The sequence below is a fragment of a genome, unplaced genomic scaffold (assembly GCF_019419815.1).
Source record: "Pyrus x bretschneideri cultivar Hongxiangsu unplaced genomic scaffold, Pyrus_bretschneideri_v1 Contig115, whole genome shotgun sequence".
Lineage (NCBI taxonomy): Eukaryota > Viridiplantae > Streptophyta > Magnoliopsida > Rosales > Rosaceae > Pyrus > Pyrus x bretschneideri.
The window spans coordinates 58,408-130,496 of record NW_025999408.1 but is presented as its reverse complement, the minus strand read 5'-3'; the positions used below and the strand labels follow the sequence as shown (position 1 = coordinate 130,496).

At 36.7% G+C, this 72,089-nt stretch overlaps 2 protein-coding genes, 3 long non-coding RNA genes, 1 other non-coding gene and 1 pseudogene across 12 annotated transcripts; 5 read left to right on the top strand and 2 right to left on the bottom strand.

The window, feature by feature from the left end:
- Nucleotides 1-15,233: 15,233 nt before the first annotated feature.
- Nucleotides 15,234-16,610, bottom strand: LOC103937416. Its single transcript, XM_048577466.1, has one exon. The coding sequence runs from the start codon at nt 16,608-16,610 to the stop codon at nt 15,234-15,236; it is 1,377 nt and encodes a 458-aa protein (XP_048433423.1).
- A 3,592-nt stretch (nt 16,611-20,202) lies between these two features.
- LOC125474031 lies at nt 20,203-24,874 on the top strand. Of its 7 annotated transcripts, none has more exons than XR_007255786.1 (7): nt 20,203-20,490; nt 20,581-20,649; nt 20,851-21,001; nt 22,279-22,377; nt 23,353-24,168; nt 24,394-24,476; nt 24,600-24,874. It is a non-coding gene; the product is annotated as an uncharacterized LOC125474031 (long non-coding RNA). The 7 variants fall into 7 exon arrangements; XR_007255785.1 differs by having other exon boundaries at nt 20,581-20,725; XR_007255789.1 differs by having other exon boundaries at nt 20,203-20,725; nt 23,353-23,401; nt 24,045-24,168.
- Nucleotides 24,875-28,021: 3,147 nt separating this feature from the next.
- LOC125474019 lies at nt 28,022-29,694 on the top strand (annotated as a pseudogene).
- Nucleotides 29,695-41,313: 11,619 nt separating this feature from the next.
- On the top strand, nt 41,314-43,268 carry LOC125474030 (scopoletin glucosyltransferase-like). Its single transcript, XM_048577453.1, has one exon. The coding sequence runs from the start codon at nt 41,675-41,677 to the stop codon at nt 43,118-43,120; it is 1,446 nt and encodes a 481-aa protein (XP_048433410.1). The 5' UTR covers nt 41,314-41,674; the 3' UTR covers nt 43,121-43,268.
- Nucleotides 43,269-45,617: 2,349 nt separating this feature from the next.
- LOC125474029 lies at nt 45,618-47,924 on the top strand. The gene is made up of 2 exons (XR_007255783.1): nt 45,618-45,802; nt 46,581-47,924. It is a non-coding gene; the product is annotated as an uncharacterized LOC125474029 (long non-coding RNA).
- LOC125474028 lies at nt 47,363-52,081 on the bottom strand. Its single transcript, XR_007255782.1, has 4 exons — nt 51,656-52,081; nt 51,424-51,539; nt 48,986-49,056; nt 47,363-48,466 (listed from the first exon to the last, which is right to left on the bottom strand). It is a non-coding gene; the product is annotated as an uncharacterized LOC125474028 (long non-coding RNA).
- On the top strand, nt 50,669-50,753 carry LOC125474042. Its single transcript, XR_007255793.1, has one exon. It is a non-coding gene; the product is annotated as a small nucleolar RNA U31b (small nucleolar RNA).
- Nucleotides 52,082-72,089: the final 20,008 nt, after the last annotated feature.

Here is a 72,089-nt window from a genome sequence, read left to right as displayed (position 1 = left end):
GAAGTCAACGCCAAGACATATTGCGTCGACTTCACATCAGCAAAGCATCATGAGATTAAAGTCATGCAAGCTGATCCCATACAACCTTGCCAATCTCTACATGACGTCACTACTGAAATTAACTTTCCTGAAGCTTGTTTGAGGAATTGGCATGCCTAACTATTCATATGTAATGCTTGTAGTTCTCATTTGGAAGTTTTGTCAAACTCAAGGGGAGTATCCAAAAGTATACTCACTTGATCTTAATGTATTATTTCCCTTACGATTAGAACCATTTTTCCTGCTGAGTTTTTGCTACTTAACTAGGTTTTGATAAGGCACCCATCCTAAGCTGGTCATACCCTTGTGAGCTCTTGTACTTGCACTAGTACAAAAACTTGTTTGCGCGATGGCAACTTGCTTAATGCAACAAATTTCGCCACACAAAGTATGTTTGCGCGACGCAAAACACAAAACGTCGTGCAAACATGATTTGTGCAATGACACTTTGTGTGACGAATACTAGCATCACACAAAGTGTCGTTCCGCAAATCTAGTTTGTGCAACGTTTTAGGCGTCGCGCAAGATTTTGGCGCCAAACCAAGAATGTTTTACCAGCTTTGTGCAACGCAGGTGCATCTATGTTGTGCAAAGTGTTTTTTTTTTTTTTTTCCTTTTGCTTTTCCTTTAGGGTTCTTGCATTGCCTTTTTCTTATGTGGTATCCACTTGTGTAAATGTTTTAAATTGACGATCGAATTAGTTCATTGTATTCATATAGGGTTATGGAGTGTAGCTGTAAAAAATCATCAAAATCGGAGTTAAAATAACCATTAAATTGTGATTTTTCGTTTATAACCGTTGAAAATGTTTGTCCTTTTACTTGATATCTGAATGTTTGTTTTTTGCGATTTTTGGCGTATGCGATCTTGAAGCATATACAAACAAGCTTGATGGTCGGATCGTTGAAACTAGTTTTGTACAATGTGTATCCCATCAAAATAATAGATTCACTAACACTCGTTGTTTATTTATACTTTCATTAAGTATAACATAAGATTTTGTAGTATCCACTTGTGTAAATATTTTAAATTGACGAGCGAATTAGTTCATTGTATTCATATAGGATCCAGGAGTATAGTTGTAAAAAAATATCAAAATCGGAGTTAAAACTACTGTTAAATCATGCTTGTTCGTTTATAACCGTCGAAAAGTTTTGTCCCGTTACTTGATCTCTGCATGTTTGTTTTTTTTTTTTTTTTGGCGTATGCGATCTCAAAGTATATACAAACAAGTTTGACAATAGATTCACTAACACTTGGAGTTTATTTATACTTTCATTAAGTATAACATAAGATTTTGTGGTATCCACTTGTGTAAATGTTTTAAATCGATGATCGAATTAGTTCATAAGCAAAGGGGAAAAAAAAAAGAAAAACTTTGCGTGACGAATGTAAACCTTCGTCGCGCAAAATAGTTTTGCGCTACGTCAGTCTTTGTCGCACAAAGTTTTATTTTAATTTTTTTTTTTTTAAGAAAAACTAATGAAAATGGCTCAAAACTTTGAGTTTTAAGGATAAAGACAAAATAAAGGGTAAAGTGAATAGTACCAGGTTTGACGTTTTAGTGTAAAAATGTGGTTTTTCGTTAAAGTGAACAGTACCGCGGGCTTTTAGTTAAAACTCCCTAACCTTTTGCTTTTCTTTTGGGGTTCTTGCATTGCCTTTTACTTTTGTGGTATCCACTTGTGTAAATATTTGAAATTGACGATCGAATTAGTTCAATGTATTCATATAGGATTAAGGAGTGTAGCTGGAAAAAATCATCAAAATCAGAGTTAAAATGACCGTTAAATCATGATTTTTCGTTTATAACCATAGAAAATGTTTGTCCCGTTACTTAATATCTGAATGTTTGTTTTTTGTGATTTTTGGCATATGCGATCTCAAAGCATATACAAACAAGTCTGCCTGTCGGATTGTTGAAACTAGTTTTGTACAATGTGTATCTCATTAAAAATGATATATTTACTAACACTTGGAGTTTATTTATACTTTCATTAAGTATAACATAAGATTTTGTGGTATCCACTTGTGTAAACGTTTTAAATTGATGATCAAATCAGTTCATTGTATTCATATAGGATCAATGAGTGTAGCTATAAAAAATCATCAAAATCGAAGTTAAAACTACTGTTAAATCGTGCTTTTTCGTTTATAACCATCGAAATGTTTTGTCCCATTACTTGATCTCTGCATGTTTGTTTTTTACTATTTTTGCCGTATGCGATCTTGAAGCATATACAAACAAGTTTGATGGTTGGATTGTTCAAACTAGTTTCATACAATGTGTTTTCCATCAAAACGATAAATTAACTAACACTTAAGAGTATATTTATACTTTCATTAAGTATAACATAAGATTTTGTGGTATCCACTAGTGTAAATATTTTAAATTGACGATTGAGTTCATTCATTGTATTCACATAGGGTCAAGAAGTGTAACTGTAAAAAATCATCAAAATTGGAGTTAAAATAACCGTTAAATTGTGATTTTTCGTTTATAACCATTGAAATGTTTTGTCCCATTACTTGAGCGCTGAATGTTTTTTTTTTTTTTTTTTGATTTTTGGCATATGCGATCTTGAAGCATATACAAACAAGTTTGACGGTTGGATCGTTGAAGTTAGTTTTGTAGAATTTTATAATAATTTTTTTTAAATATAACTTGCGTGACGCCTAGATGGGGTCGTTGCGCAAAACCACTTTGCTCAACGTCGTAATGTATACATGCGTAGTGCAATCTGTTAAAATTTTGAGGGTAGTTTTGTAAAATTAGGCGCACATCTCACGCAGCAGCCTGAGCCCTGAGCCTTGAGCCTCCTCTCTCTCTCAGTCTGCACACTACTACAATAAACGCTATCACCGGTGGAGGAAAAACCGACGAGAAATCAAATTTCTGTTGGAAATTTGGCACAAATCTGACATTAAACAATGTAATGTCGCATTGGAATAGCGACACTATTGCTAGAGTCGTGAAAGGGCTTCAGTGTTGCTTTGTGGGCTTAATCTGCCACTACACAACGTCGGTTTAAAGCGACACTAACTTTAACGTCAGTTTAAAGCGACGTATACTTACACATTACGTCGGTTTAAAGCAACGTGCATCAGCAATTTAATTGTAAAATATACAACCTACTGTCGCTTTTAATCGACATTGTAATAAAATTAAATAAATAAAATATCCCTTAAACCGACGTTAGATAACAATTAAATAAATAAAATATAAAATCTAGTAACGGTCTTAACTGACACTATCTTTGTTAATAATAATAAAAATTGATGGACAACTACATGCAATTTCAATTAATTCCAACTAAAATAAATTATATAATCAAAATAATAAATTTTAAGATCTAAATAAACATTAATGAAAATGAATAACAATAACAGTAGTGCCAAACTGTACATCTAACATTCCACATAAAATACAAAAAGTCATCTGTCGTAACAAACACTAAATTCGACATTACAAACATAACATAAAAAAACAAAAAGATAGAACGATTAAAGTGTCATATTTAATCGACAATAAAATGAACCAAATAAACTACCCAACCGAATCTGCGCCTGAACGTCGTCCAGATCCTTCTGCTTGATAACCTTCTCCTTGAGATCCTCCTCCTTGAGATCCTTCATCTGATCCAAAAATCCTCGACAAGTCCACATCAAATTCAACACCCGCAAGCATTCCAAAAAACCCCCCAGTTGGAACTTCAGGACAAAATCCACTAGGAGCAGCCATCTCAGGTCGATAGGCGGCTGCTGCATATATGGCATGGGCTGCGTAGGCATCGGATACATAGGATATAGAGGTTGCTGATTATGGCCAGCATACGGATATGCAGGGGGAGGCTGACTTTGGCCCAACTGTTGAGGAGGCTGACTCTGGCCTGATTGTTGGGTTCCCGGGCTATACGGTGGTTGTGGCTGAAATCTTTGAAAAAACCATGCAAACAACTGATTTTGCTTGTTCTCTAGGTCCGAAATCCGTTTATTATTCTTTTCGTCCCTCATTTTCAACTCATTATTTTGAGTCATCAGCAATACCATTGAACTCTTAGATGATCTCCTGGAGGAAATTGATGTAGAAGATGCATAGGACACCATATCAGGAGTCACACCATGACCGTATCCTCTGACTCTATTATGCCTCTCAAGACCCGTAGTATCAACATAAACTTGGGTCCTAAGATCTTCATTATCCTCCTGGCCCGACTCAATCAACGTTTGCAGATTGCTCTCCATTGTTGCCTTGCATTACAATTTTTAAAAACAAAAATTCAATCGTGAAACAGAAAAATAAGCTATAGATAATAAAAATTAATAAAATGAAATACTAACACGAAAAAATCAATTACCCTTGTACGCTCCGATGTTTCATCAATCCATGTTTTATCTTTTCGTGTATGACATTATCGAAAAAAGGTTACAGGATCTGCTTCTTCCCATGCTTTTTCCGGTTTATCAAAAATAAAATTTCATACAAACAATTTTAAGCAAACCTCATACTAAAATAAAATTTATAACTATAGATTATTTAAAATTAATCATTTCTTCAAAATGTACAATCCATACATATTCTTCCCGCACTCTTGCAAAGGATTTTGTACCAGTAGTATGGTTCATTGATTTCAATCCCCGATTAATCTTATTTTTTTCAGCATCCTCCTGGAAAAAAAAAAGATTATATTATGCAAATTTAAAGTTATAACGAAATAAATCATGTAAGGTTTACCCTTGTTTTGTCTCTATTCCAATATGCCAACAAATCATCCCACTGGGCAGGAATCACATCAGGAGGAGGCTGGCTGCGCACCTCTTCTGCTCTTTTAGTATAATACTTTTTTTTTTAACTTATTTCTAAACTCTTTGTGCGCATGCTCCGCAATCTTAAGCGTCATATGACGGATCAAAGGCATTTTTACTATATTTGCATCTTCAAAAAAAATATTTCCCTACATCCATAAAAACAAAAAACAAAAAAATTCAAGCTAGTCAATTATTATTACAATCATTGACTTATTCTTCTATTTTCAACTAAAAATAAAAACACCTATACCTTTATTCTATTCCAGAAAGCTTCCTTATCTTTTCCGTAACCTTACGCCAATCTTTCTCCAACGGGAGATTTCTATAGTCTCTAACCTCCGTTGCTACATGTTTTGAAAAAGCACTAGCATTATCACTAATGCATTTTCCGGACGAATCAAACGAACAAAGTTGTTTCGTCCATTTAGGAATTGAGGGTCCACGCCTCCGTTGAGATGTACCTTGTTAATACAAAAACACAATTAAAAACCAGGAAACAAATGTATATTTTCAGTTTGGGCATAATAATAGTTCAAACACACACAAAAAAATAAAAATAAAAACTGAGATTAATAACAATTCAAAAAAGAACCAGCATCACCCTCGTCCTCTTCCAAATGAAGTTCCTCAGAACGTTGATCTTCACGAGAATTATCCATAGCAAAATTTAATGGAAGGAGAAGGAATATGGCTGAAATGGGGGAAAGAGTAAGCCTGAAATGGGGGAAAGAGAGGGATAAAACGAGAGAGAGAAGTGGAATCACGGAAGTGATGGGAAATAAATGAGATTAAATATGGATAAAAACTTAGCGTCGAAATATGAACACATTGCGTTGGTTAAAACCGACACAAGGTCTGACTCGACCTAGACACACGTAACTTGACATACTTTTGACTGAAAGCCTGACATACTTTTCACTGGAAGACCATTGCGTTGGTTAAAACCGATGTTAGCTTGCATAGTGTCGAAATAAGTTCCTAGTGCGTCGGTTAAAACCGACGTTAGTTTGCATAGCGTCGAAATAAGAACAAGTTTGTGTCGCTTAAAACCGACACTATATCTGACTCGACCCATCACAACGTAGCCTGACATACTTTTGACTGAAAGCCTGACATAGTTTTCACTGAAAGGTCAGTAGCGTCGACATAAGGTCACATTGTGTCGGTTAAAATCAACGTTAGCCTGACAGATTTTCATAGCATCGAAATAAGAACAAGTTTGTGTTGAAATAAGAACAAATTTGCGTCGAAATAAGAACAAATCTGTGTAGTGTCTCTGATTGAAAGACCATCGTAGCAGGTAGTCTCAAAAGTGGATAATTTTGCATCGGTTAAAACCAAAGTAAGCCTGACCTGACATGACAGTGACTGACAAAGGTCTTCCAATCCATTTCCCCGTGCAAAAAAACCTGGAAAATTCCCGCCCAACATAAAAAAAAAAGTTTTAACTTACAAAAAAAGGGAACAAGGATAAAAACAAAAGCAAAAAAAATAAAAAAGTTTAACCCAAAATTAAAAAATAATCAGTTGTGTTATCTCATATAATATTTTAATAAATAAATTTATTAAGTTGACTCAATTTTTTTTGCACTGTAATTGTTATTTTAATTTGTTGTTATTTGGATAATTTTTTGTTGTTATTTACTAGAATGGATTAGATGAACATAATTTGAGTTGTTATGAGAAAATGGAATGAATAATATTTATAAGCATTTATGTTAAATTAACAATATTAAATATAACATAAACTTATAATATTTAGTAATATAAGAATATATTATGTTAAATTAATTTTTTTTTTTTTGCACTCTAATTGTTTTTTTAATTTGTTGTTATTTTGATAACTTTTGGTTGCTATTTACTAGTATGGATTAGATGAGCATAATATGAATTTTTACGAGAAAACGGAATGATTAATATTTATAAGCAATTATGTTAAATTAACAATATTAAATATAACTTAAACTTATAATATTTAGGAATATAAGAATATATAATGTTAAATCAATTTTTTTTGCACTCTAATTGTTATTTTAATTTGTTGTTATTTTCATAACTTTGATAACATTTGGTTATTATTTACTAGAATGGATAGAAGAGCATTTCTCAAAAGTTTAAACCTTGCCAATGTAACTCAAAGCTTGCATTTTATTCCTTTTACAAAATCTTCAATTTTCATTGATCAGCATGACATAAAATCTAGTGTAAATATTTTAAATTGAAGATCGAATTCATCCATTGTATTCATATAGGTTCAAGGAGTGTAGCTGTAAAAAATCATCAAAATCTGACTTAAAATAGCCATTAAATCGTCATTTTTTGTTGATAACCGTCGAAATTTTTTGTCCCGTTACTTGATCTCATAAGGTTTGTTTTTTGCAATTTTTTGCATATACGATCTCGATTTATATACAAACATGTTTGACGGTTGGATCGTTGAAATTAGTTTCGTAGAATGCGTATCCCATCAAAACGATAGATTCACTAACACTTAAGAGATTATTCATACTTTCATTAGGTATAACATAAGATTTTGTGGTATCCACTAGTGCAAATATTTTAAATTGAAGATCGAATTCATTCATCGTATTCATATAGGTTCAAGGAGTGTAGCTATAAAAAATCATCAGAATCAGACTTAAAATAACCGTTAAATCGTCATTTTTCGTTGATAACCGTTGAAATTTTTTGTCTTGTTACTTGATCTCATAATGTTTGTTTTTTGCAATTTTTGGTGTATACGATCTCAATTTATATACAAACATGTTTTACGGTTGGATCGTTGAAATTAGTTTCGTAGAATGCATATCCCATCAAAACGATAGATTCACTAACACTTAAGAGTTTATTCATACTTTCATTAAGTATAACGTAAGATTTTGTGGTATCCACTAGTATAAATATTTTAATTTGAAGATCGAATTCATTCATTATATTCATATAGAGTCAAGGAGCGTAGCTATAAAAAATCATCAAAATCGGACTTAAAATAACCATTAAATTGTCATTTTATGTTGATAACCATCGAAATTTTTTGTCCCGTTACTTGATCTCATAATGTTTGTTTTTTGCAATTTTTTGCATATACGATCTCGATTTATATACAAACATGTTTGACAGTTGGATTGTTGAAATTAGTTTCGTAGAATGCGTATCCCATCAAAACGATAGATTCACTAACACTTAAGAGATTATTTATACTTTCATTAGGTATAACATAAGATTTTGTGGTATCCACTAGTGCAAATATTTTAAATTGAAGATCGAATTCATTCATTGTATTCATATAGGTTCAAGGAGTGTAGCTATAAAAAATCATCAAAATCAGACTTAAAATAACCGTTAAATCGTCATTTTTCGTTGATAACCGTTGAAATTTTTTGTCTTGTTACTTGATCTCATAATGTTTGTTTTTTGCAATTTTTGGTGTATACGATCCCAATTTATATACAAACATGTTTGACGATTGGATCGTTGAAATTAGTTTCGTAGAATGCGTATCCCATCAAAACGATAGATTCACTAACACTTAAGAGTTTATTCATACTTTCATTCAGTATAACGTAAGATTTTGTGGTATCCACTAGTGCAAATATTTTAAATTGAAGATCGAATTCATTCATTGTATTCATATAGGTTCAAGGAGTGTAGCTATAAAAAAATCATCAAAATCGGACTTAAAATAACGTTAAATCGTCATTTTTCGTTGATAACCGTTGGAATTTTTTGTCAAGTTACTTCATCCCAGAATGTTTGTTTTCTGCAATTTTTGGCGTATACGATCTCGAATTATATACAAACATGTTTGACGGTTGGATCGTTGAAATTAGTTTCATAGAATGCGTATCCCATCAAAACGATAGATTCACTAACACTTAAGAGTTTATTCATACTTTCATTAAGTATAACGTAAGATTTTGTGGTATAATATTTTAATTTGAAGATCAAATTCATTCATTGTATTCATATAGGGTCAAGGAGTGTAGCTATAAAAAATCATCAAAATCGGACTTAAAATAACCGTTAAATCGTCATTTTTCATTGATAACTGTCGAAATTTTTTGTCAAGTTACTTGATCTCATAATGTTTCTTTACGATCTTGAATTATATGCAAACATGTTTGACGGTTGGATCGTTGAAATTAGTTTTGTAAAATGCGTATCTCATCAAAACGATAGATTCACTAGCACTTAAGCGTTTATTAAAACTTTCATTAAGTATAACGTAAGATTTTGTGGTATCCACTAGTGCAAATATTTTAAATTGAAGATCGAATTCATTCATTGTATTCATATAGGTTCAAGGAGTGTAGCTATAAAAAATCATCAAAATCAGACTTAAAATAACCGTTAAATCGTCATTTTTCGTTGATAACCATCGAAATATTTTGTCAAGTTACTTCATCCCAGAATGTTTGTTTTTTGCAATTTTTGGCGTATACGATCTCGAATTATATACAAACATATTTGACGGTTGGATTGTTGAAATTAGTTTCGTAGAATGCGTATCCCATCAAATCGATAGATTCACTAACACCTAAGAGTTTATTCATACTTTCATTAAGTATAACGTAAGATTTTGTGGTATCCACTAGTATAAATATTTTAATTTGAAGATTGAATTCATTCATTGTATTCATATAGGGTCAAGGAGTGTAGCTATAAAAAATCATCAAAATCGGACTTAAAATAACCATTAAATCGTCATTTTTCGTTAATAACCGTCGAAATTTTTTGTCAAGTTACTTCATCCCATAATGTTTGTTTTTTTCAATTTTTGGCTTATACGATCTCGAATTATATACAAACATGTTTGACGGTTGGATCGTTGAAATTAGTTTCGTAGAATGCATATCCCATCAAAACGATAGATTCACTAACACTTAAGAGTTTATTCATACTTTAATTAAGTATAACATAAGATTTTGTGGTATCCACTAGTATAAATATTTTAATTTGAAGATCGAATTCATTCATTGTATTCATATAGGGTCAAGGAGTGTAGCTATAAAAATCATCAAAATCGGACTTAAAATAACTGTTAAATCGCCATTTTTCGTTGATAATCATCGAAATTTTTTGTCAAGTTTCTTCATCCCAGAGTGTTTGTTTTTTTGCAATTTTTGGCGTATACGATCTCGAATTATATATAAACATGTTTGACAGTTGGATCGTTGAAATTAGTTTCATATAATGCGTATCCCATCAAAACGATAGATTCATTAAAACTTAAGAGTTTATTCATACTTTCATTAAGTATAACGTAAGATTTTGTGGTATCCACTAGTATAAATATTTTAATTTGAAGATCGAATTCATTCATTGTATTCATATAGGGTTAAGGAGTGTAGCTGTAAAAAATCACCAAAATCGAACTGAAAATAACCGTTAAATCGTCATTTTTCATTGATAACCGGCGAAATTTTTTGTCCCGTTACTTCATCCCAAAATGTTTGTTTTTTGCGATTTTTTTCGTATACGATCTCGAATTATATACAAACATGTTTGACGGTTGGATCGTTGAAATTAGTTTCGTATAATTCGTATAATAATTATATATATAATTATTATAGTTTTTAGGGGTGTAAAACTGTTAAATTAATATATAATTATTATAGTTTTTCGGGGTATAAAACTGTTAAATTAATATATAATTATTATTAGTAGGGGTATAAAACTGCAAATAATAAAAAATAATCGTCTTTATTTCGCATTAATACATATGATTCACAACAGGTACCTTGCGTCGAAATAGGCTAATATTGCGTCGCATAAAACCGACGTAAGGTTAACATTGTGTCGAAATAGGCTAAGGTTGCGTCGGTTAAAACCGACGCCAAGTTTGACACAGATGACATATGCCGTCGGTTAAAAGCGACAGGAAACAAGAAAAAAAATACAGAAATATAACTTTATGATACGATATCATAGCATACAAAATGAAACAGAGTCTAATTAATACAAAAAATAATTAATATATTTATTCCCTGTCATCATCTGTTAGCTCATCGTCGGCATTGGCATGATTAATGAACCTGGTAGGCAACGCTAATGATTCAAGAAAGGGAGTCTCTTCCATGCCAACCCTTGTGTGGAAATTTTCATTATCAAGAATTCAATCATCCAAGTTCGGCATGGCATAATCATCAATAGCATCACTATCCTCTAATACGTCAAATAAATCTCTTGGCTGAGTTCGAACAACTACGTGCCAATCTTTTTCAATTGTGTCCTCCACGTAAAATGCCTGTAATGCTTGTGATGCTAGTATGAAAGGATCCTCTTTAAATCCCAATTGATTGAAATTCACCATAGTAAATCCATATTAATCGATCTTCATTCCTCGTGGACTTTCACTATTAACCCATTCACACTTAAATAACATCACAGCTCGACCCCTATCTCTTGCTTTAGTAGGACCACAATATTTGACCTCGAACATATCTACAACTCTACCATAACAATTCACTTGCCCAATTGCTCCAGGAACATTTGCAGGTACAAAGACACCACAATTTTGATTCTTATGCTTATCATCCACAAATTTTATACGAAATATAAATAAATGAACAATGTGACTTTTGTATCTACTCACAACCGTACTAGGATATTTAGCTAGCCAATGCAAGTCTTTAGATATCAATGTGTCATTAGCATCATATCTTGAATTCATCTGTAATAAGTATGAAGATAAAAATTGACAGAATAACTATAAACATGTTATAATTAAAATGCAAAACAATAAATAAATAATATGATTGTTATATCAACTCACATGTTGCTTGAACCATTCTGGAAATTCTTTCTTGCTTAGCTCCTTAATTTGTCGCATAGTTAACCTTTCTCGACAATGTTTAGTTTTCAAGAATTCCTCATGTTGCCTACACAATTATGTCCAATTTAGATAATTATTTTTTCAAAGTTAAGAAAACCAATAAAACATTAAGATGTATGATTAAACGTTCTTACCTTCTAAATGGGCTAGCTTCATCACAATTATTTAGAATGTATCTATGGCACTGATCAAGAACATTTAGATCGAGCTCCACATTTTCCACTAAACCCATATAACATCCTTTCGAGTCAAAAATTGATAACCCACCAGATACTCCACGTCCAATACCTTCATTTCGGCCTCTACGGGTACGACGAGACTCAACGTCTCTAAGATACATGGAACAAAAGGACAAGCACTCATCCACCAAATATGCTTCAGCAATAGAACTAGGGGTGGGCACGGTGCGGTTTGGTGCGGTTCCACCCCTAAACTGGAACCGGAACCGAAATATATTAACGGTTCGATTCGGTGCGGTTCCACTTAAATTTATTACTAGAACCTTACGATTCGGTCTACACCGGTTCCGATTCGGTTCTCGCCGGTTTACGGTTCCTAATAATAAATTATTTGAACACCAAATCCTCTGTGCTAATTTCATCAGATGCTTGCGCTGTAATGGGCTCCTAGCGGCATTCTTAGACTTGATCAACAATAAGGTGTCAACCCAAACAATAGTAACCACATCAAGCAAGAGTTTCCACCCACCAACCTGTCTATTGAAGATAGTATATAAGATACTGAAATATCATAAACTAAGCAAAATAAATGACAACCTTTCTAGAAAAATAGATTTCTACATAGATTTGTAGCATCCATAGAAGTTTAAAACAATCTCCATAACTTAACAATATACAGTTTTGTTTTTATATTAAAAAACATGAAAATTGAAGTATGTGTATAAGAAGTTAAAAGGATATTTTACGCCTCAAAGTGGAAATGAATGAACATATTTAATCTTAAAACCAAGTAGGTCGAACAGTTTTTAATATATAATATCCTTACTAGTTACTACTTTATCATTATATCAAGCATAGTTTTAGATTGTGAGCTTGAATGAAATTCATCACCCAGGTTATCTCCTAGATAGTTTCTAAACCTGACAACTGGACTCAAGAAGCACAATAATTTGGTGCAACCCAGAATCAAATTCTGACTCCTGACTCAGAATCTCGTATGAACAACAAAGAAGTAAAAGCAGACCTTGAAAATAGCAGCCAGTGCTTCTATAGCTCCAAGTAACCGGAAATGATTGATGACATTATCTGTCGGAGAAGATAGGACTTCGTGTGTCCATTGAACAAAGCTGAAGAAGAATATGTATAAGAAATAGGTAAACAAAGGCAGCAATAAAAGTTGTCTAGAATTACAGCATACTAGCTAAGAAAGAAATAATGACAGAACATGCACATAAGCATGTGCGTGTAATGTAAACGCACTTATATTTCGTATCAAATTTATCACTCATTCTAAGCCAATGGGTGAAAATCTAACAGTTCAAACAGCAAGGTCTTAGAGCATGTAAGGAGAGATAAGTTACTTGACATTGAGTGTTCGTACTATCTTGTATTCAAAATATTAACCATAAAACCAATACTAAATTTTAAGTGTTTCCAAAAAAAAAAAAAGGAAGAACTTATTGTGGTGCAGAAACAAAAACAAGAGAGGATTAACTCATATTCTCTTGGCTAGAAGGTTAAATTCCATGAGGGTGTAATCACAGCTTGCTCTCAGCAAAGCAACTCACAGTCAAAGAATGGCAGCAAAGCAACTCACATTACAAAATTTCCCACATCTTACTAAACAATGGCAGCAAAGCAACTCACAGTCAAAGAATAAAGTCACAGAAACCAAGCAATTAAAACAAAACACTCTTCAAATTTTCACCCAACACTGCAAAATTACGACTCTTCCAAAACCATTCAATCAACCAATCAAGCAATCGAAATCGAGGTACCTGGACACTGCCGTCGCCGGAGCGGCAAGGAACGAGGACGGGATCGGGCAGGGGAACGTTGAAGCCTTTGCGGGGAAGCTCAAGCCCTTTCGTTCCTGTAGCGTAAGAAGCTTCTCAAGAAGCTCAAGCCCTCTCAGTATGACAGTATCTCATCTGTGTGAAATCTGAAATGGGGGAATCAGGATTTAGGAATAGGAATGGGGGAAATCTGAAATGAGCGGCGTGGTGAAGGTCAGAAGGTGTCTCCGTGTGTGTAAGTGAAAATGAACCCTAATTGGGATAGGATCCTCTGCTTTGCAATTTAGTGAAACCAATTTTTTCAACTTATTATAGCACGACATGTGTGTATAATTTATTTATTTATTATTAATAAAACGGTTCGGTTCGGTTCGATCGGTTCTTGATCATTCGAAACCGGAACCGGAACCGGTTTGAACGGTTCGGTTCGGTTTTTCACTCAAAGTTGACTTTTCCGGTCAACACGGTTTTTTTCGATTTTTTTTCTTACGGTTCGATGCGGTTTTGCGGTTTGGCGGTTTTTATGCCCACCCCTGAATAGAACCTTTAGGATGACCCTTATTACGAACATAGCGCTTCAGTGTTTGCAAATACCTACAATTATAAAACGAAATACAAATTATTATAATTATCAATTAAAGTTATGACTACAATTGTAAAAAATTTATAAAAATTTATTCATTACCGTTCAATTGGATATATCCATCTATTTTGAACAGGCCTTGCAAAAGCTGCTTCATCTGCCAAGTGAACTGGGAGGTGCACCATTATATCAAAAAATGCAGGAGGAAATATTTTTTCAAGTTGACATAATGTCAAGGCAATTCTTGAATTCAGTTGCTTAAATCATTCTTCAGACTCCTTCTTACTACACAACTGTCTGAAAATTGCACTCAACTCTAATAAAACCATAGTAACAGCTTTAGGCAAAACTAAGCGTATTGCAAGCGGGAGTAACTGCTACATTAAAACATGGCAATCGTGACATTTCAACCCATGTATTTTTCGTTCATTCACGTGCACACATCACGAAAGATTTGATGAATATCCATCGGGGACCCGAATAGTAGACAACACTTTACAATACGCAGTTTTTTCTTCTCTTTTCAATGTGAACAATGCTGGAGGTCGAAATGTTCTATTTCCTTCTCTACGTGGGTGTTGACTATGTCTTATGTTCAAGAATTCAAGATCTGCATGTGCAGCCAATCCATCTTTAGACTTTTCTATATCTAGCAATGTTCCCACCACACTGTCACATATATTCTTCTCGATATGCATAACATCAAGATTGTGTCTAATCAACAGATGCCTCCAATAAAGTAGTTCATAAAAAATAGATTTCTTCTTCCACTGATTGTTACTACTTGTACTGCTCGAAGTTCTTCTTCTGCGTTGCCCAACTGAAGCATCTTTGTTTGGTTTTCCAAAAGTAAATCTCAATGTAGAAAGTTCTTTGAGATATTGTAAACCAGTCCACTGCCTTGGTGCACTACGATGCTCTCGACGACCAGTAAAAGTGATGGTTTGCCTTCGAAACCTATGGTTATCTTTAAGAAAACGTCGATGCCCCATCTAACAAATCTTACGACTCGCTGGCAAGTAAATAGATTCTTTATCATGCATGCAATGTGGACAAGCTTTATAGCCATGTGTGCTCCATCCTGACAACATTCCATAAGCCGGAAAATCACTTATAGTCCATAACACGGCAACCTTCATCGTAAAACTTTGGTTGGAATACGCATCATAAGTGGGAATGCCCACCTCCCACAACTCATTCAGCTCGCTAATCAATGGACGCATGTATACATCAATCTCTTTACTAGGACTGCACTGTCCTGGTATTAACAGAGACAACAACAAATTTGGTTGCTTCATGCACATCCAAGGTGGCAAATTATAAATAAAAAGCACCACAGGACATGTGCTATGATCATTCCTCATTTTCCAAAAAGGATTAAATCCATCACTGGCCAACCCTAATTGGACATTTCGAATTTCTGACGCAAAATCCAGATATAAATTATCCAAATGCTTCCATGCTGGAGAATCTGAAGGATGTCTCATAAACTCATCCTTAGGACATTCAGTTGCATGCCACCTCATATGTTTAGCCATATGCTTCGACATAAAAAATCGTTGCAATCGTGGTTTTAAAGGATAATACCACATAACCTTAGCTGCGACCTTTTTCCTTGAGCTATCCTTTGCATTGGTAATTTTATATCTTGATTTACCACAAACTGAGCACACTGTCAAATCTGAAGTATCTTTCCAATAGATCATGCAATCATTGGGACATGCATCAATTTTCACATACGACAGACCCAAGTCATTTATAAATTTTTTTGCCTTATAACAGGATTCAGGCAAACAATCCCCTTCAGGTAACATTCTTTTAATTAACTCCAGTAAAGTGGTGAAGATCTCGTTAGGCATTCCCACTAAACACTTGATCTGATACAGTCTTACAACTGTTTCCAATTTCTTAAACTCCTTACAACCTGGCCACAAATCTTGATCTGCCTCTTCAAGCAACTTAAAAAAAGTCTGCACCTCTTCTAGACGCCCTTCCCCAATAGGGGGTTCAGTAGATGGCCCAACACCTTCTTCTGTTAATGGTTGGACAAATACATCATTAAGAAAATCATGCATGCCAATCATCTCATCTCCTGTTTCTTCTTCTCCAATTGCCACACTTTGCTCTCCAATGTTTTGCTCGCCATGATGTCGCCAACAAGCGTTTTTATAATCTTTATCCATATCATACAATATGAGATGTTCAACAATAGTGTTCCTAACAAAAGTATATCGATTACAACATCTTTTGCAAGGACATCTAAACTTATCAGGACCAACACCATTTGCAACTGCTTGATCCAAAAACAAATTAATTCCAATTGTATACGCTTCAAAATTTCGGGGTATTGTCAACCAACTCTTGTCCATGTTTTACCACTTTACGAAGGCATATTACGTTGACACTAAGATGCCTACAATCTAATCCCTATCATGTAGGCATAACTATCAGAATTTTCAATTTCTATCTTTCACCCCTCGAACTCTATCACGATTGCAATCTTTTAATTTTCAACACCTATTATAGTAAAAAAAAAATTAAAATAACAACAAAAAGTTATCAAAATTATGCTCATCTAATCCATTCTAATAAATAACAACCAAAAGTTATCAAAGTTATCAAAATAACAACAAATTAAAATAACAATTAGAGTGCAAAAAAAAAATTAATTTAACATAATATATTCTTATATTCCTAAATATTATAAGTTTAGGTTATATTTAATATTGTTAATTTAACATAAATGCTTATAAATATTATTCATTCCATTTTCTCATAACAATTCAAATTATGCTCATCTAATCCATACTAGTAAATAACAACCAAAAGTTATCAAAATAACTGTGACATCCCGTCCCGGAATTATCGGAAACGTATGTGTGAAATTACAACTTTGCCCCTAGTTCATTTCGTTTACGTTTAGTGGTTGTTTCGTGTGGTGTGGGCATGTGTTGGGCTACACACACACACACTCTCACACTTACACTCTCTCTGACTCTTTCCCTGTCTCTCTCCCATGTTTCCCTTTCCCTTTCCCTTTCCTTTTCACCATATATGTACGGACCACACACAAACATACTTAAACCTTAGCAGATCGAGGAAACCAAGGGTGCAATCGTGATCGTGAGGTCGAGGGGAACACAGACGTACCATTTTCAGGTAGGGAAACCACCATTTTCACGTCGATTCGAGGTTTTCCGATTTGAGCACTATTCATGCAAACTCATTCTTGCATGTTTTTGGAATTTTTAAGCTCGTAGATGTCTTTGGGAGGTTCCCAGGAGCTTGGGAGTGCTTTGTTGGACGATTTTGGACGTCGGGATTGCCCTGTTCAAACTTGGTCGATTTTGGAGGTTAGTGACAGGTTTGATTTAGTAGTTTTTAGGCTTTAAAACTTGTAGGATCGTGTTCTACTAGTCCTAATCTTCATTTTGGTGCAAGAAACGTGAAAAATGGTGGAAAAATGAGCGAGAAAACCTAAGTTGCAGGTTTTCCGGCGACGGTACCGGCGACGGCGCCGGAGTCTCGCCGGAGAAGGTGACGGAATATTCCGTCAGGATTCTGGCGTCAGTTGACGCCATTAGTGTGCGCCACACGTGCCTACGCGTGGCCGGCACATGTGGCCGTGCCTTGGCCGGCGCGTGGCGGCGCGTGCGGCGGAGGAAAATTTTTCTAAAAATATGGTTGTGATCCTGAGGTTGTGTAGAGCACGTTGGTATATTCATTTGTCCATTTTGAGCAATGTATGAGAAGTTATTTTGAACGGAAGGTTATGTGCTTTAAAATTAAAGTTTTTATACTTAATTCGCATATAGGTGATTCCTATCCCGAGGACGAGCATGCACACTCGAGGCAGGGGGGCTACGACCCTTCCACATACCAGTGAGTGGGCTTTTGGTTTTCCGTATTCACCTATATACGTTTATTTTCCCAGAAATTGTTTAAAAAGGGTTAATTGTTTATGCCATGCACCATATTATTATCGTTTATGCACCATTGCATGCATTAGTAGTGGCATACATATACATATGCATATTTGGTGCTGTGGAGGCACAGGTAAGTGCCAGGTAAGCGTTATTTAACAATTGCATTAAATAGTGGTTCGAGATACTTAGAGAGCTCATAACCTGCACCCCCGGTGTTAGTGCTCCCGCCCAGAGTAGGGCACAGTCCTTCACGTGTTGTTCACCTCCTGCACCATACGCTCAGCTTGGATCCAAGTTAGGTGCACAGTCCTGTCGTACAGACCACTATAGGTGGTTCCGACTCGTAGGTGACCCGCGATTATTCGCACAGCCTTCACGTGATCGTAGCACTAGAGCGTTTATATGTATTACACCTAGGCCTGTCGTACAGACCACTATAGGTGGTTCCGACTCGTGGGCAGGTTTAGTTATTGAGATTGAGATTTGAGCTCTAGATTCAGCCGTACAGGTCACTTAGGGGACTCTGGCTGTCAGATGTTATGCTATTGATGTGATTTATACCTGAGCACCTGCATTTCATTCTGAGGCTTTGACATGGCATATTCGTGAGCATGATTGGCATATTTATACATACGTATATGTGTTTATTTTCTGAGAAGTATACAGGTTTTACGGCGAGGGGTTAGAATGTATTTTACTAAATGGTTTTTAAAGAGTTTTGTTTTTGCCCACTCACACTTTTGTTTTGCGCCCCTCCAGGTTCTAGTAGCTTAGCGGGTTCGGTGGTTTTCCCAGAGGGCGTCTCGGCATTTCTAACAGACACTCACCAGTGTAGGGTCATCTTCGGGTGTACTATCGTCGTAACTTTTCTTTGGACTGCTGTAGTCTTTATGCTCTGAATTCAGCGTCTCACTTACGCTAGCACTCTTATTGTCACTTATTGTATGCTAGTTTTAAATTATTCGTACTTTTACATTACTTTCTTTAGCTTCCGCACTGTGCACATGGCTACGTCACTTCCACGTGACGGCCAGCATGCCCTGATCTCGGTTGGGGTGTGTCAATAACAATTAGAGTGCAAAAAAAAATTAATTTAACATAATATATTCTTATATTACTAAATATTATAAGTTTATGTTATATTTAATATTGTTAATTTAACATAAATGCTTATAAATATTATTCATTCCATTTTCTCATAACAATTCAAGTGACAAAATTAATTAATTCGACTAAATTTTTATTAATTTAACAAAAATAGTAGAAATTTATCTAAGTGCTTAAATTATAATTTTTAAATAAATAAACTTGTGTATTATACAATTTAAAAATTAAAGAAGTTAGTGATACAAACCTGATTTGTTGAAGAATTCCGATGTCAACAATTCTTTATGTACTCAACCAGCTCAAATAAATTTCCAACAAAAATAAATTGTAACTAAAAATTAAACATAAGAGGAGAAAATAAAAATATTATAAGCAAGAAAAACTTACTGTTGTGAAGAAGGAACAAATGAAGTTGGAAGACCAAATAAGAAAGGTGAAAGAGAGAGAACACGGGGATGCTTTGTAAATTGGAAGAACGAATAAGAAAAGTGCAAGAGAAGAAAAAAAAACACGGGGGAGAGGATATAAAGACCATCAATCTGTCGCTTACAACCGACACCGGGTTTCAAAATATTTAAAAAAATAAAATATATGTCGCTTAGAACCGACGCAGGCTTTAAAATATTTAAAAACAAGAATTAGTGTCGCCTATAAGCGACACCCATAATTTATGTCGCTTAAAAGCGACACTATTTTATTTAAAGCAATGCCAGTACTTAAAAATATTAAAATATGTGTCGATTATAAGCGACATTAAATTTTTATGTCGGTTTAAAAGCGATATAGAAATTTTATGACGCTTATAAGCGACAGTGAATACGACGTCATCTTCAGTGGGTGTCGCAAGTCTCTTTTTCGCCACTATATTATATTAAACCGACGCAACAACTGACACTATAAGGTCCTTTTGTAGTAGTGTCACTAACTCTCTCAAACTCCTTGTCTCTCATTCCCAACACTATCTCTCGATTTCTCTCTATTTTTGTCTTCATCCAAAAAAATTTCACATGCCTCCATCTTGGCCAAGCTTGTGCTGCCGTCAATTTCGATGTCCTCTTCAGGGTCACACATTCAATCTCATTATTTGCATTTTTAATTTAATGATTGTGCAATTAATTGTGTTGTAGAGGGAAGAAATCAGATCCATGGTTGAAAAGGATGGGTTTCCAAAGGGAATTGTTTTCAGCTAGTTCACATCGTTCTTGGATATTTCAAGGTCTGACCCGAACCCCAAATTCTATTTCTACATTGTTTTAGATTTCTAGGGTTTTCTATTTGTGTTTGCGAATTGGGATTTTTTTTGCAGGCATATTTGCGTCGTTAGCGGCGCTGATGTTCAATTGCATAAAAAAGGTAGACAAGAATGTGAGTGGAGGTGAGCAATTGAATGCACAACTTAGATATTGATTGCTCATATAACTGCATAAGAAATAAAAAAACCTACCCAGTTGGTAAGCCATTTGATTCTCATGTTTGATTTTTTGGTTTATCTCTCTATCTTTCAAAGTTTTCTCCGTATATATGTTCTCAAATCCAAAGCGTCAATTCCTTGCTCTCTTCTCCTTTAATTTGGCAGATGGGTTTTTCGATTTAATTCTCCACCCAAGACAAAGAGTCCGTGTGTAAAGAGAGAAGGCAAAGAGGGTCTGGAATTTGGGCGGTGACGGTTGAGTTGTTGCTGCTATTGCTACTACTGCTGCTCAAAAAATGGATTGAAACAATGACAAGTTGTTTGGGCCTAAAATATTATGATTGGCCGGAGCAGCGAGATGTGCTCGGCCCAAGGTAATGACACATGCTATGGGCCAAATAATGAAACCCGGGCCAGCTGGCAGGGTCGGCCAGATCCTATCTTAAGTAGTCCAGACGAAAGAGGAAAGGTCGAGGAAATCCTGATGCGACCAGGATTCTCGACCGGCAAGGGATAAAGCTTAAAAAAATAGGAGAATTCAGAATCCCAGTAGGACTAGGATTGTTCGAGTTAAAGGTGAGATGCGACAAGGACTCCCAATCCAAATCAGAATGGGAATCAAGGAGCGAGGTGCTATAAATACAAGAAATTACGCAATAGAAAGGACCCTTCACGATCAGCATACAATTGCCCTGCGCAAAACCTCTCAAACACCTTGAGATTTTTCCTTTTCTTTTCCTGCCGACACACCTTCAGTTTGGATAAACAGCACTGTGGAAGCAACCGGTGAGCACCTTCAGTTTGGATAAACAGCATTGCACTGCGTCGAGGTCGACCGATTATTTATCTAAGTCTCGGCCGAGAAGGGTTTTCGAACCTTTGTTGGTGGAGGTCATCTAACTAAGCCTTTTCGGCATAGTTGGGTGTTACGAATTGCATTGCTCGGCGCATTGGACGTCGAGTGAGTTTATGATTGGATACTTGCAAGTAAGTTTTAGGGTTCGGCATTCCGACGGCCGAACTACGTTTACCATCAAGACGTACATCACATTCGAGTACTTGTGCCCATATAGTTTGGTCTCGATTCAGCGTGCTTATACTCTTACGAATATAATCACAGTGACCGAATCAGGGTCTGACGACCTGTGAACTCCGTAGAATTAGTAGCCTTGTCTTCAGGCTATAGAACCCAGAGACCGAGAGCGTTCCTTCCTCGGTCGCAATCGCAAGATACAGAAGTCGACAGCGCACCCAACGCGACATCACATTTTACTCTTCGGCCGAGCTCGGCCGACGAGTTGGCACGCCCCGCATTCAACCGAAGGACGTAGTTAGCTCATTAGTTACTCGGCCTGCGCGCCACGTAGGTTTTGTAATTTTTGTAGTCAACACAAGTACATATAAATACCCCTTCTCATTCTTTCTCTCATTTTAGCTTCTGGGTACTTTCGGATGTGGGTTTTTTGCTTTCTGATTTACTTAGAAGTTCATTGTTTTGTACTTTTAGCATAATTTTTGTACTGTATGGCTTAAAGCAAAATGCCCAAATGCGGATTATTATATTCTGCTAATTTAGCTTAATATTCTATGTAGTTGAGTTGCTGCTTGAGTATCATTAAAGTAAGAAATTAGCGGTGCTATTGCGGAAGAAGAGGGAAGAGAAACAATTGAGTCATCCTCTTTTTGTTTTAGGTAACATAGTTTCATCACTTCCCATTTTTCCTTATCTCCATGATCTCTTACCTTTGAGATTAATCAGTTTTGGATCATCTTACTTACATTTCAAAATGGCAGTTACTAAACACTATAGGTTTCACTTTATGGTTAAGAAGTTCAATCTGATTAAGTTAAAAAACCTTGTGGGTTTAAGAACTCTGCTGCATTCATGCTTATAAGAATAGCACATGGTTTTTCTTTTTTATATGAAGTTTAAGAAAAGAAGATTGTTGCTGAAGCTGGATGCTTTACAGTATCGTAAGAAGAGTCTAATGATAGTCATGTCAAATAGTCAAATATGTTTTGTATTGATCTTTCTTCTGCAGGGATTGGATGTCTTATCATATATGCATGTGTTTTAATCTCCATTCATGTGCTACCCTTGGATCTCTTTCCAAATTGGTAAATTATGAAACATTAGCATATATCTAGAATTTTTAGTGAAGGCTTAAACCTATAGCCAAGCCTAGAATTGTAATTTATGAGAGAAAAAAAAGCATATGTAGTCGAAATAGCAATGGCCTATTGTGCTATTATCTTGCAGTATCTTATGCCCCTTTATGACCAGTTTTATAAGCGTGTCTGACGTATAGCCGAATCAGACTTTAATTTAACATTGATATACCCATTTATCGCAGTTAGAATTTTTTTAGGTCAACCTTCGTTTTGTTCAATGATGTTTTGCCTGTGTGGTTTATGTGTTTGGTTCTTAGAACTTAGGAATACCTTGTGGCTGACTGCTTACCTCTAGATTTGTCCATTGCTTGTCTAGATTTGTGGATAAACTAGTCTTTGCACCTTCTCGTGTCTGCCTGATCAATCTAGTTTTAATTTTCAACCCAGATAAATGCATCAGTGCTTATACATCAATTTCCATCCATGTGTAAGTGCATAATACACTCATTTAAATAACCCCATTATGAGGACTTATCATTTGCTATTCATCTACAGGACTTTGATGAGTGCATCGATTATATTGACGAAGCTACAAGATTTGGAGGTGGTGTGTTGGTTCATTGATTTTATCTTCCAGTATAGGTTGTTGCTCTCAGGTGGTTTTCTTCGTTGTCTTAATTTAAGCTATCGGTTAAGTGAATCCTTCAAATACGGTTTTGCTGATCTCTTTGATACAACATGGATAAGAAATAATGTTTTAGCATAAATTTTCTATGATTTTGCATCTCAGTTATTAATATTAGAACAGAATAAAAATTTGGGGCTTTCAATTGCTGGTTTTAAGTAGTTAAAGGTCAAGAGTTATGTAGCTTTGTTGCCTCATGACCAATTTTAGATATCTTCAAATTTGCACTGTCTCCAATGACCCTTCTCAATTAATATTTGACATACATATGCACATATACACCACACAGAGGACATAGTCCGACTCTCAGAAACTTTGTTCGAGTATTAAGCTCTAGTGATAAGCCACAGGATACAATTTCCATATCATAATCAAATTTTTGAGGTTTTGATTTAGAGGTAATATATGCATTAACGTTAAGGCTTATGTGATCAGTTAATATCATTGAACGTTGAGGCTTATGTGATTAGTTAATTTCTTTGAATTTGATCATATCTTGATTATTCTAAGTAGCCTTCTTCAGTTGAATACTTGAATAAGATATGTGGATTAAACTTTGAAGGTTGACATTTCCAGAGGGACTTCATCCTTGATCCTTCCTAACTGAGAAAAGATAAGGTGAAGGGTGCTAATATCAGGTGGCTTTACCCACATTTGTCTATCATACCAGCCACTCTCTTCGTAAGGTATAACTATTGATAGTAGCCTATCACCAACATAACTTCATCCCTGCAGTACGGTAATTATATGATTAACTTGCTTTAAAGATTCTACAATGAGAGACGTTCTACTAAACAAATATTAAGCATGAAAATTGCTTGGATGTGCTTGTTTTTCTTTCTTATTGCTCACAATACTACTGTTTAATGTCTCATTATGAAATTTCAAGCCTTGCATTTGTTTTCGTGCAGTCTATACATACCGGGAAACCTATAGTAATATATGTTCTCTGGTATTTGGGGCTAGTAGAATTGAATCCATGGCTGTTTAGCAGGTTCATAATCTATCATGTGTTTATCTTTTCTCAAAGGACCCCCCCCTTAATATAATTTTTCAAGAGTTCTACCTATACAAGTACAAATTTTTTTTCTTGATCCGTATGCTTATGTCCATGTAGATAGAGCGAGAGGCAATAATTGCTAAGGCTCAAGCATTAGGGGCAATAGTTCGCTCTCAAGGTCCTTTGTTTGGAGGTGTTCAAAAAATGTGAAGTCTTCAAGTGACAATGTCCTTGTTTGTTGGAGGTCTCTGAATAGTTTGATATTTCTTTGTATATCTCATTGTTTTGTTGTTTACTTTAGAAGATTACTTCTTGTTGTTTTTTCTTTTTATTCGGACATCTTGTATGTACATTTTTATATATTTTATAATTAAATACTTTTTCTTGGTTTATTAATTATTGTTTAGAATTTAATTACAATATTTATTAAAAATTAAATAAAAAATATTTTTGCCAAAAAAAAAAAAAGGGTTTGCTAGACGAAGAGTGGCTTTTCGCTACGCAGGTCCTACATCGTGCAAAGCTGTCTTTGCGTCTTTGCGCGACGTATATTTCTTCTTCATCGCGCAAACCCTACTGTCACTGTCTTGGCATGATCGTTAGCGTGCGACGAAGGTTTCATTGCGCTATTTTCAAGCAACGATTTTTGACTTTGAGTGACGAAGGTACGTACGTCGCGCGAAGTGTTTTTTCTACTAGTGTTGCGTCCAGAAGACATTTAGTTTTGATTTAATTCAACTTCTCACTTGTCTCCTTAGTCTATGAGTTTTTATCCCACCTTGGGTTTTACCATAGCGAGGTTTTGTGAGTTTTACCTTTTATGCATTCTTTCGTTGATTTGAAACTTGCATTCGCTTATTGTGCCAATGACTTCATCAACTGAACTTACTTCATCGCTGATGCGCCATTTTCTTAAGTATTTACACATTTAAGGGGAAGTGTTGCATTCATATTAGATTATGAATGTGATTGTGTAAATCTTACCATATCTAGAGATATCCTCATTTTATTCTACAATATCTTAGACTTTAGATATTATAAGATTAGAGTTGTAATCATATTGGGGTAAGGAATTTACCTTCTTTACTACTATAAATAAAGGCACAATGGGGTGGAATACCACACACCTTATAATTATACATCTTTCTCTTTTCTCTATGAGTTACCAACCATCTTTCTATCTGTCTCTTATAATTGTTCAGTAAAATATGCTTATAGCATAATGCTTTTTGTGCAATATAGCACCCTCAATAATTTTTGAACTGATTCTTTTTCTCGTTCTATCTACCATTTGTAATTTTTAATTATCAGATTAAAAATTCAAACAAAGATAATATGTATAATTTAAGACGATTGTGTAAGAAGAAGAAAAAATGTTAATTATAGTTTTTCCCTACTTGCTCTTGTTGTTTTGTGGACTTTTGACTCCTTGAAAGGTCTACTCTGATATGAGTAATAATGTCACTTACAAGATTCCAAAATTATGCAAGCATCAAGACTCATGTATGGCTTGTATCTTCCTTGGTTGACCGTGCAACTCACCTCGTTGAACGTTGAAGTGTTGCAAACTTTACAATTCAGGTGCGATGTTTTACTTTAATGTTAAGATTTTTACCACAAATAGTCTCTGAAATTGACTATCACTATCAAAATAATTTTTGAAATTAAAAATTAATTAATGTAGTCTCTAAAAATAGATGTTGTAAATCAATGTGGTCATTCCGTTAAAATTCTGTTAAAAATTCCGTTAAGTGCTGATGTGGCATATAAATGGGCCCCACAACATTTACGGGTTTTTATCACAAATGATCCCTGAAATTGACCCAAACCATCAAGATGGTCCTTGAAATTGACTGACACCATCTGTATGGTCCTTGAAATTGAAAATCAATCAATGTAATCCTTGAAAATAGGTGTTGCAAATCAATATGATTATTCCGCTACAATTCTGTAAAAAAAATTGTTATATGTTGATGTGGGTTTAATAATTAATTAAAAAAAATTGTCTAAATACCTTTTTGCATAATGATATTTTTTTTTTCTTATAGTAGGGGCTTACTTCGAAGAGAGATCCCTTCCATAAATTCTCGAGGGCATAAAGCTTAACCAAGGCCTAATAGGGGGTGTGGAAATAGTTTTCAACCAACAATGGACGCACCTCGATTATAACCTCATTATCTCAAGGCAGACCTCGTCGTTCTTTGCATCACCAGACCACTAGGGAAACGCCAAACAAGATATCTAAGATTAAGGTTGTGAGGATGTTGATCGCCTAAATGTTAACGGTGACGTCCTAATAGTCGTTGCCAATGGGCCAAGCTATCACCAAGGGTGATCTCGATCCAGGTTCAACTTAGTGAAGAGTGTCGAAGTGTGTAAAAATGGGTGTATCGAGATTATTTTTTAGAGAATAGAGACAAATGAGGTAGAGAAATGTGGATTGGGATTGGAGGTGATTGTAGGACTGGGTTTTGGGTTGACCTTTTTTTTATTAACTATTAAATTATTAAGCCTATTTGTAATTTTTTTTTTAATTTAATTAGATTTGTGTGACCCATTTATGTGTCACATTAGCATATAACAGAATTTTTGATAGAATTGTAACAGAAGGACTACATTGATTTGAGACATTTACTTGGGTGACTACATTGTTCAATTTTCAATTTCAAAGACCATTTTGATGTTGCGAGTCAATTTCAGGGACCATTTTGATATTGGGGGTCAATTTCAAGGACTATTTGTGAGAAAAAATGACTTATGGGGTCCATTTATATGCCACATTAACACTTAACAAAATTTTTAACAGAATTGTGATGGAAGGAGCACATTGATTTGCGAACCTATTTTCAGGGACTACATTGATTGATTTTCAATTTCAGGGACCATTTTGATGGTGATTGTCAATTTCAGGGACCATTTGTCATAAAAATACTTAATGTTATTATAGAAATATTGTTATAACTTATAATATGAGTGAAACGGGTTGATATTTGTAAACTAAAAGTGTAATATTGACTATTTAGTAACTGTTTCGTTTTTAATTTTCAGTTTTTGCTCTTTTGAAAATTGAAGCCTGAAATCTTATTTGATAACTATTTTCAATTTTCACTTAAAAATAGTAAAACCTCATAGCCAAATTTTTAAAACTTAAGAAAATTGAAATTTGAAATAATTATCCAACGACTCGTAAGAGTAAATATGTCTGATAACAATATTATTTAGAGTGAGGAATCTCTGAAGTTGCTTTTTCATTTAGGTTGACAATTTGGATGGAAACTGAAATCAATGAACTCGTGTGCAGCATAGGTATCTCATTGTTTCTACATGATCCTAAGAGAAAGTCCCCTTTAACATTTTCCTGAAAAATTACTCAAAATGTCATTATATGTCCACTCATGTAACCGATCGTTGCTGTACATGACATACCGGCTGACATGTACAATTGAGGGTGAAAACTTTTCTCCTTCTGTCAATAGTGGGAAGAATATATAGAAGTTCTATATATTTGACCTTTCATGTGTTTCAAACAAACAATAAGATACCACCACCGCAGATTATCCTTTCTATTATCCTAAGACTTTACTTCATCCATCTCCATTTTTAAATCACAATAATCATGGGTACCGAAAACCGTGATTTCCTCATCTGTTTCTTCCTTTTCATGGCTCACGGCCACATGGTACCGATCTCCGACATGGCCAAGCTCTTTGCATCCCAAGGATTAAAAACCACCATAGTCACCACTCCGCTAAACGCCCCAATATTCTCTAAAGCCACCCATCAAGTAAAACCTACTCCGGCGGCGTCGAAGTCAAAATCAAAACCATCAAGTTCCCTTCTGTAGAAGCCGGTCTGCCAGAAGGGTGTGAGAATCTCGACTCACTCCCCTCACCAGAATTAAGCACTAATTTTCTCAAAGCAACAAGCCTTCTCCAAGAATCACTAGAGCAGCTTCCGCTCGAAGAAAACCTTAGTTGCCTTGTGGCAGACATGCTTTTTCCTTGGGCAACTGATGCTGCTGCAAAGTTTGATATTCCAAGGCTAATTTTTCATGTCACTAGTTTCTTTGCCATGGCTGCCTCAGATATTGTGAGAAAGTATGAGCCGCTCAAGAACACTTCGTCGGATTTGGACACTTTCGTGATTCCTGATTTTCCTGGTGAGATTACGATGACAAGAGCCCAAGTGCCTGATTATGTCAAGGAAAATATCGAAAACGATTTGAACCGGATGCTCAAACGGGCCAAGGAAGCTGAGAAGATGAGCTACGGAATTGTTGTGAACAGTTTCTATGTGCTTGAATCGGTGTATGCAGATTATTACAGAAACGTGCTTGGATTGAAAGCTTGGCATATTGGCGCCGTTTCTCTATGCCATAGAAACAATGAAGAAAAAACACTGAGGAAAAGCAGCTTCTATCAGCGAGTACGATTTCTTGAAATGGCTTGATTCGAAAGAACCTAATTCAGTTGTTTATGTGTGTTTTGGAAGCGTGGCTAAATTCAATGCCTCTCAGCTCAAGGAGATTGCAATGGGGCTTGAGGCTTCTGGGCGGGACTTCATTTGGGTTGTGAGGACGGGACAAGATGACGTGGAGAAAGAGGATTGGCTGCCAGAAGGGTTTGAGGATCGGATGGAAAGAAATGGACTAATCATAAGAGGGTGGGCCCCACAGGTTCTGATTCTTGATCATGGGGCAGTTGGCGGGTTTGTGACTCACTGTGGGTGGAACTCGACGTTGGAAGGGATCGCTGCCGGGTTGCCGATGGTGAAGTGGCCGGTGTTGGGGGAGCAGTTTTACAACGAGAAGCTGGTGACCCAAGTGTTGAAAAATGGTGTTGGAGTTGGTGCTCAGAAATGGATTATGGTTGTGGGGGATACCGGAGGAAGGAAGCCGTTGAGAAGGCTGTGAGGAGGATTATGGTGGATGAGGAAGCACAGGAAATGAGAAGCAGAGCTAGGGAACTTGCAGTGCAGGCAAAGAGGGCTGTTTAGAAAGGAGGATCGTCACGCTTTGATTTGAATGCTCTAATTGAAGAGTTGAGTTACCAGTAGTTAGAGTTCGAGCACACATTCAGATGGACTTCACTTTTTGAATATTTCAGATTGATAATGTTTTGTACACATTCCAAGTAAGAATAGTTACTCATAATTCATAAAAGAATGATCAATGTTGAGGAGAGTAACTAAAAGTTTAGTTGTTTTTCTTTTGACCCAGATTAGACTTTCCTGGTGCATTTTATTTATTCTAAGGATCCTATATTTTCCCAACCAAAGAAAATAATTCTAAGACCATCTCCAACCCTTAAGTTAAAACCTAAAATTTTTAACCCAGAAAATTTAGGTTTTGAACTAGAAACAATTTTCCTACTCCAACCTTTCTGGATTAAATTTTTAGGAAAACTAATGAAAATGGCTTGAAAACGTTGAGTTTTAACGAAGGACAAAATAAAGGGTAAAGTGAATGGTACCATGATTAACTTTTTAGTATAAAAATGTGATTTTTCGTTAAAGTGAACAGTACTGAGAGTTTTTCGTTAAAGTTCCTTAAATTTGCAGCTCGATGATATTAAGGAACGAATTTAGGATAATTTTTTTCCTTAAAATAACTTTTAAAAAAATTATGTGGACTATCCTAATTTAATTTTATAAACGTCTTTACCTACAAATATTTATATACCGATAAATGTTGAAAAATCACTAACCCGACATCATAAAACTTGTGGAACACTATGAAAGGGTATGAAACACATGAAAAAAATGTTTTTTTAATTGTTTTAGATATTGGATTTAAATTTTGACTGGTAGAGTTTATTTTTCATTTGGATTTGATCATGTTAGATCTTAGCCGTTGGAATATTCAATGAATTCTAAAAAAAAAAGGGGTTAATCTTCGTTTACTACCTTGAAGTTTATTGGTTTTCAACCTTTGATACATGAAGTTTTTTTCATCTCAGAGTGGTACTTGAATTCGTAATTTTGGGACACTTTCATAGATCCGTTAAGGTTGCGGTTAAATCAGTTGATAACTGGTGACGTGGCATCCACGTGAACAATGATTGGGCGCCACGTGTCAATATGGGCCCACGTGAATATTAAAAATATTATTTAAAAAAAAAAACTTGGGTTATCTCCTACCTCCCCCGACCCTCCCTCCCTTCTTTCCTTTGCACCCTTACTCCCTCACTCCTCTGATCCCTCCCTCCACCTGCCCGTTGGAATTTCAAGGTCGTCCAGGAGAAAGGTCGTCAGAACCCACGGGAGGACACTAATGTTGAAGGTTTAAAGCAGTAGGAATTGGAAGAGCATCCATGATTGCAGATCTACATTTTTGACGGTGCAAGTCATCCTTATGGTTGCCTAGCAGCTCATCAATTTCTTCGGTGGTCAAGCCCAACAACCCTTCCGCCTTCCAAGCCTTCAAAGTGATAATTTGGGCGTTGGGGTTAGGGTTTTTGCCTTTAGTTTTTAAATTTTAAATTTTAAATTGGATTGATCTGAGGAGAGAGAAGGGAGGGGAGTTGAAGAGGGTGGAAGATAGGGAGGAGGTGGGTCGGGGAGGTGGAGGGAGGGATCAGGGGAGTGAGGGAGTGACGGTGTAGATTAGAGAAGGGAGGGAGGGTCCGGGGAGGTAGGAGATGATCCAAGGTTTTTTTTTTTAAAATAAATTTTATTATTTTATAATTTTTTAATATTCATGTGGGCCCATATTGACACGTAGCGCCCAGTCATTGTCCACGTGGCCGCCACATCACCAGTTAACAGCAACCTTAACAGATATATGAAAGTATCCCAAAATTATGACTTCAGGTACCACTTTAGGATGAAAAAGAATTCATGTATCAAATGTTGAAAACCAAGAAACTTCAAGGTAGTAAATTGAGATTAACCAAAAGAAAAAAAATACATACATATATATACACATATGGTGGGCTAACCACTAACCCAGGGGGAATTTTGGCCTAAAAATTTGCCCCAAAAATTAGTTTTTGGTTAAAACTCATATTTGGCTCAAGGGTTGCAGTAAGTTGGTGTAAGTTCAAAACCTAAAATTTAAGTTTTAATTCAAGGGTATGAGTAGGTCTAAGGGTCCTATTTTCTTTAACTTTCCTTGATTGACTCAACCGTACCCTTAGGGAAAGGGGATTGAGACGATCTTGAGCGTCAGGCGAAGCCGAGACACATCAATACTAGAAGCCATTCGAACTTTCAGCAAAAGAACTCGAGGGTGACCTAATGCACAAGTGAGAAATTTAAATTTTAAATTTTTGTCTCTTTCTTTGTAAGGTAAGGTGCGGACCGGAATCCAACTATCATGATTTGCTGAGCTCACGGTAGAACTGGACTGTTGTGTCCCAGTGTAATTAAAAACTTTTAACTTTTTTTATTCACTAGGTATGTTTTTGTCAGAGAGAAAGGAAGAGGAGAACTAAGGGATTATTCGCACGTTGAAGAAGGAAAGAGACGCAAAGATGGATTTGGGGTGAGTAATTGATTTCACTAGGTGTGTTTTTGTCGACGAGAGAGGAATAGATTAGGATTGTCTTTGCGGGGAAAGAGAGGTTGAGGGAAGAAGTTGGTAAAGGGTAGGAGTGTTTGATTTTTGGTGGACTGATTGCGACCTGGTAAATCCTATACCTTAAATGTTGTTTGGTTCACTAGATCTGTTTTTATCGGAGATGAAGGGATAACTGAGGGTTGTATTAAGGGGAAAGAGAGGCAGAGAGAGGGAGCTGGTGAAGGGTGTGAGCGCTCAATTTTATGTGGATTGAAGTTGTTGTTGAGCAACAATTGTACAAGAAATGTAAAAAATAAATCACTCGACACAATCTCACCCTTGTTGATTTTCTTGAAGAGGGTTTTATTAATTTTAGTTTGACTCATTCTAGACTATGTGTCTATTAATTATAATATTTAGCTAAAATGGAAAAACCCTTTGATTCCAATATGAATAAATCGTAACTTAGGGATTTGGGTGTTTGTTTGGTTTTGCAGCTGCATCTAGGTCGAGCCTTAGAGTGCTTACGTATCCATTTTGAGGGATCAAGCCACTCGTATTTCATGGTGAAATGTGGTTTGGGATTTTCAGTGAGTGAAACTGCTAAAAAAAAAAAAAAAAATGGTTTTGTGTTTGGTTTATTTGGATACCTTGAATTTGGTTGAATGGACCAGGGATTCAATTTGGACTTGTGGTGAATTTGGTTAAGTGAACCAGGGATTCAATTTAGTATTTTGGTTTTGCAGTCACGTCTAGGATGTGGTACTAGACTGTTTACGTATCTTTGGTGGAATCAAACTGATGTAGTTCGTGGGTTTCAATAAGTCAATGACCCACTGAAAAAGAAAAATTTGTTTGCTTGGATATGGTGTCTTGTGCAGTTTCAGCTCGTGTAGGCAAGGAGCGTTTAATGCTTTGTGTAGTTTCAACTCGTGCAAGTGAGGGCTATGTGCCATTTGGAGCGTTTGATGCCTTGCGCAGTTTTAGCTCGTGTAGGTGAGGATTTTGTGCCATTTGGAGCGTTTGATACCTGTGTAGTTTTAGCTAGTGTAGGCAAGGACTTTGTGCCATTTAGAGTGATTTTATACTATTTAAGATTTGATGCGACTTTGTGCCATTGGAAATTTAAAGCGATTTTGTACCATTTAGAATTTGCAGTGACTTTGTGCCATTTGAAATTTGATGCAGCTTTGTGCCATAAGTGGGCAATATCCCGTGTGAGCAGCATTCCTCATAAAATTGGGAACTTTGTTTGTAGACTTCTTTCTTCTTCTTATAGAACTTACAATCCCTTTGGCAACAGGACGCCCAAATTTATAAAAGAAACCACATGATTTCACATTGGAGAGCTATGGCTTTTTTTTTAAAGATTGCCACGTGAGTGTCTTCCCTAATTAATTTGGGAAGTTGTTAACAAGCTTTTTTTTTTCTTCTCTGCGAACATGAACTCTTTCAAGTCCAAATAGGACTTCCCATGGCAGACAAAATAAACATCTTTTAGCTATTTATATAGACTAACCCAAGGAATTTTGTTTCCTTGCATACTTGCCACGGCTTCAACGAGGGATCAAAGATTTGGATCTCAAATAAGCCCCTCCTAAAGCTCTATAGCTATTTGGGTTCTCCAGTTTTTTTTTTTTTTTTTTTTTTTTTTTTTTTTTTTTTTTTTTTTTTTTAAAGGGACCACGCTTACGGTATACTTTGAAAAGAAGGTTATGGGAATATGTTATTTTATTATTTGATACTTCTTCAGACCTAAATACATATACAGTCCGTAGCCCACAAGGAAACAAATAAAAACAGGATATATACAAAACCCTTCCTTCCTAATAAAGGACTCCTAGTATTTACCCTATTTACATTCCCTTTTTTTCTGTCTAAAATGTGACTCACGTCTACACTCCCCCTCAAGTTGGTGCATATATATCACACATGCCCAACTTGACAAGTGAGTCATCAAACTTGCGACTACATACAGCGTGAGTAAGAACATCTACAAGTTGTTCCTCCGATTTCACAAACGGTATAGACACAATCTTCTTCTCAAGCTTCTCTTTAATGAAATGTCGATCAACCTCCACATGTTTTGTCCTGTCATGCTGCACCGGATTATCAGCTATATCTCTTGCTGACTTGTTATCACAATATAGCTTCACAGTTTCCTTTGACTTAACCCCAAGACTCCAGAGAAGTTTTCGAAGCCAAAGGATTTCACAAATGCCGTGGGCCATGCCCCTATACTCGGCTTCAGCTGAAGACCGTGATACCACCTTCTGTTTTTTACTCCGCCATGTAACCAAGTTCCCTCCTACAAAAGTGAAATATCCGGAAGTAGATCTTCTATCACTCACATTTCCTGCCCAATCAGCATCCGTGAACCCCTCAATTGTCAAATGCCCGTGCTTCCTGTACAACACTCCTTTTCCTGGTGCAGACTTCAAATATGCTAGGATACGCATAACAGCAGTCATATGATCTACACTCGGTGAATGCATAAACTGACTCACCACACTTACAGCATATGCGATATCTGGACGTGTATGAGCCAAATAAATTAGTCTCCCTACAAGTCTCTGATATCTCCCTTTATCAACCGGCTTCTGATCTGGGTCCAAATGTAGATGATGCTTTTCAACAATAGGAGTGTCTGCCGGCTTACACCCCAGCATACCAGTTTCCTTTAATAAATCCAATACATACTTACGTTGCGACAAGAAAATACCTCTTGAAGAGCGAGCAACTTCAACCCCAAGGAAATACTTCAAGTCTCCTAAGTTTTTCATTTCAAACTCGGCTTCCAAGTTATTCTGCAACTTCGAAATCTCATCATGGTCATCTCCAGTAATAATCATGTCATCTACATAGATGATTAAGGCTGTCACTTTCCCTTTTTTCCGTTTAACAAACAGTGTATGATCAGAATGACTCTGATGATACCCGTTCTTCTTCATAACTTGGGTAAACCTGTCAAACCACGCACGAGGCGATTGCTTAAGTCCATAGAGTGACTTACGCAACCGACATACTCCGGTATTTCCATAAGCACTATACCCAGGAGGGAAATCCATATACACTTCTTCCTCCAAATTTCCATGGAGAAAAGCATTTTTCACATCAAACTGTTTTGATGGCCAGTCCATATTTGCAGCTAAAGAAATCAGAACACGTACCGTATTCATTTTGGCAACTGGAGAAAAGGTTTCTTGATAATCTACACCATATGTTTGAGTGTATCCTTTAGCCACCAACCTTGCTTTGTACCTGTCTATTGACCCATCAGCTTTGTATTTAATTGTAAACACCCACCGACATCCAACGGTTTTTTTTCCTTTAGGTAAACACGTCACCTCCCATGTATTGTTCTTTTGTAACGCCAACATCTCCTCATCCATTGCTTGAGCCCACTTTGGATCCTTTAGAGCTTCCTCCACTCGAGTTGGTACTTTAATTGAATCCATATTGTTCACCAAGGTTTGGCGTTCTGGTGCCAGACCACCACATGAGACATAGTTGGCTATTGGATACTTCACCTTTCCTTCCGGAGAGAATCTATCAGGTGGCATACCTCGATTTTGTCTTGGTGGCAACCTATACACATTCACATTATCACTTGTGTTAATTACATAATCATCCACGATACTTACCTCAGGTGTATTCAGAGAAGATTCATTGGACGGCACTTCAGAGTTAGAGAGAGGGGAAAGCACATTAACAGATTCGGTATGTGTCTGCTGCAGCTGTCTACTGGGCTCGGCAAAACTCTCGACAGTCTGCTGGACAGGTACGGCAGACCCTTGTCTCGACTGCTCAGACACGTCAGTTTCATTTGCTTCATATACTTGCTCAGACACGGCAGAACCCGGAACCTCAACATTAGCACATCGGTCAGAAAGTACAACAGCACGTTCGGTGCTGCAAGAAAAAGTCACATCCATGGTGACATACATATGCTTAGTCTCAGGGTGATAACACTTGTAGCCTTTTTGATGAGGTGAGAAACCCACAAACACACACCGAAGGGCACACGGATCCAACTTGGTGCGATGAATTTTCTGAATATGCACATAAGCGACACACCCAAATACTCGAGGAGTGAGAGTATGAGTCGACACTACTGAAGCATGCTGAGTGAGGACTTGAAGAGGTGTCTGAAAGTTCAGAACCCGAGAGGGCATACGGTTAATCACATAGACCGCATAAGTAACAGCTTCAGGCCAAAACATCTTAGGGACCGAGGCGCCAAGCAGAAGAGCACGTGTGGTTTCTAAGATGTGGCGATTTTTCCGTTCCGCAACCCCATTTTGTTGCGGGGTATAAGGACAAGTCGTTTCATGGAGAATGCCATGATCATTAAGAAACTCGGACAACTCACAAGCAATGTACTCACCACCATTGTCAGACCGTAGTACTTTAATCACAGATGAATATTGAGTCTGGATCATCTGAAAGAAAGACCGAAAGACGAGACCAACATCACTCTTATTTTTCAACACATATAACCATGTCATACGAGTGCAATCATCAACAAATGTAACAAACCATTTAATTCCCGAAGGAAGAACAACTAGAGATGGCCCCCAAACATCAGAGTGCACAAGTTCAAACGGCACAGACCTTTTATTCATACTAAAAGGAAACGAAGCACGATGGCTTTTAGCACGAATACATACTTCACAATGTAAGTCTGATTCATTTATTCTACTAAATAAAGTAGGCAACATAAGCCGTAAATATCCAAACGATGCATGCCCTAACCGACGATGCAATAACCATACTTCTTGCAAACTACTAGTATGTGACGCTCGAACTGCATTAGCCCTGCCTGAAACGACGTCATCAACATAGTACAACCCCTCTCTCTTAGTGCCACGCCCAATTATCTCCTTGGTCTGAATATCCTGAAGTAGACAAAAGGACGGATACATTAGAACAACACAATCCAATTGTTCAGTGACTTGTGGTATTGATAATAAGTGATGCGACAATGATGGAACAAATAAGCAACGATGTAAAGGGAGAGATGGGGAAAGTTGCACAGTGCCAGCGCCACACACGGGGACAAGAGTCCCATTAGAAGTCGCGATGCTTTTCCTGTGAGACATTGTCATATATTGAAACAAAGTTTTATCGTACGTCATATGATCGGTTGCACCAGAATCAAGAATCCAACCTGTATGTTGATCACTTTCGGAGGCTAAGAGAACACGCCCCACAATACCTGTATTGGAGGATGAATCACCAGGAGTAGCATGAGTTAACAAAGTTTGACTAGGATCCCCAGAGCTAGCCCCGGCCTTTGGAGCAGTTGGTATAGCCGCTGCAAGAGAGGCACGGCCTCCATTGGATCCGACTGTGCCACGGTCATTTGCCCGCAATTTCTTCTTAAGTTCTGGAAACCAATCAGGTACACCATGCTTGGTAAAGCATGTATCTTCAGTATGGCGAGTTTGACCACAGAAAGTGCACTTCAAATCATCTTTGTTTTCTATGGTAAAGTGACGAGAATTGAAAGAATGATTTGAAGAATTGTTAGGACGGGAAGTTGCAGGTGGCCGAGAGACCATGGCCATGGACGGTCCCCCTTGGTTGTTATTCCCACCCATCATGGTGGCATGTCGTTGTGCTTCACGCCTAACAATTGAAAAAACTTCCTCGACGGATGGTAACGGTTGAGTACGTAGAATATCGCTACGTACTTTATCAAAAATATCATCCAAGCCCGCCAAAAAAGCATACACACGATCAATCTGAATTTCTTCTCGAAGTGTCTTAAGATCAGCAGCACATGCCATCTTAATTGGTCTCCGTTGATCTAGCTCCTGCCAAACGGACTTGAGGTCAGCATAATACACACCAACCGGCCTGCCCTCTTGACGAAGCCTGAACGACTTAACCTTCAATTCATAAATTTGAGAAATATCTGAACCATCATAATAAGTCCGAGCCACCTCCTCCCAGACTTCTTTAGCAGTACGCAGGTGAATAAAAAATCCCATGATAGCAGGTTCCATGGAATTAATCAACCACCCTTTTACTATGGCATTCCCGGTCTCCCACGTCTCATACTCAGCACTGTCCTCAACAGGTTCCTTGGTACTTCCTGTCATGAAGCCTTTTCGACCACGTCCCGCAATATGCATCTCCAATACCTTGGACCAAATAGGGTAATTGGATCCATTCAACTTCACAGTGGTTGGCACTGCAGATGCATCGTTCTGAATAACAACGGGACTCAATACCTGATTGTTAAGTGGTTTACGGGAACCACCCTCCAACTTCAAGATTGAATCACCTTCAGCCATCTCGACTTACACACGGAAAGGGCACCAACAATTTTATGATATAACTCACGGCAGCAACCAAACAGGTGCTGCAATAACTCACGGCAGCAACCAACCAAACAGGTGCTGCAATAACTCACGGCAGCAAAGATGCTGCGATACGTGCAGCGGTAGTTTCTAGGGTTACAAGGCTCTGATACCAAAAAGAAGGTTATGGGAATATGTTATTTTATTATTTGATACTTCTTCAGACCTAAATACATATACAGTCCGTAGCCCACAAGGAAACAAATAAAAACAGGATATATACAAAACCCTTCCTTCCTAATAAAGGACTCCTAGTATTTACCCTATTTACATTCCCTTTTTTTCTGTCTAAAATGTGACTCACGTCTACACTTTGGACTTCTGAGAGCCTAATCACTCTACAGAGGGGACCTTGGTTGTGGGGTACCACGTGAACAAGAAGACCTTCATCCTTTTTCTTTACTGCAGGTTATCTCTTAGCATCTTAATCCCTGAATTAGATAACAACTTTGACGGCAGCAGCCTACACCAAACAATTTCATTGTCTTTTCCTCATCTATTCCAGTGAGAGCCAACTTCGGCTTTATCTTGGTATGGTTGGAATGATTTGAACGTCCTTTCTTCTGCACAGTTGGTGATTTAGAGAAGAACATGCCGTCGTCAACGTTTAGAATCGAACAAGATGCAGTGGGGACTGCCGCTCCTTGTTACTACAGTAAGGACTGGTGATGACATCGTCATTTGGCTGCTGCTTCGTTGTCCTACATGAGATGCAGTCTTCAAAACCTTCGTGGTCTACAGAATTTCTACGTAGTGTTTAGCGTACAAATGTCGTGCTGTAGAGATGTTAATTTCCTAGCACCTTCACGTCCACGTATAGACTTGTTGTACCGGAAATTCCTTGACTTGCAGATTTCAACTTTCCCCGTAAAGATCACTTTCTGGCACCTCCATGTCTACATGGAGACATGATGTGTCGAGAAAATGCTTGACGAGTGGTGTCTGCGTGCAGACATGCTGTGCCAAGAAAGTTCTTGAGGAGAAGACTTTGACCATCCTTCTATGCGAACTGGTTATGTTCTTTAAAAAATAAAAAAGGGCAGAATTGATGTGCTTTTCTTGTGGTAGGAACCATTTTTGTTCTTGATTGCCGAACTGCTACAATCATCGGAAAGCTGACCTTGTTGGTCTAATTTCGAAGAGCATTGTGATAGCGAAAAAAGGTTTGTTAGTGGGATAATCCAATTAGAATTCTCATGGGCTAGGTTTTGTAAATCCCTGTAAACTTTAGATTACTTGTACTTTAAGTCAATTGACTTGTATATATTTGTATATTTGTGAGATCAGTTAAATCAATACAATATAATTTTACATGGTATCACTCATTTAGATTTCCCTTTCTTGGTAAAACCCTAGCCCCTTTTTTCTCCAAATTAACTCCTAGCCGTCCCCCCTCTTCTCTTCTTGCCATGCCCTAGCTTCTCCTATAACTACTCAGGCTTCGTCATCCTCCACCCATGTGGGACCCTCTCTCTGGTCCCAACATTGCCCGCTTCTCAAACTCATTGATTCCAATTACTTACTTTGGCTTAGTCAGACGAAACCGTTTCTTATGGTCATAATTTATTTGGTTATGTAGATGGCTCTATTCCGGCCCCTGCCGCCACTCTTCCTGCTGTTGACAATTTTCTAAAGCTATTTGGGAATGTCTTCATGTGCACTTTTCACAGCAATCTCTCACCAATGCCACCAATCTCCTGTTTTAACTTTTGGCACTTATGAAAAACTCTCGTACCATCTAAGACTACCTTTAACAGGCTAAGTTTTACGCTGACTCTCTTGCTGCTATTAATCAACCTGTCTCTAATACTGATTTGGTGAGCTATGTGCTTAAAGGTCTTGGTTCTAATTATTCTATGTTTGTCACACTTGTAATTAATTCTCCACCCTTCCCGGAGTTCTCCAACCTACGTTCTCATCTCTTGACTCTTGAGAACCATACTCGGCCTACTACCGCTGCCAATTTTCTGCAGCAGCCCATGGGACAAACTTCTCTGCAGCAACCTGTGGGGCAGCCTCAAATTGCATTTCCAATGAGCCATATTGAAGCGGGCATTTTGTGGGCCATGCAAAGCCCACCCAAATGTCCGAGCAATTTAAGTCCGACCTTGCGCCAACAAGCGTTCTTTCTTTTTGGGTGTTGGCACGTGTAAAACATGCGCATCCTGAGTGAGAGAGCCGAGAACTTCTGATATCTTTCGGCAAAATGATATGTACGTAATTCATGTGCACATCCCAAAAATACTTACTCAATTTGGTTTTGCTTGAAACCCCTAATAGGCTTCCATCTTTTAAGATAAAAAAAACGCTAGATACCAAATACCAAATTCCATGCCAGATGTCTAATTAACCAACCCACATGGCATGAAGATTTGCAATTGGACTCTGGCAACAGACACCTCGCTGGCACTGAGAGACTTTTGAGATGCCAAAATCTATTGCTTTTGACATTGATGTGGGCAATTTCAAGCGCATTGCAGATGTTATTAATACGTCGTTATTATAAAGATAATATAATTTTTTTTTAATTTTTAGCTGAAAGAACCACATATTAAAAAAGAAAACTCTCTGATACAATCGTTCTCAACATAATCAAACTGAATAGCATCTAAAGCTAAACGAGGAACATGATGCTCCCACAAATGACAATCAGTTATTAGATGACCCTGACGAGCAAAGATATCAGTAACAAAGTTTGTCTCGCTAAAGATATGGTTCCAATATAATTTATATTCTCAATTGATGTTTAAGAATGTATAAAACTCATTAAATTTAATGAATGTTGAACGAAAATATAAACATTAACTTGCAAATTTTCTTCACGAATTCTCTATCTTATACCTTCACTTGAACAAAACACACAGATTAACATTTATATTTTTATTCAACATTCATTAAACCTAAGAAATTATCAAAGGCAAACTAATTCTAGGGGACCCTTAAGAGAAAATCCCCTTAACAATCTCCTGAAAAATTACTCTACTTAACCAAGGTCTTAGATGCGATTCTTGTTAAAAGCGATTGTGAACTACATTATTGCTACCCCATTGTGAAGTTAAGACCACCCACCTTTCCTTTAGTGTAGATAATATGATTTGTTTAAAAAACAAAAAAACAATCGTTGTTGTACATGACATACCAGCTGACGTATACAATTGAGTGAGACAAACTTTTCTCCTTCTGTCAATAGTGGGAAGAGTCAAAATCTTCACATAGTCCACTTCTATATATTTGAACTTTCATGCATCACAAACAACGCCACCGCCACCGCCACCGCAGCCCTAAGACATCACTTCATCCATCTTCATTTGTAAAGCCCAATAATCATGGGTAGAGAAAATCGTGATTTCCACATCTGTTTATTTCCTTTCATGGCTCATGGCCACATGATACCGATCTCCGACATGGCCAAGCTCTTTGCATCCCAAGGAGTAAAAACCACCATAGTCACCACTCCTCTAAATGCCCCAATAATCTCCAAAGCCACCCAATCAAGTAAAACCTGCTCCGGCGGCGTAGAAGTCAAAATCAAAACCATCAAGTTCCCTTCTGTAGAAGCCGGGCTGCCAGAAGGGTGCGAGCATGTCGACTCTCTCCCCTCACCAGAATTCAGGACCAATTTTTACAAAGCAACAAGCCTTCTCCAAGAACCTCTAGAGCATCTTCTGCTCCAAGAAAACCCTAGTTGCCTTGTGGCAGACGTTCTTTTTCATTGGGCAACTGATGCTGCTGCAAAGTTTGATATTCCAAGGCTAATTTTTCATGGCTTTAGTTTCTTCGCCATGGCTGCCTCAGATATTGTGACAAAGTATGAGCCGTTCAAGAACACTTCGTCGGATTCGGACCCTTTCATGATTCCGGATTTTCCTGGTGAGATTACGATGACACGAGCCCAAGTTCCTGATCATGTCAAGGAACATATCGAAAACGACTTGACCCGGATGGTCAAACTGGCCAAGGAAGCTGAGAAAACGAGCTATGGAATTGTTGTGAACAGTTTCTATGAGCTCGAATCGGTTTATGCAGATTATTACAGAAACGTGCTTGGGATGAAAGCTTGGCATATTGGCCCTGTTTCTCTATGCAATAGAAACAATGAAGAAAAAGCACTTAGAGGAAAAGCAGCTTCCATCAGCGAGCACGATTTCTTGAAGTGGCTTGAGTCAAAAGAACCTAATTCGGTTGTTTATGTATGTTTTGGAAGCGTGGCTAAATTCAATGCCTCTCAGCTTAAGGAGATTGCAATGGGGCTTGAGGCTTCTGGGCAGGACTTCATTTGGGTTGTGAGGGCCGGACAAGATTATGATATGGAGAAAGAGGAGTGGCTGCCAGAAGGGTTTGAGGATCGGATGGAAGGGAGAGGACTAATCATAAGAGGGTGGGCCCCGCAGGTTCTGATTCTTGATCATGGGGCAGTTGGCGGGTTTGTGACTCACTGTGGGTGGAACTCGACGTTGGAAGGGATCGCTTCCGGGTTGCCGATGGTGACGTGGCCGGTGGCTGCCGAGCAGTTTTACAACGAGAAGCTGGTGACCCAAGTGCTGAAAATTGGTGTTGGAGTTGGTGCTCAGAAATGGGTTAGGGTTGTGGGGGATAGCGTGAAGAAGGAAGCTGTTGAGAAAGCTGTCAGGAGGATTATGGTGGGTGTGGAAGCACAGGAAATGAGAAGCAGAGCTAGGGAACTTGCGGAGCAGGCAAAGAGGGCTATTGAGAAAGGAGGATCGTCACACTCTGATTTGAATGCTTTAATCGAAGAGTTGAGTTCCCACTAGTTAGAGTTGGAGCACACATTCAGATGGACTTCACTTTCTGAATATTTCAGATTGATAATGTTTTGTACAAAATCTAAGTAAGAATAGTTACTCATAATTCATAAACGAATGATTAATGTTGAGGATAGTGACTGAAAGTTTAGTTGTTTTTCTTTTGACCCAGATTAGACTTTCACGATGCATTTTATTTATCTTTAAGGGTCATATATTTGCCCAGCCAAAGAAAATAATTCTAAGGGTCCTATACTCTTTTCTTTAACTCTCCTTTATTGACCTGTGAGTGTCACACACAGCTAGATATAATGAAATATGGATCTGATTACATAACAAAATCTTCTTTATAATATAATTTACAGGTAGTTCAACATAAAATCCTAAACATGGCATTGGTTGGGTTGCAGAAGGGAGAACTTTAGATTATAAACTAGCAATTGGGCTCGCGCGATGCCGTGGGTTTTATAACTATGTTAAACATGTAGAATATATTAAAATCTATTTACATCCATCCATATCAAACTATATTTACATCGTTATGTTCAATAAGGAACAAAAGATAGGTGTCTGTAGAATACATTACATAGCAAAAAACTTGGAGATTAAGATGTTCATATAGTACACATAAAAGTATCTTTGTTTCACATGTCCCAACTTTTCACATTGTTCCTCAGGACTTCACTCTTCTTTCTTCTTCTTTGCCAAAGAGATGTTCTTCTTTTACCATTTGATTTATTCAGCTATTCCTTGTCCTTTAAAATATTGTGTGAATATAATTGAAACCTCAGACAACAGATAGATAATTAGGACAGAAAGAAACACATGCATGAATAAAACAAGTTTTCAACCACACCTAATATATAATTAAGCTAAGCAATGAAAACAAAATAAACAAAATATAAATTAAAGAAGAAAATTGGGGGAGCTAGTTTGAACATACACCAACCCACATTCTTACACTCTTCTTCCAGTTTTCTCGAGATCTTTACAGACATCAATGAGAACTGTTTGTGCAATGAAAACAGAATTTCTATAATACTAATTGCTTCCATCCAAGACAACCCAATGAGGCAGCATTAACTTACATGCTTGATCCTCAAGTGGAGCATTGTTAAAAAATTCATGCACTCGAGCATCTTTTGAGTTTGATTACTACCACTTAAGCATTCTAAAAATTGGCCCTAAACTCTAAACCCCAAACCCCAAGCTCTATTTAGACTCATGATCAGCAAATAGGATATGGTTTGGCAGTTCTATTGCCATTGTTCTAATATTCACATCCTTTACAATTGAACTCCTAACTGCCCTTTTATTAACATAATTAGTTACAATAAGCAAAAGTGAGTCACAAATAGTATTCAGCAAGAAAAAAAAACATAGGCATTTCCAAACAGAAGATTAAATATTACACACTAGTGAGTCACATGCGTATTCGAAGGGGAGAAGGGAAAAGGCTAATGTCCTCCGGCGGCGAATTAGGGGACGCATACGCACGGTTCAAAGCCAATGCATAGGATGGTATGTTTTGACCATTCAAGTCCCTAAACACACAAAATAGGATGAAAAAAAAAATTAAACTAAATAATGGTCAGAAACACAAATATTAGACCTTCACCAAAGTTTTTTTTCCCTTAATATTCTTCAGTTCTTCTACACAACTGTACCTCCCTGATTATCTGGATTTATTCGGAAGCCTTGAGAGTTGTGACGCAATTGATCATGTGACCTAAGATAAAAGGAGAAGGTCAAGAGCTCGGGAATTGCCCTTCAACCTCAAAATGCATTTCTAGCGCCCAAATTAGAGAGGGCAAGTCGTGGACCATGCAAAGCCTGCCCAAATGCCCGAGCAATTTAGGTCCGGCCTTGCGCCAGCATACTTTCTCATGAGCAAGTGGGCTGACAACTTCTGATATCTTTTGGTAAAATCACATGTATGGAAGTGTGCACATCACAAAAATCATATATACTAAAACTCGTAGGGATTGGGTACTGTGGATGACCAGTGGGCTGACGTTTTTGCCCCTCAGTTTCTCCTCGCTTCCCGCTTTGTTGCCTGCTTCGTACAGTGGAAAGACGGTTTTGCCCATTCTTTCCACGCGTCCATCATCGTTGATATCTCGGCTTCGAGTTCAAGTGTATTCTAGCCGTGTTCTTCTGCGATTGTTTGTTCTTCTTAAATATTGTGGTCTTTGCATTGAAAAATATTGGGGGAAAGTTCCTGCTTTTCGTGTTTTAAGGGAACTTATTTGTGTTCTCTAATTTGATGAGGGTTTTGCATCTTTTTAAACCTGGAGTTGTGGGTGTTTTGCACAGCCTCATAAAATTGGTCTCTATTTCTAGAGTTGCGATCGGGAGGCAAATATTTCGCAGTTTTTGCGTTCGTCTTTGTCTGATAATTCGCGAATCTTAGCCGGATCTGTTTCCTGTTTTCTTCTCCGTTTAAGCGCCGGTTGTCTTTAGATCGTTGGGAAATAAATTTTATACAACTGAGGTGTGATTCATAACTACTGTCTTTCAGTTTTTATTTTGTAATTTTGTTAGTTTGGATGAAACTGTAATAATTTTGTTTTGGGTTAATTGTGGTCTTCACGAGTAGTGCTCTGTTTGGTGTCGTTTTGAACATCACAAGAGCCGCCTCCCTCCCCGCCGCTTCCAACGTCTCCTCTCCTTCTGAGGCCGACTGTGGATGTTTGTCTTTCTTCTCTCCTCTCTTTTTATTTATTTATTTATTTTTTATAATTTTTTTTGGAAATTAAGATTGCCTGATTACTTCTTTTTCTTTTTTTTCCCTATTTGTTTGTTGTTTTTTTAGTATTTGCCACTTCTGTTGGTGCCCCTATATGTCGTTATTATTATGTTAATGCTGCTTTGATATTTGTTTGTTATTTTTTTAGTGCATGAGATCGATCTTTGTTTTATTATTATTTTTTTCAAATGGTGTTTCATCTTTCTTGCTACATCAATTTGAAGAATTGGCTAAGAAAAAAAAAATTAGAATGAGTTGGAAACTGAGTAGAAAAATATTAGAGAGAGAAACAGAGAATGTGATTTGATAATTGGTAATATGATCAATCCTTGGGGGCATATATATTATATCAAGTTAGATTAGAATTTTTTGATTAAATTTGATTAAAATTTGATCATATAAAATAAAACAATTTATACATATTGGAAATATGCATTAAAAAGTTTAAGTCTCACATTACATGGATAAGAATGACTTTTTTAGATGTTTAAATGTTTTTTACTGAAGAGTGTTTTGTGTTTCTATTGCCGATAACCAAATGTTGTAACGTATACCTTAATATATTTTCTTGCTGGTAAGCAAAGAGGTTTTTCGTCAAAAATATTAGTTGCTGTTTTCGAGTTGCTCCATTTCTTTCAAAGTTTATTTCCTTAAGGGAATTAATGTGTATGAAGCAACAAGTTATTATGGTTCTGATGTTTCTAAAATTTATGATTACAGGTTTCATTTGGCTGTTTGTTTTGCATGCTTCATTTTTGCAAAGTAAAGGACATATGCAACACCTTCCACGATTTTAGAACACTTGAAGGTGAGACCTAAGAAATAAAATAGCGGTATGAAAATTTGTGATGGCATATTAATTCCCTTTTTTGTGAACTGATTTTAAAGCATATTTACCCATTTATTTTTTCATATTTTGTATACATTTGATTTATGATAGTATGATAGATTACGCATATACTTAACGTGTTTGCATAAATTTAATGCCTTAAGCTTACATCTTAACAAATACCTATGAAATCTGTAGTATTATCTAATTGAATTGGTTAGTTTTGATTTGCATTTTGTTAATTTATATATTTGTAATAGTCGACTGTGTTGAAATTTTAGTGTATCACTTTCTGTCAACACTCTGCTTCTTTTTCTTATTATATTTTCTATGTTTAAATAGCATGAACATACTAAAAATCTGTTAATTACAAACTATCCATTACAAGTTTGTACTGCCTGTTTTCTTCTTTTACATCCAGTAGTTTTAAGACCCGCAGCAACGCGTGGGCACTATTGCTAGTAATTACTAAATTTGCTTTTGCTTTAAAACCCTAAAAGAAAAAACAAAAAAGGCCAAATACCAAATTCCATCCCAAATGTCTGATTATTAGCCCAAGTTTCCACATGGCATGAAGATTGGCAATTGGGCTCTAGCAACAAACTAGTAACGGTGCCCGCGCGTTGTTGCGGGTTTTAAAACTGTATAAAACATGCGAAAAGTTTTAAATAGATACGATATGCAATACTATTTTAGATATATGTTGAAATTTGTTTACAATCATATGGACCGGCGGTTCTATTGCCATTGTTCTAGTATTTACATCTTTTACAAATTTCAAATCCTAAGTGTCCTTAACTGAAAAAAAAAGATAAAAAGTGGTTCTATTGCCATTGTTCTAATATTCGTATCTTTTACAAATTTGAAGTCCTAAGAGTTCTTAAGTAAAAGAAAAGATAAAAGTTTCTTTCTCACCGAAATCTATCAATTTGAATCAAATCTTCCTAAAAAGTATAGATTGTAGCATACCTTGTAATTTTTGCAAGCTGGACACCTGCAATATTAATAGTGACATAATTTATTCCTAACCCATCAGAAAAACCAAAATTGAACAAACCTTCCTCCCCGCTCCTCTGACCAAATAAAAGAAGTAACGTTTCTCTTTTGGAACCTCTAATCACATGAAACAGAACCATACAAAACAGAAATTTAAAAAAAAAAAAATGAAACATATTAACTCTTGACAAAAACTTATTACCCAAGAACGTAAAGTCACTGAAAACACAAATTACCAATGAAGAAATGAGGAAACAAATCAGCAACCTAACTTATATAGCATTAGGATGAACCATGCTAATTTGTTGATAACTGATTTGTCTCCCTACATTTTTCAAACTTGCAACCACATATAGTATTATAACATAATGATCAAACAAAACAAATTAATTCTTAAGCACACATTAATTCTTGAGCATGGAAAGGCTTTGGTTTGTTGCAAAATAATGGAAAATAAAATAAGAAACCCGTTGGAAAAGTTGGCAATAAATTGGTTAAAAAACAATTTAAAATACTTTTTGTACGACTTGGTGATTCTAAACACTATTTGTTTCCAGATGAAATTAAATATCGGAAAGAAACATGCCCCAAATCAGCTGAAGAACTCATAATAGAATTTCTACCTTACATTTATCATAACCTTTTCCATCACAAAATATTCAAAATTTCAACAGAACATGGATTGTATAATGCTGGTTAAAGAATAGGTTGGAGTATACCTCGTAGTTTGTGCAAGCTAGAATCACATTGTTATAACGCAACGAAAAAATTAGGGTCAAACCTTTTATATAACAACATTTTAATTAACAAAAATTAAGCCTAAAAAGAAACACGGGACGATCTATTATAAATTGCCACTTACATCAGAAAAAAATGTTAATTTATTCAAAATCAATCATGGAAATATATATATATATATATATACACACGAAAAGAAGAAAATAGATAATAAGCACGAATAATTTTTTTGAGATTATTAATCCATATTGCAAATCACAGGTCACAAATTGAAACCAAATGATATCATCCAAGAATCCCTTTTGTATTCTGTCCTTATATTGATTGCCAACAAAATTGTCCCTTTTTTTTTTTTTTTTTTTTCTTTCTCAACCCTGTGCAGTTCAAAAGTACAACCACCAAACCCTGTAATGAACCAAGATATTGCTCATAGCAAATTCCAAAAATTTAATTAGATTTAACCAATACAGTCCTAAACCCATTTAATCTGAAAAATATAAAGAGAATCCTGTACATTACAAAATCAAATCAAATCATATAATCTCAAACATTTTATTCATACCTTTTTTATTTTGTCTTTATACCGATCACCAAGTTTTTAGTCAGTCTGTGAAGGTGAATTTTATCAAAAACCTGCAATCATGAAAAGAAAAAAAAAATTAATATCATAAAGATAGAAAGAAAATTGCAGCCTTGAATATTTATAACACAAAGAGAATGATCACACAGAGATAAGATTGATCAACAAAGATACATTTGTCTACCGAAGTCCAATAAAATACATCCAGAAAAGCTGTTCAGTTTTTACACTTCTTAATCAACAGACTTTAAAAAAATAATTGAAATGAACTAAACGAAAAAGAATAACAAAAGTTCATGTAAAAATAAAAGGATTTAAACATATTAGACCATGCACTGGCTAACCTTTTGACTAAATCATCAACACTTTGAATACACATAAATGAATGTGCACGTAGAGGTGTAAAGTAGAGGATCCCATAATTATCCCAATGTTATTTTGTCTATACCTTTGATGGAAATCCAAAGAGAAAAAAGGCAGGACATGATTTCGGCATGTGTGCAACTTTCTACAACCCTAGAGGTTCCACTTGTTTTGCAAAAACAAAATCAGTGCTCGGAATCCAGAAAAGTAAAATGATAACCGTTATTGCTTCACCTACTAAAATTTTTAAAACCTCATTTAGTCACTAATACAAAAGATGGTGTTTCCCGAAGATGGAACTGCGAAAATCATTGATGCTAATGATCTCCGCTACACTAACTCTATTCCTATTAAATAAGCATTTCCTACAAATTAAAAATCCAAATTTCAGGCTGGCCTTAGCTGGAACTTCCCACTAAACCCTACTAACAAACGAATTTGTCCCTCAGTTTCTTCGATGCTTGCAGAGCTGTTTCCTATTTTCTACAGTAAATAGTCAGTTTTGCCCATATTGGCCGCGCGTCCGTGATCGTTCATCTATACGCTTCAACTGGGTTTTATCGCTTTACCATTTACTAAAACGCATTATTTTGTTTGTCATGTATGATGGCCTGCCAAATATTGAATAGAAAAATGCACAATAGAGAGTCAAAACTCAAGGTTGAAAATCCATCTTCAAAGTACTATCAAATGACAGCATTTACCCAATAAATAAGACATACATAACAACAACATTGTCATAATCGATTTTTTTTTATTTAAAGCAATAATTATCAACACGATTATTAAAAATTTATAAATTGTAAACTTAACACTACTTAGAAAGCTGGCTAACCTTTTTTTTTTTTTTTTTTTTTTTTCAATTTCTGCAAAAGCACATTGTAGCTTATATAAATTGCTTTCATAATGAACTGCAATGGAAAATGCAATCACAAATGAGATACACAAAGCAGAAATAGTACTATAATGATCTTTCCTTTTTTTTTTGTTGAAAGCACTGCATAACTGGAAAAAGAAATGCAAACTTAAATTAAACTATGAAGAACCAAATGATCTAACACATTTAAGTTCTTCTTAAACTATAACAATATAGTATATCTGCCACAAATAGTCTTTAAAGAGAACTATTAAAATCTCTTGACCCCGATAAGCATCTTTTACCTTCCAAAAATTCTATGGATAAATGACTTCTTTATACAACCTTGCTATTCCAAATAACTAATCTCATACTTTGTAACCAAATTATTACATGCTTCTAATGTTGCATATCAGATAAATTAGGGTTAATTAAGAAATAGTGAGGAAAGTGATGAGAAGCTCTGTCGCCCCAGTCTTACCCGCATCAACATATTTGATGCTTCCTGGTGATTGACTCTCTTTCTGATTCCTCATTTTCTTTTCTTTTTTTTCTATATCAATTTTTTTTTTAAATATTTTTTGGTGCAATAAGTCTGGAAGAGGCAAATTGGGGGTGGTGTGATGATGATTATAAATTGAATCATCCTGAATAATCATATTCTGATGACTAATTATTAATCAAAAATTCATGCACTACCATCTGAGCTCTCCCTAAATCCTCCACCTTCAAATTCCACCCTAAATGATTCTTTTTCTTAATCTATTAATTCATGTTTTTTAAATAATTCTAGTGTACTTTTGCCCATTGGTATCTGATGTCCAGACTAAAAAATGTGGCTGGGCATTTCGTAAGAACTTGGACTTTGGTAGTCCAGATTAGATTAGCTTTTGACTTTGCCAGTTTATTGCATGCCTTTTACCTATAATTCATGTCCTAATTTATCTGTTTAGGTTTTAGTCTTTGCCTTTGGGAAAACGCAAAATCTCTACCTTAAACGATCATGTGCAACCACACTCCTTACACCCCTTGTCTCTTTCCCCAACCTCAAATTTTCTAGGCAACCAAGCAGAAGACAATATTTCACTCCTTTTTTCTAGTCAGTAGGCAATAAAACTCAGCGTTTCACTCTCTTCCGTTTCCCTTTGATTCACGGCAACCAAACACAAATTAGGAATTGAAATTAGAAAGAAATTCAAACCTGCCTTGTAAATTAGGGCTTGAGCGATGTTCTTGACGTGCGACGTGGATCTTCCGGTGGCGAGGACCATGAAATCCGCCCACTTGCAGTGCTAAGTTGTGGAGAAGCCATTCACCCTGAGAAAATAAAAAAACCAATCCGATGGGTTCTAATGGGTCTTAAAGACAACAAATCTAAAAATTTGCCCAAAAAAAAGAAATCTAACAACAAAAACATAAATTATATAGCTTACCCAGAAAAGGTTCGAATGGGACAAAAGCAAAGATTTGCGAGAGAGAAGACGAATTGAAGCAGAGATCGACGGCGAAAGAGAGAAGGCAAAAGGGAATTAAGGGGCGAGATTGATCGCACTTGTTGGAATCGAAGGCGAGATTTAGTAATCCCGAGAACAGCAGAAGAGAGATCTGCGAGAAAGATGTGAGTAAGCAACGGAAAGCAAAATAAAAATCGAGAACACACAGTCCAAAGAGAGGATTCATCGATGACAAACGCGTGGAAGCAATGGGCAAAAGCGGCATTTCGCTGCCCCAAAAACCAAAGAGAATAACAACTGGAGGAAAAAGCCAGGGGCAAAATCGTTCGTCCACTGGTCATCTACAGTACTCACTTCACTGAGTTTTAGTATATAGAGATATATGGAGTGGAATTCTCTCCGTTCTTATTTTTATCCCCTTTTTTCCGAGTATTTATCAATAATAACTAAAATTTAACACTCAATTTTATAAATGTCACATTTTATAAAAACTTTCAAATATAGCAAAAAATTCATGTGAATAGACCTAAATACCCCCCAAAAAAAATCCAAAAACCCATATATGCAGAAAAGAAAAACACTTGAAAAGATCTCCTCTATATCGTTGTTAAAAGTGCGAGACAGCGAGGGGAGTTGGTAAATGTTGTGGAACAGTTCTGAGTGTTGTTCAATAGTCAACTAATTGAGTACAAACTTGAAAATTTGACTCTCATGTTTGAAACTCAAACACTACCGTTGAAACAATATCGTCTCAGTAGAATATGCTTTACAATCTTCTTAGCAAACATGATATTAGTAGAGGTTTCTAACTCATTGAATTCAAATGCCAATCTAATTGTGCTTACGAATTTCCCTAAAATTTGTTGGATAACAGTTTAAAACAACAACAGTTTTCACAGGAGGATCTTTCCAATTTAATTCTTGCTTCTCTTCGCCGCAAATATAATTAATCTATAATCCCTATTAAGCAAGTTCTAAATTATAACAGACCTCACAAACCAATCAAAACTAAACAATGGGGTGAGTGTGCGAAATGCTGCTCTCAACAATTGGGTGATGGTTTTGCCACTTATGTGGATTTGGTTTTAATTTTGAGGGTATTTATATCTATTTAAGTGGATTTTCTATTATATTTGAATTTTTTATATAAAAAACTGACATTTATGAAATTGGATGTTAAATTTTGGCTATTATTTATAAAATACTCTTTTTTCCCCTCATGTCATAGTTTTCTTTTCGTCTCTCTCTATTAAAAAAAATTAATACTGGATGGTGGCGTGACTTAATCATAACTGTTTAAATAGAAGGAAAAGAAATATAAGAGAGATTAAGAGGGAAAAGAATCTTTGTCCCATCTCATTGGCACCGAGAGACCGAAAATTGCCCTTCAACCTCAAATTACATTTCTAGCAGACCAGATTACAGGGGGCAATTTACCCGAGCAATTTAAGTTCGGCCTTACGCCAGCAGATGTTTTTTTGGTGTGTGTAAAACATGCACATTCTAAGCGAGTGGATCGACAACTTTTGATATCTTTGACAAAATGACATGTACGTAATTGCGCACATCACAAAAAAATACTTACTCAATTTGCTTTTGCTTGATAACCCTAATAGGCTTCTTAAAAGAACGCCAAATACCAAATACCAAGTACCAAATTCCAAGCCAAATGTCTAATTAACCTAAGTTTCCACATGGCATGAAGATTAGCAATTGGACCCTGGCAACAGACACCTTGCTAGCACTGAGAGACTTTTGAGATGCCAAAATCTATTGCTTTTGACATTGACATGTAGAGATTTTTCAGTATGACCGGTACATAGGGTTATATACCACGTGTCATTATACAAATGGTAAAACAAGTGTCATTATATAAATGATGATATATGTGTGTTAAAAAGTTAATAACTTAAAAAATAAAATTTCTCATCACTTATATAAAAGCACGTGTTGGACCACCCGTGTTCCAATCACAATGAAAATTTTCTCATTGACGTGGGCAATTTCAAGCGCATTGTAGATGCTATTAATACGTCGTTATCATAAAGACAATATAATTTATATTCTCAATTGATGTTTATGAACGTATAAAACTCATTAAGTTTAATGAATGTTGAACGATAATATAAACGTTAACTTACGAATTTTATTCAAGTGATTATTATTTTTTTTTTTAACAAACAACATTATTTACTGTAAAGTGGAGGGAGTGGTATAAGCCTTACAATGAAATACCAATAATATGGTTCAAATTCATCTTTAGCGAGAATCGAACCTAAAACCTTTCACTTATAAATGAAGAGGAATACCACTAAACTATAGTACTAAGTGATTATAAAAGATGGAGAAATCACGAAGAAAAGTTATGTCTCGTAATCTCAATAAAAATTGTAGAATTAAAAGGAAAAAATTTTCTTCATGAATTCTCTATTTTATATCTTCACTTGAACAAAATAAACAAATTAACGTTTAATTTTTATTCAACATTCATTAAACCTAATAAATTTTCACAAGAGAGAACTTTAGGTTATAAATTTTTGTCTCTTTCTTTGTAAGGGTGTTTCTAAGGTGCGGACTTTGCGTCCGAACCTTGTGCATGGACAGGAATCCAACTGCCATAATTTGCTGAGCTCATGGTAGAACTGAGGTGTTGGTATTTTTGTTTTGCAGTTGCGTTTAGGATGTGGTACTAGACTGCCTACGTATCTTGGACAGAATATGTCACGCCCCAATCTTGACATACGTCCAGAATTAACACATGACGTCACCAAATATCCGTATCCAACATACACCGCCTCAGGAATATGGGCAAAGCACAACTCAATAATCAAATCGCATAGAAATTTTTCGTATGCCTTATGGCTACATCTAACCTCCCCGTTAGATTGCCTACGTACCCTAAGCAGGGATCAAACCATTCGTAGTTCATCATGCACAATAATTGGCATATATCACAGTCTGATTACGTCGAAAGGCATAACATTTCTCAATCAATCAATACAACTTGACAAGCATGAAATTACTCGACTCAGGGTTACATAACAACCCATCGGAAAATCATGATTTCCCCTCCATCTATATATAAATCATTATGTCGCAACATGATACTGCAATTCACAACATATATCATTTCAAAGAACCAACGAAGCACAATACCATTCTCTAGCCACATTTATCAACAAGTCTAATCATAACAATAATAATGATATCCAACATAATAATCCCACATGACGATTAACATTTCCACTTCATCCATCACATAATTCATCACGTTTCCCACATAAAATCGCATTTCATAGTGTGTAACATAGTTAAGAATTAACAAAGTACACATTATTCTCTAGAAATATTAATCAACTAAAATACTCATGATAACCACACTCATATCCAACGTCATTCCATAATCACATCAATCAATAATGTCAACCATCACATCATCAATAACACATACAACATGTCAAAACGCAAGGCTAGAGCAACACAATTTGGTTGAAGACTACATCTTTAGAAAAGGGGATTTTGGACCACCCAACGGACCGAAGCACCAAAGGGGATTCCGAACCATCACTCAACGAAATCCAAGCAAAACTCAGTTCCAGACCACCCAACCGAATTGAACGGAAGTCCAAGAAGCATAACAACGGCTCGAAGGAACAAGACATGATTCAAGTTACCCAATTCACGAAAACTCAACGAAACGAAGCAATATCGAACACAAATCCACATCACAATGGGTTATCGGTCAATTACTAGACCTCACATCTCCCAAGCAATTCAATATGCATTTCAATCATATGTCACAACCATTTCCAATACACAAGTCAAATCACATTTCACTTCATCATACCAATCACTATGCTTCCATCATTATATCTCAATACATAGCTTGTAACATATCAAGGAATCACGAAGCACAATATTAATATTTATTTACGTTAATCAATCAGTGAGATAACATATCATTTCACGAATTTAATTAAAGAACTCTACATAATTCCCAACTTGGGTTATGAATAATAACATGGTAATTCTAATTTATTTTCACAATATCTATTGTGGGTAATTCCCATCTACTCGAATTTAGGATTCTAAGATCACCTTACAGAATGAACAAGAGCAAGGATTCCGGACCACTCAATGGAATCCAACAACATTGGGTTTCGGACCACTCAACGGAACCAAAATATCAAGCGGTTTCTCATAATCTACCCATACCTGACATATGTAAAGTCAATGCCAATATTATGGAATTGGTGCACTGGCAAATCAGGCACTCAGATAAGCTGAGAGGCTCGAGTGAGGGACAATAAAATAAGCATGTGATACAATAATAAAACCAGCCATCAATCACAATTTATAAACCTTGAATATAAATTTTTCATAAGAAATCAATACCAAACTTTTGAAAACTCTGAGGGAGTCACCCAGACATCCAAAAGTTCATTTCAAACAACCATAACATCTCACACCCATATTCACATACACACAATAAAAGTAGAATTAGGGCGACATAGTTCATCCAAAGCCTACACCTTTGCAACCATTTCAAACTAAACTCAATGAACTAAGGTGGATACAATCTCGGACCATCACTCAACGGGATCGTGGAGTAAGAGGGATTCCGGACCATCACTGATAGGAGCATATTTAGGCGACTTACTTAGCTTGTTTTCGTGCATCTATGTTGTTAATTCATAGTTGTTTTAGTAGTTTAAGCCATTTTCGTGTGTTTTTAGGTTCATATGGCTAAGGAAGCAAAAAGATGCATTTTGGAGCATTTTGGAGCAAAATTGGGCTTGGAATGGATAGCATATTTTTGGAGCCAAAGTGTTGGACGAATTTGAAAGCCTTGTATGCACTTTGGACATAAAACAAAGGGCCTAGCCCAATCAAACAATCCTTTGAGCCATGCAAAACCTCTAGCCCAATCAACAAGCCTTAGCCACATGCATTCACATGCATCACAACCCCAAAACCATCAAGAAACACCCATTCACACACACATGCACTCACATGCATTCACATGCATTTCCACCTTCCTACTTCATCATTTCACCACATTCTCCCTCTTTAACTCACATGCACCCAAACAAAGCCAACCTAGCTAACCCTACATGCATTATTTATTCACTGTTCATCATTGCATTACTCACCAAAGAACTCCCCATCATTGCCATGCATTCCCCCTAATTCCATCCATCTTCCACACCTTTCCAACCTAGCCACATCCTTTAATCATCCCCCCTTTAAGTTATGATTTTATTTCCTAACCCTACATGCATTATTTATTAACTTTTCATCATGCATCCACATTCATTCCAACACAAAACACACACACACATGCACTTATTCTTTCATCATTGCACCACCAATTCACCCACATGCATTTCCAACCATTCACACCCCTTTAATCATTCTCCTAGCTATCATTCACATGCTCTCCCATCCATTCTCTCCTTATATGTTCCCTCCACTACTCCTATAAATACCCTTGCATTCATTCATTCATTCATCATCTCATTCACAACACAACAACACACCACAAACACATTCCTTTCTCCCTTAGAATCCAAAAACCATCTTCCATTTCCACCAATCCTCATCCATTTCCATAATTCCCCAACACTTCCATCCCCCCAACCAACCTATCCTTAAACTTTGTGCTACAACAACGAGGAAGAGAAGAGTGCCTAAACGTTCATACAATTCAAGTTTTGAGTTGTTGGAATGTTTAGGTGTTTCTTTGATTTCAAAGTTTCATTTTAATTCTCTTTGTTTTGTACGTATGAGAAATGGAAGAAAAGAGTGCTTAAAGGTTCATACAATTCAAAGTTTTGAGTTGTTGGAATGTTTAGGTGTTTCTTTGATTTCAAAGTTATGAGGAACTAAACCCCCTTTAGCTAGGGGGTGATTCGAAACTATGTTTATGTTTGTAATATGATTTGATTACTTTTAATTACGTTTCATAAGTTGTGAATTCAATTTGTTTAACTGTTTGATTGATAACCTATTTATGTATGTTTATTAAAAATGAACGCTTAATTTTCATGCATGAATTTGACGCTAGAATATAAGTGAGTTTCACGTAATAGTTATGAACTTATATTCACAAGTAGTGGAGGTTGCTTATAAACAATCGTGTTAAACATATTCTTGGCATAAGTTTCATGCAATCATAGTAACGAATGCCTCGTCAACACTTATAGTTTTCATGATGCTTAATGATTCTTGCTTGTATCTCTATTATGCAATTCATGTAGGGAACTTGTGAGGAATGCTTTGGATTGTCGTATGCAATCATCCAATTCATTAACTTAAGGAAAACTTGACGGTTAATTTAAGCGGACCTAATTAACCCGGGGCGTTGAGAATTCATGGTTTATTGAAAAGCAATTAGACATCGTTTTGTATGCAAGTATAACATATGTGGAGATGAACCCCTTAGCTAGCTTCCCATCCATTCATTTCCGTCAAATCCATATTTACAATTTGTTTTGTTTCCAAGTTTCCATTTTTGGTTTAAAGTCGTCCAAATCCAATCCCCCTTTACTTTATTGTTCAATTTAGTTAGAAATCAATTTAGTTTGTGTTTTTAAAGCATTTTGAGTCTTTTGGTTTGTCTTAGTGTTTTAACGTTTAGTTTCACATTCTTTGAGTCTAGTTTAGTGTTTTATCTTGTTTTTACGTTTTTGAAGTCAAATCCAAGTGGTTAACAATCCCTCCTAATCCCCGGTCCAGAACGATCCCTACTTATACTTATACTACAATTGACAAAAAGAGGGTTTAATTTGTGTGCGTATAATTCTCGCATCAAATTTTGGCGCCGTTGCCGGGGATTAGCAACTTTGCTAATCCCTTGGATTGTTTTATTTTCGTTTGTGTGTATATATTTTTAGTTTTATTTTGTTGATTTTAGAAGCACAACATGGCATTTGATAATGCTTATCTTTTGTCACAGCTCATGGAAAGGTCCCAAATGCAAAACGTTGATATAATTGATCTTCAATCAAGGAATAACGTGTTTTCCAATACTTACAATTCGGATTGGAGTGATCAATCAACTTCTATGTGGTGGGAACCTCAAAATGTTCAACAAGAAAGATATTGGGAGCCACCTCATATTCAATATGCCCAACCAAACTCAAATTTGTCAATAGATTATAATCAAATTCTTAATGAATTAAACTCTTTGGTGCAGGGTTCACAAAATCAAGCTAAGGAGACTCACCAAGAAACATATTGGCAACCATATGAGGATTCATATGCACCACCACAGCCTTCCCCTCAATCTTCACATCCAAATTCAGGTATATCAAATTATTATAATGAAGTTATTCAACAACTGAATTCTGTGGAGCAGGGCAGGGAAGCTCAACCATTTCAACAAGACGCATTTTGGCGACCAATTGAGGATTTCTATCAAGCAAAAAAGTTGGCTGAGTGGAACAGTCAATTTAGGCAGAATGCAGAATGCATGGAACAAATTCAAGAACAAATGGTTGAAGATGAGCCCATGGATGAATTGCTACTGCTCGAAGAGGAGGAGGATGCACAAGGCATGGCAAGGGAAGAACAACCCTTGCCGCAACCTCCCAATATTCCTACACCACCCCATTCAAGTAAGGTTGTTCCAAATTTAATTATTTCTAACTTTGTTCCCCCAAATGCACCCTTCCCTGGCAGGTTCATGCAATCCATGAAAGATGAGGGGAAGAAAGACATCTTGGACACCTTTCCAACAATTCACGAGGAAAAAGTGGTTGAGGAGCATCTTGAATTCATCAAGGAGGAAATTGGAGTGGATCACATAGCCACAACCTTCAAAATGTCCAATCTGAATGAAAACATCCCTTGTGCATTTGTTGAATGTGCTGCGACTTTAGAGCCAATATTGCAGCCCATAGGTAAGCCACCAACTCAAAATCCAAAGTCGTTTTTGACTAATATGTTGTTGATGTCAATGATTAGGGCACCCGCTCTTGAAATTCAACCATTGCCGGAATATTTCAAGTATCATCATCCATTCAATGATCAACTCCATGCCGTGGGTTCCATTAAGGCTTGATTGTGTTCTTCGTCCGGCTACAAGACGTAAAAGCAAGCGCTACTTGGGAGGCAACCCAATACAGTAAATAAAACTTTTGCTTGTTCATTGATTTTTTTTCGATAAATTACAATTGTATCTAAACATGGCAGAAAGATGGAGCCTTTACAAAGGTTGTGTACGTGAGGCCCCACTACGTGGCAACACTTTCGGAGCAAGAGGTCTCGGAGCAGGAGGCATCGGAGCAGGAGGCATAGGAGCGGGAGGCACCGAGGATAGATCATTCAAGGCCCCAAACCTTGGTGGAACGCTGGATGACCCAGGAAAGAGGTGTCTCTGGAAGAAAGCTGCAAACCGTTGACGGTCATCAAGCTCATCAAGCTTCCTCTTCATGCCTGATGAATAATTATTTGCAAGCACGTGCAAAGTTCTATTCTCGTGCTTAAGTTGTTTTATCTCTTGCTTCAGGTTCTCCACCTCCTCCATCAATGATTCAACCTGACGGGAGCGAGCAAGGAGGCGTTGGCCCATGTTTGACACAGAACCAGCGCACTGAACGCTGAGAGCCAGGGACTCTGAATGGCCAACTCATCGGACCGTCCTGAAAGCAGCTGACTATCTCTGGGAGTGAGGAGGTTCCGAGCTACTATCGTAGCTGTTGTGGCGTCCTGCATCACGGAATCTTCACCTGTAAGAGGACCGTTAGAAGATAAGAAAGAAGGGCGCCATACGTTACCTTGAAGCGGCACGCCCGTATCACTGCGGATACTCAATTCTAAGCTAAGGTTCGATGGGTTTGCCATTTTTTAAAAAAATGTTCAAAGAGAAGGGGTGGACGGAGTAAATTTTCAAAGGGCCGGAAACGAGTTTCAAGAATGGGAAATCTTCAGAGTGTGTAAGTTGGCGGTGATCGATAGCTCTATAAAAAGCCAAGGCAACGCGTCCACCGATTCAAAAAGCCGGAATTTGAGGCGTAAAGTTCGGCGACGCTCCCTCAGCTTTTCAGAAAACACGTTCAACACGTGGAGGCCATCATCGCAGCTACACGTCTTTAGCCGACAAGCGCAAAGTTCGGCAACGCTTTCTCTGCTTTTCAGAAAGCGCCTGCTCAGAAATCGAAGAGGCGTCTTCAAAGATCGAAGAGTCATCACTATTCCAAAAAGCCGGATTTGCGGGATTAAAATGTTTGTCGACAACGGTAAAAGAACAGTATCACCACTTGCTATTGAATTCCCTATATATGTCGACCTTCATTTTTTTTGGCAAGACAGAACTGAAGAAAATGCCCAACTCTTTCTCACCTCTGAGGGCGCACTCCCAGCAAAGCCTTTCGAAATACTCAATTCTTTCTTCTTCCCCAAAGATGATACCAGATGCCTGGAGTACAGATGACCCAGGAGGAAACAGCACCACAAATACATGTGCTGATTCATTCACCGCTTCTTCAAAAGCAAAGGTATCTCATATCATCAAGGGCAAAAGCAAAGGTATCTCATATCATGCTCTTTCCCTGTATTTTCCTTTGTCCTTGATATTACTTGCATGGCAAAGTGAAAGAAGCAATCAGCCGGCACTTGGAGTCTATCTGGACTCTATTCCCTGGTTGCTTACCTAGCTTTGCTGAGCTATCCTCTAACCCTCTTCAATACGAATTGGAGAGATTGAACAAAGAAACAGATAAGAGGAGGAAGCTCAGACCTTCGGGGGAGACCAAAGGAAGCCTGCTGCCCAGTTCAAGAGTAGCACAAAGGAAAATCAACGATGGGAGCAGCGCAGTTCAAGAGTAAGCCTGTGGAATCACAAAGATCCAAGTCTCACTGCAATCACCAAGGAGAAGATGGAACGAACACTCCATAACCAGATTTGCATCTCTAAACTCTTCTCTTTGTTAGATACATTCTGCCATGTTTAGTATGTTTAATTGCTGTTTATATGTTTGTTTGTGTTTAGTGTGGTTTTTAACATTGAGGACAATGTTTGATTTAAGTGTGGGGGAGTTACTAAAGTGTTTTAATGCAAATTCGTAGGATTTTATCCACCATAACTTCAAATGTTGTTTCTTGCTGTTTTTAAGTGTGTTTAGTGTGTTTTGACTTAAAAATTTGAAAATCACATAAAAATTTGAAAAACATGTTTTGAAAAGCCTAAAAAGAGTGTTTTGAGTCGTTTTTGTGTCGTAGGTCACCTTTCAACACAATGATAAGGATTTGGTTTCTAATTGCATGACTGTTAAAAAGAGTTATAAACATAGAGAAAAGTTTGATTTACTCTTGGTATATGCTTGGTTATGGTTATAATGTATGACTTCACATGCAATCATAAAAGAAAAAAATTAGTTATGTAACATGCTTGAAGGAAGGAACTCAAACAAACGCTACAACCCTGAGAGACTTGAGCCTATAACGTTCTTTGGAGAGTATAATCTGTGATTTCTTGTTTTCCAAAGTTGTTGCATGATCTCATTATTCTTTACTTGGTTACTACTTAGAAGGCGTTTCATCATATAGTTCCAAATGCTAGAACTCATGCCCATTTCATTCAAAGCATGTTATTGATTTGCATAACATATATCAAGATGAAGTTGTGTAGTTGCCACCATAGCCAAATAGCCTCACTTCCCATATTTCGTATATGTTGTAAGTTTTACCCCCGTTGAGCCATGTTAGCCTATGTTCTTTGTTAACCCACTTTATCCTCACCTAACCTAGAATATGACCGTCCTTACCCTTGTTCTTGAAGCATAGTAAGCAATGAATTCCTTTTGATTAAGGTATTGCAGAAAATAAGTGTGGGGGAAAGAGTGTTTATGTGAGTTGATGTGCCATAGGCACGGCCAAAAAGAAAGAAAAAAAAAAAAAAAAAAAAAAAAAAAAAAAAAAAAAAAGAGTTGAAAAGTATTGTTGGTTGAAGTAAGGGCCCAAAACAATAAATTAGGCCCTAAGAGTTGTTGAATCTCCCCCTTATGTCTAAAAGTTAATTTCTGCATGCCAAGTGAATTCTAAGCCTTAATTTCATTACTTTGCTTGCTATTGTTTAAAGAACTTTTGTTTATCCCTACCTTTCCTTGTGAGCCAATATCCCAAGCCCCGTTACAACCCTTGACTTCTATCTTGAGTGTTGTGCATTTCAATTGTGGAGTTTGAATTTGGTATGAGCATATGGTGTCACTGGTTCTCGCGTCTAAGTAGTAGCATTCCATTCATGAGATCATATCTAAACATGCTTATTAACTCCAGAAATTGCGTTCTTTGTGATACATATATGTGAGTGTTCGTTTTCATGTTTACATCAATCTTCTCACATATGACTAGATTAGGGTGTGTAGTTAGAAAATCTGAGTGAAAATCGAGTGCATATCTTGTAAGGAATTGAGCAAATTCTCTAAGGCATGTTACTACATTCAAAACATGGTTTTAAATGCTTAATTGTGAAATAGTATGTGGTGACTATGATTAAGAATGTACTTAAGTGTGAAGATGACTAAAATCTGTGGGAATGATGATTTTTAACATGTCATGTGCATTGGAAATCCCTAAGACGGTTGTTGGAAGGTTTAGGTTGTGTTTTACTTGTTTAGTGTCGTTTTGTTTGTTTGTTATTATTTTGTTTTGCTCGAGGACTAGCAAAAACTAAGTGTGGGGGAATTTGATAGGAGCATATTTAGGCGACTTACTTAGCTTGTTTTCGTGCATCTATGTTGTTAATTCATAGTTGTTTTAGTAGTTTAAGCCATTTTCGTGTGTTTTTAGGTTCATATGGCTAAGGAAGCAAAAAGATGCATTTTGGAGCATTTTGGAGCAAAATTGGGCTTGGAATGGATAGCATATTTTTGGAGCCAAAGTGTTGGACGAATTTGAAAGCCTTGTATGCACTTTGGACATAAAACAAAGGGCCTAGCCCAATCAAACAATCCTTTGAGCCATGCAAAACCTCTAGCCCAATCAACAAGCCTTAGCCACATGCATTCACATGCATCACAACCCCAAAACCATCAAGAAACACCCATTCACACACACATGCACTCACATGCATTCACATGCATTTCCACCTTCCTACTTCATCATTTCACCACATTCTCCCTCTTTAACTCACATGCACCCAAACAAAGCCAACCTAGCTAACCCTACATGCATTATTTATTCACTGTTCATCATTGCATTACTCACCAAAGAACTCCCCATCATTGCCATGCATTCCCCCTAATTCCATCCATCTTCCACACCTTTCCAACCTAGCCACATCCTTTAATCATCCCCCCTTTAAGTTATGATTTTATTTCCTAACCCTACATGCATTATTTATTAACTTTTCATCATGCATCCACATTCATTCCAACACAAAACACACACACACATGCACTTATTCTTTCATCATTGCACCACCAATTCACCCACATGCATTTCCAACCATTCACACCCCTTTAATCATTCTCCTAGCTATCATTCACATGCTCTCCCATCCATTCTCTCCTTATATGTTCCCTCCACTACTCCTATAAATACCCTTGCATTCATTCATTCATTCATCATCTCATTCACAACACAACAACACACCACAAACACATTCCTTTCTCCCTTAGAATCCAAAAACCATCTTCCATTTCCACCAATCCTCATCCATTTCCATAATTCCCCAACACTTCCATCCCCCCAACCAACCTATCCTTAAACTTTGTGCTACAACAACGAGGAAGAGAAGAGTGCCTAAACGTTCATACAATTCAAGTTTTGAGTTGTTGGAATGTTTAGGTGTTTCTTTGATTTCAAAGTTTCATTTTAATTCTCTTTGTTTTGTACGTATGAGAAATGGAAGAAAAGAGTGCTTAAAGGTTCATACAATTCAAAGTTTTGAGTTGTTGGAATGTTTAGGTGTTTCTTTGATTTCAAAGTTATGAGGAACTAAACCCCCTTTAGCTAGGGGGTGATTCGAAACTATGTTTATGTTTGTAATATGATTTGATTACTTTTAATTACGTTTCATAAGTTGTGAATTCAATTTGTTTAACTGTTTGATTGATAACCTATTTATGTATGTTTATTAAAAATGAACGCTTAATTTTCATGCATGAATTTGACGCTAGAATATAAGTGAGTTTCACGTAATAGTTATGAACTTATATTCACAAGTAGTGGAGGTTGCTTATAAACAATCGTGTTAAACATATTCTTGGCATAAGTTTCATGCAATCATAGTAACGAATGCCTCGTCAACACTTATAGTTTTCATGATGCTTAATGATTCTTGCTTGTATCTCTATTATGCAATTCATGTAGGGAACTTGTGAGGAATGCTTTGGATTGTCGTATGCAATCATCCAATTCATTAACTTAAGGAAAACTTGACGGTTAATTTAAGCGGACCTAATTAACCCGGGGCGTTGAGAATTCATGGTTTATTGAAAAGCAATTAGACATCGTTTTGTATGCAAGTATAACATATGTGGAGATGAACCCCTTAGCTAGCTTCCCATCCATTCATTTCCGTCAAATCCATATTTACAATTTGTTTTGTTTCCAAGTTTCCATTTTTGGTTTAAAGTCGTCCAAATCCAATCCCCCTTTACTTTATTGTTCAATTTAGTTAGAAATCAATTTAGTTTGTGTTTTTAAAGCATTTTGAGTCTTTTGGTTTGTCTTAGTGTTTTAACGTTTAGTTTCACATTCTTTGAGTCTAGTTTAGTGTTTTATCTTGTTTTTACGTTTTTGAAGTCAAATCCAAGTGGTTAACAATCCCTCCTAATCCCCGGTCCAGAACGATCCCTACTTATACTTATACTACAATTGACAAAAAGAGGGTTTAATTTGTGTGCGTATAATTCTCGCATCAATCACTCAACTGAATCGCAGAGTAAACTAGGAAGGATTCCAGACCATCACTCAACAGAATCCAAATCAGGATATGATGCTGGACCATCACTCAACGGAATCACGGAGTACATTGCATAACCACCAATCAATGAAACAACACATGAATCAAGTTACTCAAGTTATAAAGGCTCAACGAAACAAGAAATGAAATAATGAAACGAGCATTGACACATGTTTCGAAGCAACAAACCCCATGACAATGGATTAATGATGTGAGAATTATACGCACATAAATGAAAACCCTCTTGTGACAATTGTAGTATAAGTATAAGTAGGGATCGTTCTTAACCGGGGATTAGGAGGGATTGCAAAATCACTTGGAAACTGACTCAAAAACGTAAAATAAAGTTTAAAACACTGAACTAGACTCAAAGAATGCAAAACTAAACACTTAAAACACTAAAACAAACCAAAAGACTCAAACAGCACCCAAAACACTCAAAACAGCCTTAAAAATACTTTCTGGGCAGTTTTGAGCACTTTGACTACTTTGGACGAAATTGGGTAATAAAATGAATCAAAACACTTAAAAACACAAACTAAGACACTTTCTAACTAAGTTGGACACTAAAGCAAAGGGGGATTGAGTTTTTGACGAAATTAAATAAAATGCACAGAATGTAATTCAAACAGATTGTAAAGATGAATTTGATGAAAATATGGATGAAATGCTAGCTAGAGGGTTCTTCTCCACACATGGCACACTTGCACACAAAACGATTTCTAATTGCTTTTCAATAAACCATGAATTCTCAACGCCCCAGATTAACCGTGAATTGCACTAATTAACCCTCAGATTTTCCTAACGTTATTGGATTGGATGATTGCATACGACAACCCAAAACATTCTCCACAAGTCCCCTACATGACTGCATAATAGAGATACAAGCAAGAATCATTAAGTTCTATGAAAACCATAAGCGTTGACGAAGCACTTGTTACTATGATTGCATGAAACTTATGCCAAGAATTTACTTAACGCGATTGAGATCATCAACCTTTACTACTTGTGAATATAATTCCATAACGATTAGGTGAAATTTCCTTATATCCTAGCATCCAATTTATGCATGATAATTAAGCATGCACTCTCAACCAACACTCACAAATCAATGTAATTCACATAGATAAGTAAATTGAATTCACAACTTATGAAACGCAATTGGAAGTAATCAAATCATATTGCAAGCATAAACATGTATTTCGAATCCCCCCTAGCCAAGGGGGGGGGTTTAGTTCCTCATACGCACAAAACAAAGAGAATTGAAATTAAACATTGAAATCAAGGAAAAGAAACACCTAAAAATTCCAACAACTCAAACTTGAATTGTATGAACGTTTAGGCCCTTCTCTTCCTCTTTGTTGCGGCACAAGGTCTAAGGATAGGTTTTGGGGGTTATGGATGGTGTAGAATGATGTGTTTAGGATAGGGATGGATGTAGGGGACTTCAAGGCTTATTTTTGGGCAGAAAATATGAAGAATGGTGAAGTATGGATGTGTTATAGAGAGGGGATGAATTTCTGGCGTGAATGGTGAATGAATGGTTGTTTTGTGGCTGCAATGGATGTTTATTTATAGGTGGATGAATGATTAAAGAGGGAATATGACAGCTAGGTTGGTTGGTGGCTGCCATCATGAAGAGTGCATGGATGTGGCTGAATGGGTTAAAGAGGGAATGATGATGGGAGAGCATGTGGGTAACAGCTAGGTTGGTTAATGGCTACAATGGAGGTGTGGAATGATGATGGGAGAGCATGTGAGTGAATTATGAAGAGTGAATGCATGTAGGGTGCTGCTATGGTGGGAAATATTGGGCAGAAAATATCCTAAGGCTTTATTACTTAGTTTAGGAAAGGATGTAACTCCAAATCCTCCTTTAGGTCTTCAATTTCGTCCATTCCTTTTGCTCCAAGCATATGCTATCCATTCCAAGCCCAATTTTGCTCCAAAATGCCCCAAAATGCATCATTTTGCATACTTTGCCCTTAAATCCTGAAAATACATAAAACTAGCTTAAAAGACTACTTTACTAAGGAAAAACACTTTAAATGCACAAGACAAGCTAAACTAAGGTGTATAAATATGCTCCTATCAATTAACGGTCCACCACTAGCCCTCACCTTCATCAAATCAAGCCAATCATACAAAACAAACCATATTTCCAATATGCACGTCAAATCCCACTTCATATAACTACATCATTGGCTAAATATAAAAATTAACAATTTATAGGAAAAATGATTATAAAACCATTTCATATTCACATATATTAAAGTCACTCACATTTCATCATATCATACCATCTATGTAAATTAACCACCTTTCGAATATGCACGTCAAATTACATATCACGATCATCATCAGTACACAAGCCAAATCATGTTTAATAAACATAGGTCTATGGCTAAATATATATATATATATATATATATATATATATTTATATATAATCACATTTCAATAGAATCACAATATAAGACCAAGTCAAATTCACAAATGTTACCAATATAAGAAATCAAGGTAATAAACATATCACATATGTTCAAGTCACTCTCTAACTAATGTAGGCCCACTAGGCTTCACTAAAGTCTCCCATAGTACTAATTTTATTATTTAGAACGTTCCGAGACATATTGATCACAATTCAACTCTCGGTCAACGATGAGGTCCACAACAATCCGCAAATCAGATTTATGATCCATAACTTCCTAAAGTCCACATTATGCTTCGAGAATAACATACTAAAGTTTCATTATGATCCAACGGTTGGATTGTCGTCAATCACACAAACAAGTGGCGGTCCAAATTGATCACCACACCAAACAATTGAATCTTTGGAAACCGAGCTAGACATAGGTTCACATGGTCACTAGAAAGTATTTGAAACCTAGACAACACTTGTGAACGATCCCACACACCGCCACACGTGGTGGAAGTCAAGATGGAGGGTTTAGAAACCCCTAATTTTCAACATTAACTAGATGAGCTCAAATTTACGTGGTGCTAGAGCTCAACAAGGGAAACATTTTTCACAACTAGGTCGACGATAAATTCTAACCGGAAACTGTTCAAATTCACCGGTGAAAACCGGACTTCTAGGGTTCTAAACACCCAACTCTAAAATGAATACAAAAGCACAAACTAAGCATATCAACTTGAAGATTATGAAGAGTAGATGAAGTTTCATACCTCACTCGAAGGAAATCGTTGCCGGAATCACCGAAAAAATGATAAAACTGTTGGAAAAGTCGTGGGCTTTGCAACATCGAACTGTAAAGATGGAAAAGAAATGTGGAAATCTAACAAACAGAGATGTAGGGCTCGTCAAGAGCTTTCCATGGACACCAAGATCACCCAAAACGGAGCTCGAATGAAGAAGATACAAGCGGGTCAAGTTTGGTGGGTTTATGGGTCCAAGTCTCCCTAAAACGGGTAAGTAACAGCTTTTTTTCCCAATTTTCAGAAACCTCCCCCTTTTCTGGAGGTTTCACTCCCATTTATAGCATTTTGGTAAAATTACCAAAATGCCACCAATGTCAAACGACTCTAACTTCTTCGTTTTGACTTGGAAATAAGATTTGTTTACACCTACGCGCTCATGGAATCGAACTCTACCTAACCAATTCAAGAGTTGACCGAAAAGGTCGAGAAAATTAGAAATGACTAAAGTACCCCTCACTTCGTTTTTCTTAAATTTGGAAAAATAAAGAATTAGTTCCAATCAAATCTTCGAAATACGTCAAGAATAAAATAAAATAATAATTTTGGGGACGGGATATCACAGAATCAAACCAACGTAGTTCGTGGTTTTCATTGATCAGTCAATAACCCACTGAAAAACAAAAATTTGTTTGCTTGGATTTGGTGTCTTGTGCAGTTTCAGCTCGTGCAAGCAGGGAGTGTTTAAGCCTTGTGTAGTTTCAACTCGTGCACATAAGGACTTTGGGCCATTTGGAGCATTTAATGCCTTGTGCAGTTTCAGTTCGTGCAGTTAAAGACTTTGTGCCATTTGGAGCGTTTGATGCCTTGTGCAGTTTCAGCTCACGCGGGTTTGTGCCATAAAGTGGGGCAACATCCCATGTGAGCAGCATTCCTCATAAAATTGGAAACTTTGTTTGCACACTTCTTTCTTTCCTTTTTTTTTTTTTTTTTTTTTTTTTTTGAGTTTGTGGGATCCAAAAGGATCGCTGTTGAGGAACTTTTATTAAAATAAACACACACTTACAAACAAACAAAGGGCCAATTTATTCTTATAAACAAACAAAGAATAGGCCTAACAATAATGAAAACACAGAAAATGAGCCCAACAACAGTGGAGCCCAAACAAAACAAAACTTTCGAGAACCATCTCCACTGCGCTCCCCACCGCCAATCCATAAATCAGCCAACATCCGATTCTCCTTCCACCACCGATCATCATCTCCACAGACGCCACCTGCGCATAGCCATCAACAAGAGATAGTCGACGACAGAGAAGCCAACCATCAGAATGAAGCTCTGGGAAATTCCCGTGCAACACCGCCAGAAATGACAGACAACAAGGAGAACGTGGTGGTGTGGGAAACACCTGAGACAGATAAAACTTGAAACTCTACACACGAACTCAACAAAAAACATGGCTGAAAATCGAAGCAAGGAAGGGCCGTGAAAAGGGATACCCATGGGGGTTAAGAAATTGGAAAGGTCAGAGAGGAAAATTGGAAGAACCATCAGCAGATGTAAGGGGAGAAGAAGGACAAGACAAAAATAAAAGACCACCCACCGATCCTAGCCGCAGCTAGGATCGGCAAGCACTAAACTAAAGCACGATCGAGAAATCCCTCACACGAAATGGTGAGAAACACCCTCAAGCAAAGGGAAGGTCTTTCACATGGAGAGTTGTCTCATCACTTCTTTCTTTTTCTTGTAGAATTTACAATCTCTTTAGCAAGACGATGCCCAAATTTATAAAAGAAACTACACGATTTCCACATTAGAGAGCTATGGCTTTTTAATGGGAAAGACACTCACGTGGCAACCTCTATTAAAAAAAGGCTTTTTATCCAAAATGGTCTCTGAGATTTGCATAACACATCATTTTGGTCCATGAGATTGAAAATCAATAAAAATGGTCCCTGAGATTGTCCACCATCCATTATTTTGGTCATTCCATTAAAAACTCTGTTAAGTGTCCGAGAGCTCTTGGCCGGACGTTTGGGCAATTTTCAAAGCTTTGTAACTTAATCGTTTCTTAACCAAATTCGACCCATAATATATCAAAATGAAGATAGGAAAGTGTAGAAAAATATTATACCAATTTGGAAGCCCTATGGTTGCCGGAGATGACCGGAAAATAGCCTGAAAGGTGACTGGTCCGCAGAAAAACTAGAAAACTTGCCGAAAATTGGGTAAATTTTAAACGTTCATAATTTCTTTAATAATCAACGAAATCGAGTGATTCAAAAACAAAAATCATACTTCTCGATGAAAAAAAGATAATGGTACTTTTTTTGATGCTAAATCATCGTTGTTTGGCCGGAAAACGGCTCGAAAGTGACTAACTTGACAACCAAGACAACCACTTTCGAGCATTTTTTCGGGCAAACCACAGCGAGTTAGCTTTATAGAAATGTACCATGCTCTTTTTCTTGTCGAGAAGTATCATTTTCATTTTTAAATCACTCGATTTCGTTGAGTATTGAAGAAGTTATGAATGTTTAAAGTTTACCCAGTTTCCAGTGAGTTTTCCAATTTTCCCTCAGACCATTTAGTTTTCAGGCTAGTTTCCGACCATCTCTGGCAACCATTGGATTCTAAATAGGTATAATCTTCTTCTGCACTTTCCTATCTTCATTTTGATATTTTATGGGACAAATTTGGTTAAGAAATGATTGAGTTAAAAAGCTCTGAAAATTGCCCAAACTTCTGGCCAAGAGCTTCGGGACACTTAACGGAGTTTTTAATGGAAGGACTAAAATAATGGATGGTGGACAATCTCATGGACCGTTTCTATTGATTTTCAATCTCAGGGACCATTTTGGATAAAAAAAAGCCTTTTTTTTAATAAAGGTTGCCACGTGAGTGTCTTTCCCAATTAATTTGGACAGTTGTTAGAAAGCTTTTTTTTCTTCTCTGTGAACATGAACTCTTTCAAGTCCAAATAAGCCCCTCCTAAAGCTCTAAAGCTATTTGGATTTTCCTTTTTTCGTTTTTTTTTTGTTTTTTTTAGGGACCCCACTTGCGGTATACTTTGGACTTTTGAAAGCCTAATCATTCTACAAACGGGACCTGGGTTATGGGGGACCACGTGAATAATAGAACCTTCATCCTTTTTCTTTATTGCAGGTCGTCTTTTAGCATTTTTAATCCTTGAATTAGATAACAACTTTGAAAGCAGTAGCCTACACCAAACAATTTCATTGTCTTTTCCTCATATGTTCCAGTGAGAGCCCACTTTGGCTTTATCTTGGTTTGGTGGGAATGAACTGAATATCCTTTCTTCTGCACAGTTGGTGATTTAAA

Coding starts and splice junctions, on each gene's coding strand:
- LOC103937416 (XM_048577466.1), bottom strand. CDS start 16,610: ATGGACAAGAGTTGGTTGACAATACCCCGAAATTTTGAAGCGTATACA.
- LOC125474030 (XM_048577453.1), top strand. CDS start 41,675: ATGGGTAGAGAAAATCGTGATTTCCACATCTGTTTATTTCCTTTCATG.